This window comes from Lonchura striata, chromosome 5 (assembly GCF_050655825.1).
Source record: "Lonchura striata isolate lonStrDom1 chromosome 5, ASM5065582v1, whole genome shotgun sequence".
Taxonomy (NCBI): Eukaryota; Metazoa; Chordata; class Aves; order Passeriformes; family Estrildidae; genus Lonchura; species Lonchura striata.
In genome coordinates, this window is record NC_140707.1 from 10,057,979 (window position 1) to 10,128,457 (window position 70,479).

Genomic DNA, 70,479 nt, shown 5'->3' on the forward strand with positions numbered 1-70,479 from the left:
TCCCACCCTGAGTTTATGATGTAGGTTAGGCTGAATGGCTGACTTGCAGACAGCTGCAATTAGGTTGAATGAATCCATCAGGGAAGAGAATGTGACATGAACATCAGCATCCACCCGGGCTGTACTGAGAGCCCTGGAATTACCCAGACTTGCATCACGGGGCCCACACTGCTCTTACGTAAGCTCAGGGAGGAGATATTCAGCAAAAAGAACAGATCCACAGGAGAAATTCCCTTGCTTCAGACATGGATGATAGCGTCAGACTCATGAACTACTGCTTGAATTTAGAACTATATTTCCTTTCAGGATTTAGACAATATATTCCAATCTCAAAAACATATTCTCAATCTCATGCCTAGATTATGTAATTAGATTGTATTAACTCCTGGCCTCCATCTTTCCCTTTCTTCATTCCATCTTTTCTTCAGCCCTTTGTTTCTTAATTTCTTTCCCTATGGCTGTTCTCTTTCACTCACTTTTCTGAACATTAACTTTTCTGTTAGAAGGGGGAAAAAAAAACTTTAATAAAACATTTATATGGTATTTATGTATCATGACATTTTCCTTCTGCGTTGATATTTTGTCATTTTCCTTTTCCCCCATTTTGTGTATTCAGACCATAAACTTTTCAAGACAGTCTTTCCATTTGTGCCAGCATTACTATAGTGTGCTGGATAAGTGTTTAGTCCAGTTCTGCTTGTGAGATTACCATGGATTTCTCTGAATTCTGAATCAGACAAGCAGTTGAATACCTGCAGTCCTTGGGCAGCCTACAACCATTACTGATGGATCCAGCCCTTCTTACAACCTTCTTCATTATCCAGAGACTGCAGCTAGAACATAAAGAATCTGTATTTTTATCTTCCACTTGAGTCCCTTCACATGTAACAAATCCACGTGTTGGAATTTTTCTTTGGAATGAGTTTTTTTGGACAATCGTCTGTACTTTCCTTTCCTGACACTGAAAATAATGACTGGAGCTGCACATCCATAAACCCACCCATCTCTACTCAGTCTGGAACTAGAACTTCTTCAGCCACTCAAAATACCCTAGGGATGATTTTTTACACAAACAGAATTGTATTGTATTGGTACAAGCAAGTATCTCTCAACAACAGCCAGTGTTATAAAACTAAGCTTTAAATTCAGACTCAGGAATCCAGATTTCTGGTCAGAAAACAGAAACAGTACCATGTGGCACATCCAAACAAATCAGCAGAGTTTGAATTGAATTCTCCTGGATATTATCGTATCCTGAAAAGTGCAGTGTTCTAAAATGTTAAATGGGTTTTTGTAAAGTCTATCATTAAAGGAAGCATGTTTAGTAATGGTTTTTAATTTTGCCACACGTCCTTAAAAATACTGTTTAAATAATCTGTACTATTAGAAACCCCCATTAAAACATCGCTGTTCTGTAAATTAAGTGAGAATTGCCCTGGTTTTATTTTACATTCTCTAAGTGATGGAAAATAAGAGCTTTAGAATTGTATTCAAATATTCTCAGTAGTATTACCTATCCTTTAGCAGACAGACTTATATGGGTAGAAGTTTATTACTCAGTTATTCTTTCTGGAAGCCTTCTCTCAATGCCTTGTGTTAGCAATAGTTAGCACCATGATGCCTTGGGTCATGCTTCAACTTAAAAAAAAGAAATAGGACTTGCATTTGGTAGCTGTGATGAGTTGGTACAGTTGTAGTTTCTCATAAATCAATCACAGTTACCTGAAATGTAGAAAACTTTAGAATGCTGTTTTTAAAAGTCAAGTCTTTTGTTTTTTATGGCCAGTTTAGAAAATGTATCTCTTCCTGTGATCTAAAAATGGTGACGTAGTGTCAATGAATATAGCAGAGCAAGAAGAAACTGAGTTCATGTTCATTATACAGAAAAATAGTTACCAAGTGCTTTATTTCCTGAATTCTTTAAAATATTGTTACATGAACCTAAAAGATTCATAGTGAATGGTTTAAGAAGAGTTTGTGTAAGACTGAAATGCAGCCATGAGAGAACAGTTTGGCTCCATTCTCTCCACAAGACAAATGTTGTGGATGGTGAGACACCATCATTATTTGTGAGCCAAATTTCACAGCAGCCATATGATCAAGCGAATTCATTTCATCAGAATATGGTATTTCGTATGATACCTGGTGCCCCTCAACTTGTGAGCTTGGCAAGAGAAGAAGCCAAAATTTGCAGTAACCTCTATTTTCTCAAATATTAGAGAAAAACCTTTCTCTCTAGAAGAAATTTAGTCTTGTGTATGTATACATTATATAATGTAAACAACTTTGTGGTTACATTAAGCCCAAAGGTAGAAATTACCCTGGTAGTTACAAGTTAGGTGAAAATAAGAAGACATAAAGGGGGAAACATCATGTAAGTGGTGGATTGTGGGCAGTGGAGGAATCAGTGGCAGGAGCTCAGCCTCTCTGCCAGTCAGTTCCCATTCTGTCTTGTGGGGGCTTTATGGGATGGGGAGAGTTCTGCTTCAAAGAGAAGTGAGTAGGATGTAAAGCTCCCCAACTAAGAGTCTGCATCTTTCATTTTCCCAGCATTCCTAAAATTCTTCTCCCCACCCCCCTCTTCCCCCTGAACCAAATCCCTTCGGCTTTGGTGACTTCAGCCTTCATGGAGTTGTAGCAAATGGAAGTAGAAGGGATCTGGAGAGGTCATTAACCCATCTCCCTGCCCCAAGGCAGGGCTGCAGCCATACTAGACTAATAAGCTTCTTTTCTTTCCTTTTCTTTTTTTTTTTTTATTTTTTAGTCAAAGATCCAAATAAATGAATTGTAAAGATTTTTAGGAAGTTTGGGCCCAGTTGTTAAAACTTCGTGTAACTGTTGACAGAGACACAAGGTTGATTTCAGTGAAATTTCATAAATATTAATCAAATTAAGGACAAACTATCACCTCAGTTTTAATGAGATTCAGTGATTTTGCAACACTAAGTTATGGGGGTTTTTTTGCTAGAGTATTACACTTAAAATAGGTATGAAAATATATAATGATTTTGATACAGAATTACTTGGGGTTTAGATTTGTGCCAATACACGTATATCTGCTTATCACATTGTTGCTAAAAAATTGTTGTATTATTCATTGCTGAATGGATTTTACATAATATGTGTTTTTTGCAGCCCTCTCTAAAACTACCCCTTTGATAAAGTAAGAGATACACTGGCAAAAGCACTTGCTAGTATTTTTGTATAGCAGGACTGATTTTTTAAATTATAAATATTATTTAATAAATAATATTTAAAATAAAATAACCTTAATAAAATTAATTTTAATCAATTACATAAATTGTATTTAATAAACATTAGTTGTTTAATAAATAATAATTTCTAGAACCATTTTAAAATACATAACAAATAATCAATAATATTTATTTAATAAAGAAATCAAATGTAGCAGCCCACTGGAAGTTCCTGGAATAGCCATTATGTGGGGCTTTACATCCCAAAAAACCATCAGTGAGTATTTGGTCCTCTGTGCTGGGGCAGGACCCACTGATTGCTCTGTGTCCCTTCTGAGCTGTCCTTTTACATAATCTCATCTTCCACTTCTGCCTGGGTTTTTTCTCCCCATTGAGAACAAATAAAGTAATTAGAAGTTTCTTCAGGCAGAGGGAGGAGCAGACACAAAGTATGTAATAAGTTTTGTCTAAACTGTTTTCCTTTGCTAATGCATGCCCTAAAGCTGTGTGCTTAGCTGGCTTCAGTGTAATTGTTCCTACCCTGCAAAGCCTTCCTGACTGCCCAAAAAAGCACCACCACTCACACCAAGCCCCTTCCCCAGCTGGGCCCTGCCCCAAAATATCCTGTTTCCAGAGCCAGCTGTTCCTCCAACAGGTGAAAGAAAATTAAGAGTCTGATTCTGAAGATCCCAAGTTTAAACTTTCCTGACAGCCTCTCTATGTGAACAGACTGTGTGATCATGGAATTACACACACTGTACTAATGCAGATACACAATTAACTTTGCACAAAGGAGGTTTGCTCCAGCATTCCCTAGTATTTCACTGATAAACTTTACCTTCTACTGATACATGTCTAAGAAGTTATCCCAAGGAGGGTGATTACAGGATCCTATTCTCACTTGCACCTTTACTTTTGCCACATTATGACCATTTTGCCATAAAATACTGCTGCTCTGCCAGCTTGCTCTTGACTACAGAAAGTTTTGTGCTTCTGGAATATTTTAATGAAAATGTTAAATGATTTAAACTAATTTTCTGTCTAGCACTTCTGCCATGGATGGGTTGGTGGTGTTTTGTGTCCTGTTTGGCACACTCAGTGCATAACAATTGAGTCTTCTCCAGGTGTTTACCTGCTTTTAGGTACAGGGCTGGGGAGAGGGGCAGGAATGGGAAGCAGTGCCAGCAGGGGAAAGGAGGATAGATCCAGAATAGGTGAGAAGAGAAGGAGAACAAACTAGGGGATTGTTAAACATTCTGGAAAAGCAAGTCCTAACTGCCTGAGATTTTGTTTTTGAAATAAAATAAAATCAAGAAAAGTTGATATCTTTTGCTAGGTGTTTTATGTGCCTCAGTTCCCTGCCTCTGAAATGGAGGTCACTTTGCTGCCTTCTCTCACAAGAATATCAGGAAAATAACACAGTTGGTATTTGTGAGCACAAGGGGTCGATGCAAGGAAGGGGAGCCTGGTGCTGAGTTTGAACCTAGGCTTTAGGAACAGGAGCAGGGGCTGGAAACAGAGGCAGGAGAAATGCAGGAATGTCAGGGGCAGGAATGAAGAGCTTGGCTGCAGAAAGCTGAGACTGGGGACTGCAGATAACCAGAGAAGAGACATTTTTGTCATGAAAAGAAGTTGTGGGATGGAAGGCCTGGGCAAGGATTGGGATTGCCAATGTGAGCAAAATCATCCTGATTCCTGCCAGGCTGATGAGAGAAAGAGAACTTGAAAGGGATGGAGGTCAGAGCCTCAGAAATAGCAGAGCAGAAGACATTTTGTGTTTAACTGGGACTTTAAATGTGATTGTTTCTCTGTGGTCAACAAATACTTGTGAAAATGTCGTGCTGGTATTCCAGAAGGATCACAGCCTGTTCATACCATCATTTACTGCCTTAGCTCAAGTGACCACAATGTCCCTATTGGTACCAAAAATAAAGGCCAGTTCCTTAACCTGTAGATGTCTGTACAGTGTCATGCAATGAATTTCCTTTTTGTTCATGGCTTAACATTTAGAATATTTTTAAATTGTGTTAATATACTTGTTGGGATTAATATTTTCAGCCCTGTATAAGGGCACACAGAAAACTTCCCCACACAGAAAATTGCTCCACACAGAAAACTTCTCCACACAGAAAACACAAGGAATTATATGTTGAAATACCTGTGCAGGCTTTGTTCATAAGGAACATGTGTGTGTCCAGTGATTCTGATCTTAATGAGAGGATAATATTCAGCTGTTTTCAAAGGACACTGATCTGGTATTGTTCAAAATAGGTCTGGTCTAAGGATGAATGTGGTATATGCAGTGAAATGTGCTTCCTGGAGAACCAGCAGTTTTTTATAGTGTTTGAAAGCTGGGATTGTAGAGGGATGGATTGTAGAGGAAAGGATTGCAGGAGGAATGGTCTCATAATTAAGACGTGGAAGAATATCACAGAAGGTATGGTGTGTGTCTCAGCCAATACCACTGAACTTATGTGTGGTCATGTTGCTTCAACACAGCATTTTTATTTCAATATTCTTGTGTCTCTTGCTTTCTGAGTGCCTGACTTGGGGATTCTTGAAGAAATACTAAGCACTCGGCTGCAAATGAAGTTAGCATTTGAACACGTGAAATTCTGTAAAATGCTAAACATCCTGGAAAAGCAAGTCCTAACTGCCTGAGATTCTGTTTCTGAAATAGTGAGATACTTTTGCTAGGTGTTTTATTTGCCTCAATTCCCTGTCTCTAGAATGGAGGTAACTTTGCTGCCTTCTCTCACAAGAGTATTAGGAAAATAACACAGTTGGTATTTTTGAAGCATTCAAGTGCTATGTACTGACATGTGCTATTGAAAAGCCATTCTGTCTTCAGAACAAGGTTTGAATAGTGTACAATAAATATGTCAGAAAAGCTCAGAGTAAACAGTGACAAGAAAATAAAATACTGGATAGCCAGTCACTAAAGGAATAGCCAGTCACTAAATGAGCACTGTGCATCCTCTTCCCTGAAGGAGATGGGGAAGGAGAGTATAAGGCCTGTATAATGAAATTCTGTATCATAACAAATACATCTGTAAAAACCTAACTCACTTCCAACATCCAATCTAAGGATCTTGAATTGTTTACTTTTCCTGTCTACTTTTCCTATCTAAATCTTTGCAAATTTGTAAACATTCTTCTGTCTATTTTCTGAAATAGACCGTATTATAGTAGTATATATTCTAAAAGTATGTATTTTTTTATATATACACTATTATATAGTCTAAAAGTATATCTTTATTTATTTACATTTATTTATATTTAAAATACAATAGTATATATTCTAAAAGATATATTTATTCTAAAATATATTTATTTTAGGACAAAAATATCAGCAAATGAACAGCATTAACATAAAAGGCCTTTTTTCTGACCACACTTTTAAGTCCAGGACAGTGTGTAAATCAACAGTATTATAGTAGTATATATTTTTAAAGTATATTTATATATATTTATATATATATATATATTATAGTAGTATATATTCTAAAAGTGTATCTATAAACTTTCTAGAATATATAGTATATATTCTGAGTATATATATATGCATACATATATATGTATAGAAAATATATATAATAGATATAATATTATATATAAACACTATTATAGTAGTATATATTCTGAAAGTGTATATTTATTTATTTACATTTATTTATATTTAAAATATAGTAATATATATTCTAAAATTATATATGTATTTTAGAATAAATGTTAACAAATGAACACAGCATTGATATAAAAGATTTTTTTTTGTTTGTTTTCTGGCCACACTTTGAAGTCCAAGGTGGTGTGGCAGGGTTTGCAGCTGGGCAGGGTTTGTGGCAGGGTTTGTCTGTGGTATTTAGTCAGGGATATTTAGTCCCTGAGTAAGAAGAATTTTCTGGGTCTTGGTTCTGTTTGCTCTTCATCACAGAGATGCCAGCAGGGACTGGGAGAAGGTTGGATTCATTCACTTGTCTCTCCACCTCCCACATCCCCCCGCCCCTAGCAAAGTGCTGTACACTTTTTTAGAAAGAAAATGTGATTGAGAGATCTGCACATGCTCCTCTGTATTTCCCAGCTTCTCCTTCTCTGCTTTTCAGTGCTTTCAGCCCCTCCCACACAAGCCAAGTCTCACCTTGGCTCTTCCCAGCAAACCTTCTGCTCAGCAGCCAGAGGAGAAAGGCTCGTGCCCTGTGTGTGATGCATTGAGGCAGAAATGAGCCACAGTCCACAGCCAGAGCCAGGCTTAACCTGCCTGGGAGTAAGGGGAGAGCTGTGAGTGAAGGATTCTCTGCCACAGCACTGGTTTAATGCAGCTAAAATTCCCAGCTGCAGTTACTGTGTGGTATTTACAGGTGTGTGGGTTGTGCTTCACTGGCAAAATGCTGTCAATAAAGACACACCTTTCTCCTATTCCAACACCGGGCTGTGGCATCTCACCCTGGACACAGGCTTTCCTGCTCCTCATGCATTACTTTATGCATTTCCTTCTCCTGGAGAAAATAACAGCACAGTTCTTCCCCCAGTGCTGCCCACAGCCAGGAGTGGCCAGTGGTGGGAAGCCCCTGGGAGCATCTCTCAAGTTACATCCAGCTGCGCAGTCTCAGAACCAGCAAGGAATTCTGCAGTCAGCTCACTGAAAATTCAAAGATTTCCTGTGCTTTTTAATCAAATCCTTTCGATACAGAAGTTCCAAAAGTATTGAAGAAAAGGAAGCTGTGTTTACAGCTGTGTTGTGTGATAAAAGCAAAAATGCAGCAAAAGCTGAGAATAAGAATAGTCCACAGAGCTTCCTAATTCAGTTTTGCAGGCACTGCTGTTCTCCTGTTCCCTTCAGCAGCATGTGCATTTTAAAGGAACCACCCAGTTTAGCCTTTGCCTACTAAATATTTCAAGAAATATGCTCCATCCATGATACCAGTTTCATAAATTATTGCACTGTGCAGAAGATGCTCAAGTGTCTCATCTGACCAGCTTTCAGTGCCTCACTGGGTCCAAAAGCAAGCCAGTCACTAAGCAAGTAAAGCCTCAGTTTTACATTAATTTTCACCTTATTTTACAAAAGCTAAATGGTAATGCCATGTCTTTTATATATTTCCAGTGTAAAAGACCCTCAGAGGGAGGGTGGAAATATTTTTGTCATGGTTGAAAAATCAGGTTTAATGTGCAAGGACCTTGTGTTTGTGGGCAGCCATGTAACCTCTGTCTCTGTTTCCCATCTGTAAACTGGATTTAATGTTCCTACAGGCCACTGGGTGGGGGGGCAGGCTTTGATTAATATGTGTGATTGCCTTATACAAATGCACTGCTTGGTTTTATTAGCTACTATCAGTAGAATATGAGGGGGAAACATGTAGCAGGATAATGTGCAACCAGGGTTAGCACTCTCCTTTTTGACCATCTCCTTTTTGACTATCTTATAATTTATTTTCAGAGTTGTCACCATGCGTGCATATTTAAAATAAAACTCTACATACACTGTAGTGCTATAGAAATCAAATAATTTGGTGTAGACGTTGACATGCAGATGAAACACTAATTTTTAAAGGGAAAATACACATAGTTATAATTAAATGCCTTGAGCAAATTTGTATTTTATTTAGGAAATTTTCATAAGAAAAAGAATCCATTCCAATTTAGAGAATCCAATATATTGAAAACACAAACCTGATCTTTACAGAAATTGTGGCACACGGTGAAGAAAACTGTAACAAAATGTAAAACGTGCCTTTAATACGTCAAATAAGCATTATTTATATAATTTCTGTTGCATTAAGGTTTTCAAAATATAAGTATTTGGAACATAAGAAGAATATTATGGTAGATAATTCTTTTTCTCTCTAGAAGAGTGTCAGGGAAGTGCTTTATTTGTGTGAGTAAGCCCGGATCAGTCAGGGAAAAGACAGCATTTTGAAATGCACGATGCAAAACGAATTTATCTTTTTTTTTTTCTCTCCATGTGTTTTTTTTTTCTCTCTCTCTCTTTCTCCCCTCTCTCTCCCCTCCTGAAAACCTCCTGCCACAGCGGCTGCATTTGCCTCCAGACTTGTCAGACACAGTGAGCCGCGCGAGCAAACAGGATCTGGCAGGATCCGCCAAACTGCTGAGCTCAGGATGTGGCGCCATGGCCATCGGCAAGAAGCACCTGGACTTCTAGTGATTTCTGCTTAGCAGCTTCACTCACATGCATCTGACACTCTCATTAGGAGTGTTAATGACTTATATAAATATTTTTCTTAATGATTTGACCCAGCAGTCTTTAAAAATACGTGTTGTCATATGATGCCTTCCTTCTTTTTTCTTTTTTTTTTTTTTTTTTTTTTTGTGTGTGTTTGTTCTGGTTTCTTTGTACTAAATTTGGTTTTGTTTGGGTTCTGCTTTTCATTTTGTTGGGTCCTGCCATTGTTCTGCTCCATTGGAAACAGGTAGTATTTTGTTTCTTTACTTAAAATAAAAAAAATTGCAATTACCCTTTCATTTCTATTTTTTTTACATTAAAAATAAAGGGATATTTTTCCCAGAAGAATTTTTATATCGTTATGTATAATATTTTGTATGAATAATGGGTTTATTGAAATAAAGGAATGGAACTAAGCAATTTGTTGTCGTATGTTATTCAAACAGCAAACTACACATTTCATTTCTGTAATTGAAACACCATTCTTAAATATGTAATAATAAATTTATAATATAGAAGATCATTTGGATGGGGGTGTTTAAATCTAAATATATTATACATAATTACTTAGCCTTGTGGCTTACCACATGCATTAAAATGCACTTGAATGGAATTTCCTAACCAGAGAGGAAAGAATTGATTTCCTTATGTAGTTCAAAACAGTAATGCTAAACAATTGAAGTCAGCGCTATGAAATTATGTCAACAGACATAATTCAAGATGGAAATTCAAACCGACAGCTACATTAATGCTGGGAAACCAGAAGAGTGCATTTGAGCTGGGGGAAGGATATCACAGCGAGCTGGTCTAAAGCAGGGCAGAATGCACAAGCAATTCAGGCTTTTGTACCCTCACATACACGATTTGTGAACTCCTAACTGTTCTCTGTGCATCCCTGTGTCTCTCCCATCAAACAAAGGAACAGTGAAGCAAAGCTGACCTGGGAATTAAAGTGGTTTGCATTCTTTCTTCTGAGGCTGACTTCCATTTTGAAAGGTAATATCTTCTTCTCTGCAGAACTTCCAAGCCACCCAGCTGTAAGATTGCATTACAGTTTCAAAATTTAGTCTTTATAATAGTGTATTACATGGCTGGAGTGAAATTGAGTCTTCAAAGAACATGTTAATAGGATGCAATAATGGTAACATATTTTGATGGGTTTGGAACCAAGACTTGGGGAAGTGGTTTGCTTTTTTTTCTTTTTCCTTCTGCAATCCAGGTTCTACTTTATTTTTTTCTTGACAAGTCTGTGTAAAACAAAGACATAGCTTTTAAAGCTGTCTAACTAATATGATGAATGTCAATCACTTAAAAAACTCCACTGTAGCATAAACACATACTGTATACAGCTTTTATTCTGAATTAGAATAATTGAATCAATGACAGTGATTTGCCAGGATGTCAAATCTATCCATCATATCCTGTCACTACCAGTTTATTTTTTGTGATCAAAATCAAAAAGACTACTATTTTGTCATCAGCTATTTCATTAGTAGTAACAATCAGGTTTTCTCTTTTATATTTTTTAGATATGCCTGTTATATTTTTAATTTCTAAAGACACAAATCCTTTTAAAATCTTTTCAAAATAAAGTTTCAGAACTGAACTGTCAGTTTAGTGGAGAAAAAAGACATCTACTTTCCCATGCCAACATATTTAAAATATTATCATTGATGTCTCAAACATTTTTTCTCTTTTTGTATTATGTGTAACACCGAATGGAAGTTCTCATTAGATACATAATTGTGCCTTTTGAAAGTGTGAAATAATTTAAATACTTAGGATAAAGTGATTTTTAACAAAAGTGAAGTTTTACATAGTATGTCTTTTTAATGTAAATAACACAAAACACAGTATTTCTTTGTGGAATATAAAGTCACAAGGCATATAAATTGCTGCCAACATATTTAAGTAGGTCATTGACTTAACATACAGAGGAGAAAATATCATTAAAGTTACAGTGCCATTTCTAGATAAGGTATTACCTGATAATTGTTAGTGTGCACACCACGTGTGCATCTGCCTATATGTGTGCCCTGTGCATCTGTAAAATTTCAGTTTCCAAAGCTTCAGCAGGGTAATATTAAAGCTGACAAACAGTTTGAGTAATAAAAGGAATCCCTTCTAAAAGTCTGCATTAATTTGGTTTTTTTCTGAGTCACTAAATGTGCTCTGTAAAGTAAGTTTTAGGGAATGCAGATGGTACAGTGTTGTTTACCTAAGGCAAAGACATGAGTGTTGGAAGATTTTTAGTTTTATAAAGATAGGGTAATTGAGAGGTGTTTTAAAATATTTTGTTCTATTATTAGTCTCATAGAAGGGTGAGATATAAGAGATGTAATCCAGTTTAATCTCTCTCTTCACAATGTCATTTCTATTATTGTCTTGGTCATAGTCTTCTTAAGTCATGGTCTTCTTAATATACTTCATCTCAGTATTTACATACAGATATACAAAAACATATAAACTTTCAATCAAGTTTTAAAAATCTTTTACAAGTCCATTTTTTGCAACGGAGCAAAATTTCTTCTCTTCCAAAATCTCCCATCAGTTACAACTACATGTGGCAGTGGCTTGGCTACTCCAGCAAGCTGAGAGGTGAGACAGGGTGTGCTGCCTGATAGCAGGGAGAGAGGGTAGGTATGGGGTAGGTGGAGGGCAGATAAAATGTAGATACAGTGTGGATAGAGTGTGGGTACAATACAGATTTCAGTCATTGCAGCAGCAGCAGTTTTGACTTGGGAATCCAGAGAAATATTCTCCTGGTGATTTCCTGTGCCTTTTCCCCATGACCATTCTTTGCCTGTCAAGCTCTTGTTTACAAAACATCCTTTTTCAGTTCTGTCTTCCCTTGACTTGAAGGCAAATATTTAACCAAGGGGAGCAGCTCAGGTAATTGAAGAATGGGCACAGCCTCCTCTGCCAGGCTGTGGCAATGTGCTCCCAGCTCCTTTTGGCATCTCCAGAGGCCCCTTGCTGGCTTGGAGGGAAATCTGTGCCATCCTCACTCCTGCTCAGAGATTGCAGAATGAGGGGGTTTTGTTTATTGTAGGTTTTTAATCAGAACTTCCTACTTTTTAGCAGGCTACAAACTGAAACCACCAAACTCAGCAGGGAAACAATGGATTCATCCCAGAGAAGACGTTCCCAATTCAGCACAAGAACCTGATCTTTACAGAAATTGTGACACACAGTCAAGAAAGCAGTAATGAAATTTAAAACGTTGTGCCTTTAATATGTCAAATAAGAATTCTTTATATAATTCCTGTTGTGCTGAGGTTTTCAAAATATAAGTATTTGGAACATGAGAAGAATATTATCATAGATAAGTCTGTTTCTCTGTTTGTAAAGACATTTCAAAAGCAATTTCCAGGGTGCAGCTGAATTCAATTTTCTGTAACAGTAGCTAGAAGCATCTGGAAATGGGCATTCAGCTACTCCAGATTTGATACCTGTGGTAGTACACAGCTGGTCTAATATTTAAATTTAATATTAAGTAGTGATGCTGCTCCAAACACTGCTTTTGGAAAAGTGCAAAAGCCTAACTCAAAATAATCTTTTGCCAAGCCAGTATTGGAAGGTGAGCTGCTAACCAAGTTTCTCTGAAACCACAAGGTTGTAACATATCCCATTAAAAATGTGGCTTTACTAAAAAAAACTAAACTCAAACACACACTCACATGTACTAAACAAGTATTTCTCCAGGTATTTCATATCTTAGAAATTTAGTTAAAGTGTTCTTCTTCTTGTGCTGGAGAAACATCATAGCTACAGAGCACAACAGAAATAGAAAAGAAGATGCTTTTATGCCTTTAAGAGGTGGTGGAAGCAAGTCCTATCCCCATGCCATCTCTTGGGATTTCTGTTTTCTCTTGTGGGCTACGTCAGTGCAGGGCCTGCCTACATTTCTTTTTCTAATCACACTGAGCACATGATAGTGCTTATTCAATAATAAATGTACTTGTGTAGAAGAAAAGAATGAAAGTGAATCCTCTTCATCTTAGGGAAAAAAGGCATCTCACATGGTGGGGAGAAAAGAAAACAAAAATTCCACCACTCTTTTTTTTTTCAGGTTCTATTTAATATAAGCCAATGTTAGATTGTTTTTCTTTTTCCCAAAAAAAATGAGAAAAAAACCCTGCATTTCAGCACCTGAGTAGATGGAACTTTCAGGACTGTTGTGCATCAAGCATCCCAGAGCAGAGCATCTGCTGAAAACTTGGCTGGTTATTTAAACTCTGAAAGTTATCAGGCACATCGAACTAATTTACAGACCTCCTGTTCATATCAAAACAAAGACACCTTTTATGTTTTTAGCATTTTATTGCATGAGGATTTTCTGGACCTGCAGAACTTAATCTGTCTTCCAGAGAAGTCAGTGATAATTTAGACCAGGAGCAACCTGGTAGGGTAAGGTCCAGAAGATCTTTTACAATTTAGCAGATCTAGAGAATTTTTAACTGTATATTCCTCTATATATTTTTAAAAAGTATTTTAATATCTTCTGGCATTGAAGATAAATGTAAAACCCAAAATATAGCAAGATTTTTTAAAAAAAGAAGCCTCTGTGCTGGCAGAGTTTGAGCCTGAATGTTCATAGCCTCAGAATCTTCTCAGCACTTTGAGTGCCAGAGGTATTCTCTTAAAAGTCTTCAAATGGGTGAATTTTGGTGCACCTTCAGATCCTTCTTTTGAAGTCAGGTTGAAGAAGATGCACTAAAGAAAGCTCTTGCTGGAATTTCATGAGTCTGGACTCAGAGAAGAACAGAAAGGATGAATAGATTGAATTTAGGTATGAAATCAAGCAGTTTTCAATGCCTATATTTTGAGATAGTTTATTTTGTGGAGAAAAAGCTGTAAACCTGTTGAAAATATAATGCTTGAATGAAACTTTTCAGTAGTTCTTAGAATGCATTTATTTAATGCAAAACAAGTCAGAGCTTCTACTCGTAGGCCAGGGCTGTTTGTGCTGGGCATCATTCTTGCATGGCTACAAAACAAATTTGGCTTCCTGACCTGTTTTAAATCAGGACAGGGATTCTTCTAGCAGGGCTTGACACCAGTTCTAGCTCCACTGTCTGCAGCTCGCAGCCACAGCTGGAAACCACAGCTGTAGCACTTCATTCCTGACCAGGGAAGTTTCAGAGCATCCCTTTCCTTCCTGGGCACATTCAACATCTCCGTGGATGCAGCAGGTGAACTTGTCAGACACAGAGGTTCCTCAGCTGTGGAATGAAACTCCTGCCACCAGCATGGCCTTGCACTTGGAAAAGGTGAGCTAATCACAGGAACACAGGATGGGTGAGGCTGGAAGGGGGTACAGGGAGCCAGCAGGTCCAGCCTCCCTGCCCAAGCAGGGCCATCCCAGAGCACTGCATGGGTCTGGAATATCTCAGCAAGGCAGCTCCACAGCCTCCCTGGGCAGCCTGTCCCAGTGCTTATCAGCCATGGAGGAAGGAAGTTCTTCCTCGTGTCCAGCTGGAGTTTCCTGTGCATTTCAATCTCTGCTCGTTGCCTGGTGTGCTATTGCTCAGCACCATGGAAAACTCCTCCTTGTCAAATATTGACAGGATTCCCTCTCAGCCATCTCTTCTGGAGGCTGGACAGGCCCAGCTCCCTCAGTCCATCCTCATAAGAGATGCTCCAGTCCCTTCATCATCTTTGTTGTCCTCCAGGAGCTCCTTGTCTCTCCTGTGCTGGAGAGCCCAGAGCTGGGCACAGCACTGGTAAATAAAACAACTCATCCAAGACAAGGTAGGGAGTGACAGAGAGAGGAAAGCATTTGGAATAATTCTCCAGCATGATGAAATTTCCATTTGTGGTTCTTCCCAGCCTATGTCCAGGATAGTTCAGCAATTTTGGAAAATTACTGGAGTGAGAAGGATTTTGACAGCACGAGGAGGATTTTGGCAGCACACCCGTGGAGACAGTGGAGCAGTAAGTCCATCTGTGTGGGAGATTGTGTGGGATTCTTCCCAGGAGCCAGCTCAAAACCAGGGGGTTCATCCCAAATCACCAAGGCTCATGGCTGAAGGGCTTCAAACATTATTAATTCTCCAACTTCACACAGGCAAATAGAACTTGTCCCAACGAAGCAGAGGGAAAAAGGATGGAAGCACAGGGAGAGTGGATGGAGCCACAGTTACTTCAGGGGAGTTATTTTGCAGTCCTTCACATACCCTAGCCCAAACAGGTGTAAACCATCAGCAGTTCACAGAGATCAATTGAATCATAATTCAGAAAATCATCAGAACCGACAAAAACTTAGTTTAAATAATAATCTAAGGATTTGAATATGTACTTTGCAAAGTAGCAGTGTTGACTTAAATTCGGAGAAATCAAAGTGGACAACACTGCTTCTTAAAAAGCAAAAAAAAAAAAAAAAAATCTAACATTTAAATGGCAGGGTTTTTATTTAATCCAGCCTGACAGGGGCAGTTGTAAAAATAAATAAACCCTTCCCTACACTATTTGAAGCACAAAGCTGCAGAATACAGACTTGAATATGAATACAAGTTGGCCAAGTAAAATCTAAAGGGTAAAACATTAACACTCACAGAGAAATATATATTTTCTTCACTCGTTATACATTAACATATTGTAATGAGATTAACATGTTTGTCATGCAGTTCCATATGAATCAGAGCCCTTCTGTTGCTCTTTAGGTAATTTCTGTGGAATAACTGTTCATAAACTTCTCAAAATCCATGGATGTAGGCCTGACCTGAAGGAGGTTATCTGTGAATCTACAAACTTCTTTGGTGCAGCTGGAAAAGCTTGTATGTCCCAGGAGAGGAAGAGCTGCAGTTTGCAACCCTCACCAATTTTAGCTGCCAGAGAGTACGTGAGGTCTGTCAGGTGCCTGGAGGCAACTGCAACCTCTGCTGGAGGATTCCAGGTGATTTGCAGCTCCTGTCAGACACCTGAAGGTAACAAGGATCCTCCTGGGGCACTCACAAAACCTCTGCTCACCATCTGACCCACCTACAATTCGACCCAGGTGGTGAGGCTCCAGACCTCTACCAGCCCAGCAAAACCAGTATCAGGGTCCTTTGTGGGGGCAAAGCAGCTCCAGCACACAGCCTGACAGCATCAGACACACATTTTCAACATCCTGATCCTCTCACCAGGGGTATAACCAGGATAGACCTGAACTTCTCAGTGTGCTAAAACACAGTCATCAGAGGTCAAAACTTGAAGGAAAGCAGGTTTCCTGGAGACTTCCACCACCTTCCAAAGAAACAGCAGGGGTTCTGGCAGCTGGGGGTTTCATGGAAATCTACAACACATCAGCAGCATGTATTACCAGAGGGATCAAACGGCTTGATTGCTTTGGGGTTTCATTTCTGCAGATCCTAGGAAAGCACCTTCATCTTCCGCGTGATCACTTCTGCAAACTATCTTAGAATAGTGAATTATCTGGGTTAAGATACCCTGTCTGCTTGGGCTCTGGAGTTTTTCTTTCTTCACAGCTAAGAAGAGAATGTTGGGCAAGGAATTATTTTAAGCTATATTCTAAAGCAAGCAGTTGCCAACCTGGCTCCTATCCAAACTGTGCTATCTTTTTACTACTGTGCATCTCGTGCAGGTTCCTCCAGCCCCGGTTTTCTCAAAGAAATCCTGAATGGTAATGTATGTGAGAGACTTCTCTAACACCATTCTCCAGCTCCAAAAGGAGCTACATTCCATGCTTTGTTTTCCACCCAAAGAGGAGGAGCATGGCTCTGCCACTGGGCAGTGCAGGGCTTTAGGGGTTCCTGCACTCTTCAGCCAGAGAAACACTCCCACAGTGCCTTCACTCACTCTGAACAAGACCAAACAGCCACCACAGCCTCCCCTCCCACACCTGTGATTCCAATTCCCTCCCCTGTTTCCAGCTGAGGAGAATATTGTTTGGGGTGTCTGTAAGATGCCAATCACACTCTGATCCGAAGCAGGGCTGCAAAGAAGAGTTATTTCAAAAGGAGATCCTCCACCATTCCCATAGCAGAGAAACCTTATCAGCTGTATGTGGCACAAAGCTCAACTGCTGAAACTGAGGACAAAAGCAAGCAGAAATGAACCGGGGGGAAAAGAATTAAAAGACCCACACATTTTCTGGTTTTGTAGTGCTGTTTTTACCATGGAAAAGTGGAACTAATTTAATCCTTAGCATAACTCTAAACTGCACATATTAATTACCCAGAGAAAGGGAGAAAATATATTTTAGTCAGTAATACCAGAAAAATCAATTAAAAAAAAAAGCCAGACACCTTTGGCCATTGAACATGAGTGAAATGAGACTTCCAAATGGCTGGAAAGCCTGGGGGAGGCAATATGCTATGAGTCCTGGGTCGTTGTTAGGCTGCCTAAAGGAAACCAGCCCATAGGGGCATTTTGCTCGCTTTATAAATAAAAAGCCTATCTAAAAAGAAAAGGGAAACCCCCTTTCAGCACTCCACCCTGAGTAAGAAAGCAGCTCTCCCTGCCTCCTGCGGCAGGGCACATGCTGGCTGGCGCTTACCTTATAAAAGCATTTAAAGGCGGAGTGTGCTCGGTGCGGGGCGGCTCCAACACGTGTGTCACCCATGCGTGCCTGCTTCGCCATCAGCATGTATGGCTCATCATCTGTCTGCTCTGAACAATAACTGTTAGGTTAGCAGCCTTTTCACTTGTAAATGTAAATATTGTATCTAGAACACAATATTTGAAACACAAAATACAGTGTTATTAAGACGGCACTCACACATCAATTCTTGTGTGACTATAATTTGTGAAATGCTTTAGGAGGGGCTTATAAATAAAGTATAAGGTGTTATTATGAAATACATTTTAACCAAATGCACAGAAATGTCTCATTCCTATTGAAATCAATAGCAAAACTCCCACTAATTTCAGTGGTGAAAAGAGGAGACCCTTGGAAATCGCTGCGTTACACCGAGCGAATACATCACAGCAGATTTCAGTCTTCACAAGTAGTACAGCTCTGGAAGAAAAAAGGGGGTGAAGATGGGTATTAGAGGCTGTTTAGAACACGCTGAAGATTTTCGTCCCCCGCTCCTGCTGCTGGATGCGGTGCCTGGCGAGGCAGCCCGTCCCCACGCAGCCACGCTCCATCCCCTGCCCGCTCACAGCGGCGCTCCCGGGCCGCCCCGGGATCCGCCACCGGGGCTGGGACCGAGCCAGTGGGGGCTCCCGGCCCCAGCCCACCCGGGGAGATGCCCCTTGGCTGGGCTGGGGCGCGGCGGGCAGGGCAGGGCTGCCCGTGACCCGCGGAGCCCCCGGCGCGCACGGCGGCGGCGGCGGCGCTCCGGGCACCGGGCAGTGCGGGCACCGGGCACTGCGGGCACCGGGCGCTGCGGGCACCGGGCGCTGCGGGCACCGGGCGCTGCGGGCACCGAGCGCTGCGGGCACCGGGCGCTCCGTGCACCGGGCGCTGCGGGCACCGGGCACTGCGGGCACCGGGCGCTGCGGGCACCGGGCGCTGCGGGCACCGAGTGCTCCGGGCACCGGGCGCTCCGTGCACCGGGCGCTGCGGGCACCGGGCGCTCCGTGCACCGGGCGCTGCGGGCACCGGGCGCTCCGAGCACCGGGCGCTGCGGGCACCGAGCGGTGCGGGCACCGGGCGCTGCGGGCACCGAGCGCTGCGGGCACCGGGCGCTCCGGGCACCGGGCGCTGCGGGCACCGGGCACTGCGGGCACCGGGCGCTGCGGGCACCGAGCGCTCCGGGCACCGGGCACTCCGGGCACCGGGTGCTCCGGGCACCGGGCGCTGCGGGCACCGGGCGCTGCGGGCACCGAGCGGTGCGGGCACCGGGCGCTGCGGGCACCGAGCGGTGCGGGCACCGGGCGCTGCGGGCACCGAGCGGTGCGGGCACCGGGCGCTGCGGGCACCGGGCACTCCGGGCACCGGGCGCTCCGGGCACCGGGCGCTGCAGGCACCGAGCGCTCCGGGCACCGGGCGCTCTGGGCACCGGGCAGTGCGGGCACCGGGAAGTGCGGGCACCGGGCGCTCCGGGCACCGAGCGCTCCGTGCACCGGGCGCTGCGGGCACCGGGCGCTGCGGGCACCGGGCGCTCCGAGCACCGGGCACTCCGGGCACCGGGTGCTCCGGGCACCGGGTGCTCCGGGCACCGGGCGCTGCGGGCACCGAGCGGTGCGGGCACCGGGCGCTGCGGGCACCGAGCGGTGCGGGCACCGGGCGCTGCGGGCACCGAGCGCTGCGGGCACCGGGCGCTCCGGGCACCGGGCGCTGCGGGCACCGGGCACTGCGGGCACCGGGCGCTGCGGGCACCGAGCGCTCCGGGCACCGGGCACTCCGGGCACCGGGTGCTCCGGGCACCGGGCGCTGCGGGCACCGGGCGCTGCGGGCACCGAGCGGTGCGGGCACCGGGCGCTGCGGGCACCGGGCGCTCCGGGCACCGGGCGCTGCAGGCACCGAGCGCTCCGGGCACCGGGCGCTCTGGGCACCGGGCAGTGCGGGCACCGGGAAGTGCGGGCACCGGGCGCTCCGGGCACCGAGCGCTCCGTGCACCGGGCGCTGCGGGCACCGGGCGCTGCGGGCACCGGGCGCTGCGGACACCGAGTGCTCCAGGCACCGGGCGCTGCGGGCACCGAGTGCTCCAGGCACCGGGCGCTGCTCCCGGTGCGCGGCCAGCCGGGGGCCGCTCCCCGGGCACAGGGCACGGTAAGGAGCCAGCGAGCCAGACATGCCTCCTCTCCGCCAGGGCCAGCCGGCCTGTCACTGAAATGATCTCAAGGTCCATCGGCGCACACGCGGCTCCGTCGCACGGCCGCGGGGCCGCAGCCTGCCAGCGAAAGGCTTCGGAAGGGCCGGCGGCTGCACCGTGGAGGCCACCGGCGGCTGGAGCACGGGCGGCGGAGCTGCGAGGCCGGGGAAAGCCGGGAAGGGCAGGGAAGAGCTATGGGGAGCTGCCTCTGGCACCTGCAGAAACAGCAACCAGCGCGCCGAAGTTGTCGGGGAGGAAGGGATGGGAAGCTGTTTTCCGTTCCTGGTTGAGAAGAAGTTGGCATTTCCATAACAAACTGCATTAGTAGGTATAAACACGACAATTAGCTGTAGAAGTGCTGGGTTTGTACGTGTAATTAATTGTTCCCGGTACCAAGTTAGCTGTGTGAGGAGGGACCTGCCTGTTGTGGTGTTTAATGCAATATATGCAGGTCTGATAAAAATATATACTAAAAAAGCTTAAAACTGACGTTTCTTTGACATTTGTGAATGGATGGCTTCCAGGCAATTAAAACTTAAAACATACTTAAAACTGACCAGTATCAAACTAATTTTTGCTTGCTTTAAGCTCATTTTAATAACTATCATCTCATGCTTTGAGCGAAGCTGCTCTTTTCCCCTAAAGCATTCGGATTTTACATGCATTTAATCTCATCTGCAGCATTGCAACCACCTCAGCAGCACAGCCCTGCTACCCCAAATCTCCAGTGAAGTGCTATCCGCGGTGACAAATATGCCAAAAGGAAACCATAACCAGCCTAGATGGTATCTCTGCTTTACAAAGGCTGCTTGTGATGCCTGTGCTTTGACTCAAAACTCCCCGCACGTTGGCTTTTTAATCATGAGATCCCTTTTTCAGCACAGCATCGAGAGTAACAACTGCAGCACAATGAGCCAGCTTCATAGATATGGGAATGTTTAGATTTCCCTGCCACTGACTAAAGGCCTTTAGCTTTCACTAGCCAGTCCCAGCTCGCATTGTTGTTGCCTGTTGATTTGTCTTCTCTCATTATTCCTTGACATGCAGCTCTCCACCCACGCCCACACTAACAACCCTCACACAAAGCGCATTGAGGTATTAACCAGGTTACAAGTTCAATGGAAAATTACACTAAGATTGTGCTGTGTGGCAATATAAAGGGATGGCATTCACTCTCCCAAAGAGCCTGTTAAAAACACAGCTGGGTTGTTTTTTTCCCCTTTTAAGCATCCTAACAAAAACCATTTTTAGAAGTGGGGGGTGTATATCTGGGTGTACGTGTGTCCATACGTCCTTTAGGTACAATGGGGACAGACAGACACAGGCCTGGCACGGTGCAAATCCCCTCTGGAAATTCTGCTGGATTCTGGAGTTCGTTTAGAGTATCTCCAGAAATGCCAGCTAGATAAACAATCTCCTCCTGCTCTCTGTTAGATACGTGAACCTGTCTTCTTTGTTAGCCCAAATTACAGGCTGGTGGAAGGGCTGAAAGTCTGTAAAAGTGCTCCTTAAGGACCCCCTCCTCACTGAAAACTGAAAATGAAATCAAAATTAAACTTAATGTTATCTTATTTTTGTCAGCCCAAATTACAGGCTGGTGGAAGGGCTGAAAGTCTATCAAAGTGCTCCTTAAAAACCCCTCCATAATGAAAACTGAAAATAAAAATAAAACTTAATGAGGTTAACCTAGCACAGTAACAAAATTTGCAACACCACACTATAAGGTTAAAAAGAAAATAGTATAATAAAGGAAATACAAAGGCTTTGGCATGGTTTTTACAATCAACAATGGTTAATCTTGATATGTAGTTGTGAACAACTTCAAAACACTTAAGTTTAAAACTCTTGCAAGCACTTTTAATTGATTAGGAATGAATTCTAGATGCACAAAGATGATTGGACTGTGAACAGTAGTACAACTACATCTAAGAACAATTAACTCTTGCCGACCAAAAAAGAAACGTATGATGCATGAAAATGTGTATAAAACATCTATAGAATATTCTTGTCAAATATAAATGAAATTAACTTTATTATAGAAATCATTCTGGGAGATTTCTAGGGAAGACAAATACTTACATTTCGACATAAAACAAATCGGATTATATCGAAGACACAATCTACCTTTTATCTATCAAACTCTTTTCTTCATCGAAGCTCTCTCTTAACCCCTGTTTGCACATAGCTTCAGCCGTTAACAACCTTTGGAAATACCAACAGATATTTTTCTTACATAAATCTAGTGCGTATTGTTCCAGGTTTAATTATATGCAATGGAATGATACAAACTTGGAACATCAATCCATAATCTATGAACAGATTGGTAGAAGTATTCGATATATCTTGATAAAACTCTTAAATTCGTGGCAAAGCTTGTTGATCATGGCTTCTTTTTTTTTTTTTCCTTTTCTTTTTTTTTTTAAACAACTTCATGACCAACACAGATCAAACATCCATCCAGTCTACATTGTTCTTTTTTTTTTTTTCATTATAACATACAAATGCCCATTTACAAATAATACACCAAAATGAATAAAAGTTTGGATACCAAAATGAAGATTTGTTCCAACTGATATAATGCCTTCAGTGTACAAAGGTCCATGTGAAAGTCTTTTCCATGTGTTACAGCATAGGGCACAGTTGCAGTACAGAAGTACTCTGAGAGCCATTCTTCCTTTATAAAATACTGCTGAACATCCAACTGTTGTCCATATAGTCATTTACGGAATTAACACATGTTTTACTGTAATCTTGGCCAGTATTGAGACATATCAGGTTCACTGCCAGGAACTTGAACGGGGACTGACACTCCAGGGGAAATGAGACCTGAAAATTGAGAGGGGAAAATGGATATTTTAGTTTTTTCTATACATAGCACAATTTTTGCTTTACAGTTTCACAGATTTGAGCTTGTACTCCAGTAAACATCAAATCTCACCGTCTACCAGCCTGTGGAAGCAGGGGTTGGGGACGTATATATTTTAAAAATTATGCGCATCTCACTGATTGCTGTTATAAATAAACTTTCATGCTTTGAGATAAATGCCAGAGTCTGGGCTCATTTGTATCAGTTGAGAATTCAGTCCAAAATACACTGAACAGTTCTATTCTTCTGAAAAGTGCCTGGATTGCTCCTGTTTCTGCTGACACTTGCCCTTTTTTGCCCTGATTTGCCTTTTTTATGCACGGGCTAATATTTCTACAGGTTCCCTGCCTCTTTGATAACTTCAAACCTTTGGCAATAAATAACATCTGACACAGACACAGTAAAAATGTGCCCAGTACTGCAAAGAGTTTCACATACACTTAACCTCAGCACTGTGGATATCTCTGCTGAAATTTAATGCTGAAATAAATGCTGATTTAGAATTTAATTGTACAGGGAAGATTTTGGGGGATGGGGGGCTCACTAAAAGAGCTTGCCTCTGTCCTGCTACTTCCACACCACCTCTGTTAATCAGCTTTCTTTCCGTCTAGTTGTCCAAGAAGCAGCTTAAAAATCAGAATTTTTTTGCTCTAGTTTGCAAGGTTATACATTTTCATCTTCTGCCTGGTATGGCAGCAACTAATCCCAACAGAGAGCCCTCCCCCAGTGATGAGGAGAGACTTGTCACAGGGAATACAAGTGAAAAGCCTGATGGCTGGAGCAGGGAAGGCAGGCTGGCAGGAAGACTGGGGGAGCAGGGGGTCACTCACCTGTGGAAGTGGTGCCAGAGGTGCCCATGGGCTGGCTGTTCATGTGTGTCTGCATGTGAGGAGGGGTGTATGTATCATAGCTCCGTCCATTCACCGATGGACTGGTGGGCAGCATGCAAGAGTAGGAGGAGGTCTGGCTGGGTACCGGGGGCTGTGGGGGCAAAGCACAAAGTGGTAAGTGGCCCTGCAGGTAAAGACAGCATCACACTCTTGGGCACGGATGTGCCAGCCCTCAGACAGCAAAAAATGAGCTTCAAGTTTCAAATTCAGGCACCCCAGTGTAAAGACTTGTTTAGGAGCCCAATCAAGCAGGCCCTTCATGGAGGCTTTTGAGCTAAAAAGCAACGTGGACGGTGACTGGCGCTTTTTCAGTGCTTGGTGAGCAGATCCCTACATCCAGATGCTGATGGAGGTGTTACGTCCCTAAGCCTGAGCACTGCCCTTGTTTATACCCATGTAAAATAAAGATGTCTCCTACCATTTGCAGCCAGAGACAGGGCCAGCATCTTACCTCGCACTTAGTGCTGTAACTACAATGTAATTAACATTTTAGTTGTAGTTGTAACTACGATGTAACCAATATTTTAGAGGCTGATCCTGTGTCTGCCAGCATGGGGCACATACACACAGACCAGGGTTGGAGGGACCAAGGCTTTGAAGGGGAATCCCCAAACTCCATCACACACACGTGTCTTGATCCCCATCAGAGCCGCAGCCACCCCAAACCTGTGCTAGCAACATCCCAGAGCAGACATCTCCATTTACCTCAACTGCAACCCCTAAAAACCCAATTTGCCAGGGGGAACAGCAGCTGGGGGCAGGGGCTGGGGGATGGCACAGTGCCAGAGAGGGACCAAGCAGGGGCTCCTCCTGCTGCAGGCTGCTGGGTGAGTGGGGACCAGCACAGCCTTTGCCCGCAGAGGCAGCGAGGGAGCAGGAAGCAGGATGAGTAATTCCCAGCCTGCACGCACGAGACCCGACACGTCTGCACACAGTTCCTGTCTGCACATCCCTGCCACACGCCTTCTCCAGCAGCACTGACAGCCCAGCTTGCTCTGGGAGAGCACCCAACGCTCCGTGCACCCGCACAGAGATGCCAGTGGCTCCCCCTCTGAGCCCACTTGCCTGCCTTGCCACGGTGACCACGTAGGCAGCATTTTCCAGCGAGGCTGTGCCCCTGCCCAGGTGCCCAGTGGTGAATCAGGGGCCTCCTGCTTTCCCAAGGGTCCCCTCCTGTATCAGCCTTTTGATCTTTTGTCATCTGCTCCCAGCCCGCTGCCGGGGACGGCGCCGCCGGCCTCCAACGTCACGAAGCAGCGACCCAGCCAACACCGTTCCTTTCCACAGACTTGCAAGACTCTAACTTTATTTGGTTAATTTTGGTTCAGCAATTAGTAACATCGTAATTGCCGCAGTGAAGGAGTCAGGCTCTCTAATCTGCTCGCCTGTCTCTAGCAGTGGTCAATGCTGTGTGCCTCAGACAAAGCTGTAAAACTCCCGTAATTGGCCAGCACCTTCCTAGGCCAGCCCCACCATTAAAAAAGGAGGAATTTTGCATCTGAAAGGTCTATAGAAACAGACCCCAAAGGAATAGATTTCTTCCTAACCCAGCTGGTGATCAGCTAATGCTTTCAGGCATGAGGATTGACAGCTCTTGCAATTCTGGCTTAGCTGGCATAACCACTGATGCTAATCACATCCTTCCCTCTCTCAGGTGTTCCTAATGTGCCGCTGCCACGTTACCTACATCCAGAAGGTCGGATCCCTCCAGCAGCTTATTCAGGCAGCAATTTCCACAATATGGCATCAGCAAGTTCCAGAGGTTAACCACTTTTGCTTTTTTTTTTTCCAAACAGCATTTTTTTATCCCAGATTTGTTGCCTTGCAAATCTGAGGACTTTTCCCTTTAAAAACTGAGAAAAGTGCTTGTTGAGCACCGCATCTTCAGTGCCCTTTCCCTTCTGATTCTCCCAAACAGGGCATCTTTAATGCCAAGGAAGCCCTTGGGTGCTGCTTTCCCTGCAGCACACTTTGGGTCTGCAATCCTTCATCGTTCAGAGGAGCGGTCCCCACCCACACTCCCACACAGCCCAGGGGCTACCAAGTCCCCAGGGAATGTCGTGCCCCGGCGTGGCACTGGACTTACTTGCATAGGCAGGTTGTTGGCCATGGTGAAGCTGGGCATGGGCGGCAGCGCGCTGTACGTGTTCGTGAGCGCCGTGTCCGTCCTGCCCAACATGGAACCTGATGTGAAAGAGGAAACTATAATAGAATAGACAGATAGACGAACACATTAGTTTAACCACAATTACAACTGGCAGCACAGCCTCAGAGTCTCATTTGGCCCGGAGGATGGATGGACGTGAGCGAGTTGGTGGCATTACCGGGGGTGGTTGGTTGTGGGATCGGCTGGTAAACGCTTGTGCTGAAACTACTACTGATGGGAATGTGGCTGGGAGTGTTGCTGGCTTGTCTTCGCTGGTTCCTCAGCTTCTCTTCCCTTCTCCATTTGGCCCTTCTGTTGGAAAACCACACCTGAAAATACAGAATTTGAGAGAGGTGAGTGACCTGACAAGGACTAGAGGCATGGGGCCTCCCCCACGTAGCTCAAGAGCAAAGCAGTGGGTGAAAGCAAAGCCAGCTGCTGCTATTTTCCTGAAAGAGGGACATGGGCAAATACCTGATCATAAATATGGGTTGCACCATGCTTTGAGAAGCCAGGAGTAACAAAATCAGAGTAGTAATAGTAAAAATAATAATAGCTATAATTGCAGAGCAAATCAGTACCTGTATCCTTGCTTCAGGCAGGTCTATTTTAGCAGCTAGTCTCTCTCTTGCAAACACATCAGGATAGTGGGTCCTCTCAAATTCTGCAGAAGGAAATATTTTTGCATTAGCTGCAGAGCTGATGTGGCTGACTGTGAAACCACAGCTGCTCCTGTGCTGCCTGTGCTCTAAATGCTCCTAAGAAGCATCACTGTAAGGGCAAAGCTGAGCTTTCTGCCTGTGTGTTAGCAAGGAGGACGCCTTGCCTGCTGGGGAGCACTGCCACAGGGATGGGCAGGCTTGGGCGCAATGCTGCATCCCTCAAGAAGCAGTGAGGGCTTCTGCCTCCACTGAGGGGGTCCCCAAGGCAGCTCTGACCCTGTCACCACAAAGCAAAATGGCACGTCGCTAAATAACAGCGCAAAAGGAGGGCAAAGCTCCGCGGCGGGTCAGAGGCGAGGTGCGCCCAGGCTGGCCAGGGAAAAGGGCAGCTGCTCCCAGCCCCGGGCACTGGGGATGGGGAGTGAGCATGGGGGTAGGCATGGAGGACTCTGCCAGCCCCCTGCCTGCCCTCGCCTCCCCAGCAATGCAGCACAATGGATGGGAGGAGAGTTATCTCCCCAAGAGAAGCCTGGGGTGCAGCATGGGTGTCACCTGTGCCCTGAACACTTCGCCTTTGGAAACAGTTTTAACAGCTTTTCAGGGCACACCAATGAATATTTGTAGCTTTGTGAATAAAAGAGCACAGAGAGAGCCACAGAGTTTAAATATATACATATATATAAGGCACAGGAATGCCGTGCTTACATTCAGCTGGTAATGTAGTCGGGGCACATTTTGTTTTCTCTCCTGCTTCAGCCGTAGGAAAATGTCACTCACCTTTCTCAAGGGCTTCGATTTGCTCTTGGGTAAAGGATGTCCTATTTCTCTGCAGCTTCCTTTTCAGCTGGAGCCTCATTTGGGCCTCGTCCGAGTCCTCTCCATTAGAGCTGATGGAGTTAGTGTTTTCCCCTCCTCCCTCCTGTTGCGGACAGCCATCTGTGGAGCCGAGAGAGTCAGAAAGTGAAATGCAGGTACCCTTGTTTGAAGATCCCTATCAGAGAAATAATGCAACTGGAAACGAGCTCAGCCATGTTTGCTGACACCCTCCCTTAAAAATGTCTCGGGTATCAAAGCAGCACGGCGCTAATGGCACAGGTAACACGGAAACATTTCAGTTTCCAGCCTTACGTAAACATCGGAGATGAGGAATTATGATCACCTGGTCTTAATTTCATTTTGTTTTCCCTCTGGAATAAAACCTGCATAAAAATACTTTCCCCTGAAAGTGATTCTTTCCATGAATCCCTGCTGGAGTGCCATGGCAGTCTCCTCCGTCTGCTGCATTTATTTACCTATTGCTATATTTAAAATAGTGATGTTCAGTATTTCAGATTATCTATAATCAGTAATTCCTATCTAATCAATTAGATGTTGATAGGTTTGCAGAAAATGCTATTAAGAAACCAAACCAAGCTTGTAATCTTTTTTAAAAAATATTTATCCAGTTTTTATTTGAATTCTGCACAGTCAATTTCATTTTAAAGGTTGTGAATTTAGAAGTGCCTGCATTGTTCTGCAGTTTTATTCAACTATTGTATGAGTGTGCATTGCCTTGACACCTATTACTGAGCACAGCTGTAATTATATCATCACCAAGAACAGGCTATAATTGCTGAAAATGGAATTTTATATTTAGATAAAAGGACTGTCCATTCTTTGTAATGTGTTGCACCAGAGAAAAGTAAGATTTCTTTTAAAATTTTAACATGTAATTTTAAAAGAAATAGTAGCGAGTTCACTAACTAGCTAAATACGCTGTTCTGCAGCTGAGCGTTTGGCATATCATTTAAGTGGTACATTTTTAATTAGGGCATTTCCACCACTTTTAATGTAATTTCTGTCATTAAACAGGGAAAGTTTCATTGTGCTCGGCGCCCGGGCGGAGGCGGCAGCGGCCCGGGGCCGGCTGCTCTTGGGGGGCTCCGCGGGCACCCCCGGCCGCCGGGGCCGGAGGGACGGAGGCTGCCGGCGAGGCAGAGAAGTCGTTGTCCTAAATGAGCTCTCCCTCTCCCTTTCAAAGCATATTTTTCGAAGCGTTTTGATGTCGCATAAAGAGGGAGCCGGGGTGAGGGACGCATGGGCTACTTATGCTAATTCCCTTGAAAAGTTACGCCAAAAATAAATAGCGACACTCCCGCGACATCCTTTAAATATTGTGGGAAATCAACTTTAAAGTAATATCATTTATAATCGGCGAACAATGGCCCCGGTCTTCAAAGCTCGGGGGGAATTGTGACAGGATCTGGTGGGACCCTTTCAACCACTTTGAAATGTTTTAAAACCCGAACTTTCTCCTCCATTTAAACACAGGGATTCAGCGGCCGTGGTCACCATATGGGCGGCCGCAGCCCCATTGAGGCGGCCGGCGGCGGGTGAATAGCGGGGGGGCGGGGGGAGCCGCCTTTCAGGGCACACAAAGCCCCGGGCCCGGGACGGCCGCCGCGGCGGGGCAGCGCCCTGCCAAGCGCGGGTGGCAGCGCCGGGGGCCGCGCCCGCCCGCGGAGGGGCCGCGCTCACCTCCGCCACCGCCCTCATCCATCACTGTCCGCTCGGGCCGCGCCCGCAGCGCCCGGGGGGCGCCCGGGGGATGGCCGCGGCCCCCGCGGCCCGGAGCGCTCCGCAGAGCGCCCCGAACCTGCCGGGGAGCGGAGCGAGCCCACCGGGCCGCTCCCGAACCGGGCGCCCCCGCTCCCGAGTTTTCAGGCAGTACTTCTTTGCCACCCCGTCTCGGTGAGCTCCACGTCTCCCCAAAATCTTTCAGCTAACTTAAAGTTTCACCTAAACTCGCTTATGGTCATTTCCAACCCTATCCCGGACAATTAAGATATCTTCTTTTTAGGCACACACCCCCTTTTTTTTTTTTTTTTCCCTTTGGGTTTTGGTTGTTTGGTTTTTTTTTAAAGCCCCTAAAAGAAGCGATCTCAATAGGACTGTTCCACCTTCCAGACCTAATCCGTAAGAAAGCAAGTGAATGTCCGTCCCTATTATCCTATAGCCAGACCATCTGACGCTGGGTATAGGATTTGTTTCCTGGAAGAAAAAAAAAAAAGAAAAAAAAAAGACGCTGGGAAATAAAATCATTCCTTAGTTTCTTAGTGTCTTAATCAGTGAGGCGGAAAACAAGCAAAAAAAGATAGCAAACCAATTGCAGCACCTCTCAGCTATAGAGCCGGGATCAAAACATTGTAGCATCTGTTGAAAGAGAAAGTGTCTAAATCCTATAGAAGGCTTTAGTCTTATAAGAGAGGGAGGGGAGAAAAAAAGATAAGAAACAGTGTCTCGGTGATCCCTAAAACCACTAAATCACTAGAGAATTTCTCCCGGATAGAGATGTCTCTTTTTGTTCTGTCAGCCCTCATGTATCCATTATTTTATTCACTGCTGCATGGCGTTTATCAGATTGAGACCATATTTGTACCCCTCTGAGACCTAACCTCGCCTTATGCTTTTTGAGTAATGGACTCTTAAAATCCAGTAACATACCCCTGCAAGGGAAAAACATTAGAGGGAGCATGAATATTCCAGAGGAAATCCATTTTATTAATTTTAATTTTGCCATGCGGATGTTTTAAGTGCCTGCCTGCCTCCCCCTCGCCTCTGCTGCCCACGCACACCCGCGGCCCGAGCCAGCCCTGCCCGCTCCGCACCGCTTCGTTTCGGGATTTCGGACGGGGCTCCCGAGGCCCTCCGGCCGCTGCGCCGGGCCCCCGTTCCCCTGCGGGAACTGCGCTCGTCCCCGCGCCACGGGAAGGGGTCACCGCTGCCCCCAAAGAGCCGCCGGCCCCCGGCCCCGCCTCGGGCGCGGGCGGCTCCGCCGGGCCCAGGTGTGCCCGCACCGCACCCGCGCAAGGGCTGGGCCTCCGAGCACCGCCCTGCGGCAGGGAGCCCGAAACTTCCCCATGCAACCCCTTTCCTAAAACAAACAAATACATCAAAACCCCAAAAGCGCTGCCGGGCGGAGGGTGCGCTGCCCCGCGCAGCAGCGCTCCGCGCCTCGCCTCTCGGGGCGGGCAGCGAGCGAAGGCGCCGGGGCCGCCCGGAGAGCCCGGCCGGGCCGGGGCGCGCAGGTAAGGGCCAGGCGAGGGCGGCTGGCGGCAGGAGCCGCCCCGGCTCCTGGGGTGGACATCGGGCAAAACAAAACGCCAAAGGAAAACCCCGCAACCGGACAACAAAAAAAACACCCAAGTGGGGGTGGGGGGAAGCGAGGGCTCCGCTCTATCTTTCTAGTGTCCTTCGTAGACTGTTTTCTTCTCTTAAAACTGACATGTCTAATTGGCAAGCGGTGCCATATCGTGTCCAGAGGTCTCCTGTGGAACATTTCTACAGCTGTCTCCTTCAACTAGACGCTTATTCATGTCGCCTTAATGAGAAACAAAACGATCTCTAATGAGCAATTACATAGCGACAGAATTGTTCCCATAACAAATTCTTGCGTGTGACAGAAACATCCTTTGTACCAGATATTCCGCACACTGTTACCGATTTTTTTTTCCTTGCGGGGTGAAAACAAAAAGCAGGTTGTTGCATATAGACACCTCTTCTAAAGGAATGACCAGAGCCAGGGAGAGCCGAGCCTGAACAGAGCCCGCATTCAAAAAGAAGCCATTAACCATCTTAAGTATGTAACGTAACATCCCATTATCCTTCATATTATCCCCTTGTCATTCCTACAACAAATACCTATTAATCTTCAGGATAAACAGTTTCCTATATTTACAAAGTTGTTTCGGGTCCATTGAGGAGGAATTATAATCAGCCCTACGGAGATAGTTACCGATCGCCCCGGCTTTGGGGAGAGACCCCGGCGCGGGAAGGCGGCCCGGGCAGGGAGCGGGAGCCCTAATTACCGGGCGATGGGCGAGGCTCAGGCTCAGCCCCGGATCCCGTCCGGCCGCCAGCACCGCGGCTCGGCGGACGCGGCTTTGGCAGGGGACGCTGCTGGGCTCCCGTGCCCACCGCCGGGCCGGGGCAGGGCGCTCGCACCGTGCCGCCGGCCCCGCACCCACCTGCCCGCAGCCGCCCAGGGAGGCGGCGGACGAACGCCCGCCACCCTCCGCCCGGGGAAGGGGCAAGGTGGACCCGCGTCGGGGCTACCTCCGCCGGACGAGGCCGAACCGAGCCGATCCGGTCCGCCCCGGGCTGGGGAGCGGCGACCGCGCTGTCCCTTACCTTGTGTGGGCTGCCCGGGTACCGAAGTGCCGGGATACCAGCCGGGTCGGGTGCCCCAGGTCCCCGTCTGCCCGTTCAGCATCCTTAGCTTGTCGTACATCCCGTCGGCACCCATCTGTTGCTTTTCGCTAGCCAGGTTGCGTAGGACTCTGTTTATCGACGACACCTGGAAGGCAAAGGACAGGAAAGGCAATGGTAGTGCGGTAGCGCGCTCCCCGCCAGGCACCCGCGCAACCCCCGCGTCCCCCTGCGCAGCGGGCGGCTCGACCTGGGCGCGAGTCAAGGCTTCCCCGAGCGCCGGCTGCGCGCTGCGGCCGCCCCGCACCGCCAGCCGCCCCGGCTCGCTCACTGCTGCTGGTGGTGGTGCAAACAAACAAACAAACAAACCACGGGGGAGGGAAAAAAAAAAAAAAAAAAAAAAAGCAAAGGGGAAAAAAAAAGCCCCAAACCCAACCCTGCAAAACCAGAGTGATGGCTCCGACTGATGCTTGCAGTCCTGAGGCGCCAGGCGCAGGGGTGACCCGCATATTGGTTTTTATTTTTTTTTTTTCCCCCTCCTTAAAGGCATTTGTCAGATTCTGTATGAAAAAATGCGTCTGACCCTGCCACATGCAAATGATGTGAACCTGCTATCCTCTCTTCTGATACCAAAACAAAGGAAGCAGAGGCTCGCTACGGCTACCCAGCATTGTACACGGCACACAGGAAGGTTTTTTCCATGAACTTACACTGGGTATATTATCGTTGGTACAGACCCCCTCTGATAGTAATCTGTCTCGAATCTCCCACGCAAAGATGGAGGGGCACTCTCGTTTATACTGCGCTATTTTGCTTACAACTTCTGGAGTCGCTACTCTCGGTTTACTACCTCCGATTGCCCTGGGTCTGATGGAGCCAGTTTCGTAATACCTGCCCAAAATTTTACTCACACATCCATTCGACACCTGGATAGGGAAGCGGACAGAAAATCACATTATTAATAATTTCAAGACAAAAATAAAATTGTTTAAGTATGCATTAAACAATGACAAGCTTACGTTTTGATTGTCCAGCACTTGGACTTTTGCATCTGCATGGGTCTATAACACAAAAATATACCTTAAATGGTATGAGAACTTACTTAGAGAGTCTTTTTTTTTTTTTTTTAAATTACATTCGTGGCCCTACCCTCTACAAAAGTGATACTTTAAAAACATTTGGAAGAAAAAAAAAATCATCTGGTCAAAACGTAATTCTCTTAGTATCAAGGTTAAAATGCACCTTAAATGCGAACAATAGGTAAACCGGACTAGTCTCCATCCTTCTCACTGCTCTTAGCCAAAGGACTTGAGGGGGAAGGGGTGAGTGAAGGGTTTTCACGACCTACATTAACAAAATACCCTGAACTGCGCCAGATTGCGTGAATGTCCGTAAGGACAGATTCCGATATAAAACAGCGTGGCTTTGAGGGGGGTTCTTTTTTCTCTCTCTCACTTTTTTTTTCTTTTCTTTTTTTTTTTTTTTTAGGTACTGTTTTGTTTTATTTGTAAGAAAAAAAAGTAAAAATTAAAAAAAAAATAAACAGTAAGCCACGCCAAATGCATACAGATATCACAAAATCATAAGTAAATACGGGGGGTAGGGAGGGAAGGAGAGGAAACTGAAATTATGCCGAGCCGTATAATTCAGTTTATTACAGCAAACTAACTGTAACGACAGCGCGGGTTATCACCGGATGGAAATAAGGGAGAACGAAAAGTAGAAATTTAAATATTTGCAAAGGCATATATATGTATATATACGCATCGAAAGGTCTATTTGCAGCAACAATCGAGCAGATGGATCGTTTTATTAGGCTGGAAGGCGGGTGGTGGTGGTGGGTGGGTGTGGGGGGGTCGCATTAGCGCCCGGGCGCCCGGCGGTGACACAGCGGCGCTGGAGCGGAGCGGACGGAGCGGTGGGAGGACGGGGGGCGCCGCCGCCTTCACCTGCAGGATCCGGGAGATGTCGCAGGGCCGGGCGCCGCTGTGAGCGAGTTCCACGATCTTCTGCCGCGTGGAGTCGGGCAGCGGCCTCCCGTTGACGAACACCCCGCCGAGCTGGTTCACGCCGCTGTGACCTGCGGGAAGCACAGCGCCCACCATAGCACCCTCCGCTCCCGCCCGAGCCGCGCAAACCCCGCCGAGCGCCCCAGCGCCCCGCTCCCCTCCGCCCCGCTCCGCCCGGCCAGGCCGACCGCTCCGGCCGGGAACGGCCCCGGCCGCGCCGCCATCCTCGCCCTCTGCTCCCCGGGAGCCATCGCCGCTCCCAAAACGCGTCCACGGCGCACTCCCCGTCTGAGAAACCCGCGGCAGCCACAAACCCCGAAACCCAACCCCAAAGCCCAGAATACTCCTGGCTGGTTCGCCTTGGGTTGCTCCTTTGCGTCGCCTTTTTTCTTTCTTTTTTTTTTTTTTTTTTTTCTCCTCCCCGCCGAAAAAAAATTAAAGCCCAAAGCCCAAGCCCAAGCGAGCCTGCCTGCATCCGCCCAGCCGCAGCTCGCTTCGCCAAAAGCAAAGCGAGAGGCTGCCTCGCCAGTGCCCAACCTGAAGCTCCAGGCTTTGAAGGTCTCCCTGGAGAAGCTCTGCTCTACGCGCTCTCCGCTCTCCTCTCTTTGGAGCCTCCTGATAAATTGACTCCAAGAGCCCAGGCTTCTTAGCAATAAATAAGCTCCAAATATAGAAGAGGGGGAAAATATGATGAGCCTCTCTGACATTTGTCTTTAAAATAAAACTAGCTGCACGTCAAGTTTGAGCTTAATTTCTGGAAATAGGCGGAAGTCGCCCCGGATCATGCATGGAAGGCTAATTGAAAAGATCAGTTGGAGCACTTGTGGCAGGCGTGTCACTTTATGACAGTACTCTGCTTTTGAAAATTGCATCGTCACGACAAATAGTAGCATGATAAAACGACCCTTTCTGTCCGCATTTGGATATCACTCAGACTAGATTGAACTCTACTCGCTCTCCCTCCGAGGGAGGCTGCGGTTTGCGGTAGCCGGGGGCTCTGCGCGGACACACCGAGGGGGCGCGCTCCCCGCGCAATGGATTCGAAGTGACATCGGGGCTGGGGAATTTGCCGCCCCGGCCCAGCAGCGCGGCCGGAGCTGCGACCTGCGCTCCCCACGGCGGGGAGGGAGAGGAGCCCCGCGTCCCTCCCCGCCTGTGCCCCGGGGAGCGGCGGGCTGCGCCCCGGCGGGCGGGCGGCCCGGGGCGGCGGTGCGGGCCCGGGGGCGCAGTCCCGCGGCTGCTTCTTTCCCTCCCCCCCGCTCCTCTGCCCCTCGTCCCCGTGAATGCGTGCGGGGAGACCCTCGCCGACATAAAAAAAATGGCAGTGGGGAAAGCAAAATCAAAGTTTCACTTAAAAGGTTAAGCCTTAATCATTATATAATTTCCCTGGAGAGCGGTGTAGATCTCGCCCAGTGGCAATGATTATGCGCCTTGTATTCTATTGCTAGTCATCTAATAGGAAAACATATGGTGTCAATTTGGATGCTCTGCACCATATACACCCAGGAGTTATTAACACAAAGCCTGAAGAGCCCGCCGCGACCTTTAAACAAAATAAAGGCTTCACCCGAATGATATCTTTTCTGCGTTTTGCAGTGGCGATCCCAAACGGCCGAGTGAAGGCATCCCCCATTACCATAAGCCCTCGGCACGCCACGGCCAAGGGCAGCCGCCGCCGTCCTTGCGAGGCGCAGGTAAAACCCTCCCCCGGCTGCCGAAGCTCAGTTTTGCTCGGGATAAATGAAAAAACATCGCACGCACACGCACGCAGCGGCCCCGGAAGATAAAAGGAGGACAAAACCCCCACAAAGTAACACCAAAACAAACCAAATTTAAAAAATAAAAAAAAAAGAAGAAAAAAAGAAGAAAAAAGCGCTTCACGAAAGGGATAGCTAAGAAATCCCTAAACCCTCCGCTTTTCCGGCTGCTCCTCACACGGGGGGGGACAACTTATGAATGGGTTTAAGGGTGGGATGATAAAGGGGTCCCGAAGCCGCGCGTCCCCTGTCAGGTTCCAGCGGAGCGCTGGGGTGGGGGCCGGCCGTTCCGCGCAAGGGCCGCGCAGCTCGACCTGCGCTCCTCGCCGCCGCTACGCGCGCAGAATGAGCGGGCCCGAGGCGTGTGAGGCTCACCCCGCGGAGGATCCGCGTCCCGAGGGGGAGAAGGCCTCCTCCAGACCGGCTGGGCCCTCACGGCCAGTCCCTCCGAGCTCCGTGCAGCCCCTTTCTCCGGGGCGCAAGGAGAGGCCAGCACACCCGATTCGGTCCCCGTGCTCTCCCGCCCTGTGCCAGCGCTGTCCCCTCTGAGAAGGGCACAGGCCTATCCACGAGGTCTTAAACAACACCAGCAACCCCAACAACAACACAAAAAGCCTCCCCCTCCCCCGAAAAATTAATAATCCACAGAGGCATCAGAATCGGGAAGCAAATAAACCCAAAAGGCGGCGAGGAACTGCGCCTAACGCGGAGCGGCTTTTTCCTGCCCAGCTCCCACGGCAGAGAAGGTAGGGACCCAGCCAGGTCCTGGCCACGCAGCGGGCCTGGCCCAGCGGCCCGAGAGCCGTGACAGCGCTGCCGGGCCCGTCCCCGCCGCCCTCGGAGGTACCCGCGCCCCGACGGGGCGGGCGGGCGCCGGCGGCCGCGCAGGGCCCCGCTCCCGGCGGAGCCGCCTCCCTCCCCGGCCCGGCCTGAGCCCTCCGCCCCGCTCCGCCGCCCGCTCCTGCGCGCCCGCGGCCGCGAAGGGGCGCGGAGTCACTTACTGTTCTGCATGTTGGGCTGATAGAGCAGTATCCCACGGGGGTCGCCTATAGCAGTCTATCAGTGACAAAATAGGCGTTAATCAGGGGAGGCAATGCACACGGTTAAGCTGCAGAGAGGCTAGTATCTCACCGGCTAACTTTGTTCTCCTTAGGCATCTTCCCCCGATTCGTTTAAGGATTTGGGGGCTTTAATACCTCAAGGCAAAAAAAATGTTCATATGTATCCCTAACTCGCAGGGGAAAAAAATTAAGAAAAGCAGCCCGCCAAGTGGTTTCTCGTTTTAATTGCATGCAGGTGGCGTATTGCCTCGTCGTTAGTGCTCTTCGCTGAGGTGGTGTATTAAGTGGAGCGACAACAATCACAAAGAGAGTCCGAAGTCATGTTTTTAAACTTGCCTGAAAGCGGGGTGGACTGTCCTCTCATACAATTTAGGGACTCGCACATCTGCGTGTCACTAGTTAAAGTCTTCCCTCTAGGACAAAGCAGAAGAAGTACATTAAAAGGTGTGCAGCGACGCCGGGAAGGTGTGCGGGGCGGCGGGACGCGGCCCGGGGGTGCGGAGCGGAGCGGGCGGCGCTGCGCGGGGGCTGCGCGGACACCGGCGGCGGGGGGGCACGGCGGGGGGAACCTTCCGCCGGCTGCCCTGCGTGCTGGGAGCGGGGCTCCATTTTTACCTCCGGGTATTTCCTCGAGGTTTGGGGTTGGGGTTTTTGTGGTTTTTTTTTTTGTTTTGTTTTTTTTTTTTTTTTTTTTTTTGTGAGTGTGTGTGCATGGTTTTATTTCCCTCTCCCCTTTTCCGCGCGGCTCTAGCAACTTTTTCTCCCCCAAACTCCCCGTCTTGTGATTAACTTCTTTTTTGGTCTTTAGATCTTCCCCTTTTTCACTGTACTGTGACACACGCTGTCTACCTCGCCTCACTGCTTTAAAAAGTAAGAACAGGAGGGGGTGAGAACTGTTAAACAAAGCCTACAGAAAGCGAACAATGGCCTCCATTCTGCTCCTCTACCCAAACCCCGAGTGCAGAAACGCAGGCTCCTTAACCGGCCGCGCAGCTTCCCAACTCAACGGACCAACAACCCTCCAACTTACAAAGAGCAGAGAAACAAGCCCCTTCTCCCTTCATTAGTGCCTGCCTTGACCCAGCGCCTGGACAGTCCCCAGCGCCTTCCCCCCCACCCCCCCGCTCGCTGGCTCGCTCCCTCCCTCCCTCCTTCCTTCCACTACTCCCTCTCTCCTCCTCTCGCCACCTTCCTTCCCTCCCTCCTTTCCTCTCTCCCCCCCCCCCCCCCCGCCCCCGCCAACCCCCGGCCCACTTATTTATTTATTTATGCGTCCCCATGTATTTATTTGAAATCGTCGCGGGTGAAAATGGAAAAGTAATTTCTCGTTATAAATATCTGGCGGTAATTGTGTTACTGGTGCGAGTTGTTAGGGGTTGTAAAAAGATACAACAGCTCAGTGGGGTGCTCAATTGGGGAGGGACAATTACAATAAAGAGCCCATTCAAGGGGGTTGCTAAAAAAAAAGGAGGTAAAATAATGAAATAGTCGCAGCCTTCATTTTCTCTCCCTTTTTTTTCGCCTAAAAATACTCATTCTCTTTCTTTTGCGCCTGTAATGAATATTAATTTTACTCTTCCTGCATATGATGGAGAAATCAAAGAGGCACGTTTCCCCATTCAGGACTAGCCATGGTATAATTTATTAAGTAGCTTTTAGTAATCTTAAATCCATAAAAATAAACATCAAACAAGTACTTTCTCGCAGCGTGAAGACTTTAACTGGTAAATATTTACTGCTCTTTGGAGAGCTACCTGATTAGCAGCAGAGCAAGCTACACTGTACTTCAATGGAGACGTGGTGATATCTCCTTCAGCTGAACTGAACGTGAAGTCATCCCTTTAATACACCGAACACGTCTGCATAGACACACACCGAACGGGAAACCCACCGCTCCAGACACAATTTCCTCCCATATTTCATGCACAAATCATAAACGCGGGGCCTACGAGGCGAAAGAAGCCATCCGAAAAGGCACCAGCAAACTTCCAACCCTCAGCTCTGCCCGCACGGACCTCAGAAATGACACCGAGTGGGTTTAAAAGAAAAGAAGCGGGGTGAGGAGGGGGGAGGGGGAGAAAGGGGGGGAAAAAAAAATAAAAAGCCGCGAAACAAAACAAACCCAAACACAGCCGAAAGCGGTTTACAATAGAGGGCGAGGGTAACCAAGGTCTTCAGCAAGGTAAGAGGAGGCGTGGGGCAAGGAGCTGCGTGTCTGCCCAGCAGCTCGCCGCCGCCTCCGGCCCGGCAGCCCCGGCCGGGCCCGCACCGCGAGCGGGAATTCGCCTCCTCCTGCCGTGCCCCGCGGGACCCCCGCACCCCCGGGCCATCCCGCGGGACCGGCCGCCTCCCTCCGAGAGCTGGGATGCAATTTGCCGTGTCCTAATAGGCCAGGCCTAATCCTCAACTCGGGTTTTAATCTCGAAATCGTCATATAATCTCAAGGCAGAGAGTATTTTCCCCCCTCTCCCGGTGAAACCGTATCTAGGCGTTAAGGGCAAAGTTTCGCCTTCCCGGGGCAAACGCGAAAAAGATAAAAACTAATCGGTTTGCGATGAGTTGCTGGTGAAGGTCCGCAGCTATAAACATGTATTGTCAAGGGCCACTTTTATTATTTTATGCCCTTAAAATGGAGAAGATGCACTCACTTTTCTTCTCTAGTAGGTTGTTGTCGTTTTCCAAAACAACCTCTACCAGGTACATTAAATCATTCGAGAAAGTTTGTTTTTAAACTTTCCAGAAATTATTCTTTGCTCCGCATGCCCATGAAACCCCTTCGTGCAAAGCATTACAAGGTTAAATTCAAACCCAGATTTTTTTTTTTCTTTGCAAATGCACTTGCGAGTAAAATGGAACCAAGTTTATTGTTGTGCTTTTCTGGTGGAATTCTTTTCTTTTTTTTCCTTGCTTGGCGAAGAGTTTATAACTTCTTAAATATTTAAAATTTTTAAAAAAGCTTTGCTGTAGTGAGGGATTGCAGAGGCGGATCAAAGGGGCTCTTGTAGAAATAAGAGATGCTAAGGGTTTTTTAATTAAAAAAAAAAAAAAATAGCAGCATATCGATTTAAAAAGGGAGCAAAAAAAAATTCTCCAAAGCGGGAGAACGACGAGCCCCGGTGCCGAGCAGGGACGGGGCTCCCGGTGGGGCCGTGCTCGGTGCGGGCCGCTCCGCGCCCCCGGCGCTTCTCCCGCGCCGGAGCTGGGAAAGTTGCCGGCACTAGGGACAAGTTGGGAAGATCCCCGGGTGGCTGATTAAAGCTGACAGCCCTTCAGCTCCGCTCAGCTCCCCGCCTGTACCGCGCCTGGGAGCTGACTTGGCCTAGGATATGGGTTCATTTTTTAATTTTTTTTTTTCCCCCTCCCCACGCAACTCTCCCGGCCGCTCTCCCTCTGTTTTTCTCTACCATCAGGAGTGAGCCTTCCCTAACCCAGACCGCAGAACACAAAGCAGAAGTCGGGGACGGGGCCGCCCCGGGGGCAGCGAGGCGCCGCTTCCCTCCCTCTCTCCTTCCCTCCCTCCCTCCCTCCCACGCGGCGTGGCGTGGGGCCGGAGCCCGGCGTGGGGCCGGAGCCCGGCCCGGCTCCCGCCACCCCTACGAGCCGGGCACCGGCAGCACCGGCACCGCAGCCACCGGCGCTTGTGGTTTCCCCGGCCAGCAAACGCTGCGTGGGAATTACTGCTGCTGGTGTTGGCATTGGTTTCCGAGTCAGATGCTTTAGCTTTTCCAGAGGACACGGGCTTATGTGAAAGGCAGAAAGTTTGTGAGCTCCTGGGCTGGAAAGTTCCCTGGGAAGCTCTCCGGAATGCAAATGGCAATATGAGAGAGAGAGAGAGGGAGAGGGAGAGAGGAGGGGTGAGAGAGAGAGCCCTGCCTAAATATTAAAATGCGAGGAGGGAGAAGTTGGGAGAATAAATGAACAGACTCACCTTTATGAGGCATCCTGTCTTGTTGTCAAAGCTCCTGTCAATAGTTTAAGAGCGCACTGATTTGAAATGATGGCGCTTTAAAAAGAGTTGCCAGCAAAATAGTTTTTCTCCACTGAAGCTGCTGGTTGTGTGATCTTGAATTCCTGGGAAGGAGACAGAGATTGACAATAAAATGGGCTGTCAGTGACTGGAGAGCGAGAGATAAAAGAGTGTGTGAGTGAAGTGGGGAGAGAGAGGCAGAGCACACCTATGCTGATTGGTGATGGTTCAAGTGTATTAATGTGTGTGTGCCTTGGTCTCTGCCTCGCCTCCACTGCTCTTCACTGGCCCATTAGTGAAGCCTGACCTCTGTCATCATCTTCCAGCAAAACACTTCCTCCCTGCGCCCGGACCCGAGCGGGAAATGCGGCGGAGCCGGGGCCGGCCGTTCAAACCCACTAATCACTCCGCACCGTGCAAACGCCGCCCGCTCCCACCCGAATATCGCCGTATGCAAAGCGCCGCCAGCGCCTCCCCGCCGCCCATTGGCCGCCGCCGCCCGCCCCGGCCCAATTGGCCCAGGCGTTTGAATATGAATGCGCAGGGCCCGGCGCCGCCGCCCGAGCCCGCGCCGGCCCCGCCGCGCTCCGCTCCGCTCCGCTCCGCTCCGCTCCGCTCCGCTCCGCCGGGCCCGCCGCGCTCCGCTCCGCTCCCAGCCGCGTCCTCAGGTCGGGCTGGCTGGGGGAGGGGGCCGCGGCGGTGATGGCGGAGGAGGAGGAGGAGGAGGGAGGGGGGAGATCAATTTGCATTTAAACAGTTCGCTCCAGTCCGACAATGGGAGATAAGGGGGAAATAACATTCAAATGGTAAAGGCATAAATATCTGGGAGACAGGCGCTTCGGCAGCGGGGCTCCCCGAGGCCGCAGCGCTCCTTCCCTGCTCCCGGCGCTGGGAGAGGGAGGCTCTGCCCGGCCGGGAAAGAGCAGAGCAAATACACCATTTACTTTGTGTATTGAGGGCTCTTGTGAAAGGCCCTGAAGAGTCCTTTACCAAACACTCACCAACTTCTCCCACGTGCCATTTGTTGACTAAGGGCTGACGGGCTGATTTTTTTTTTCTTTTCTTTTTTTTTTTTTTTCATTTTTTTTTTTTTTTTTTCTTAAAGACCCCACGGAGGAGTTGGAGAAGGGCAGAGCCGGGCGCTGGGCAGTGCTGCCGCTTTATGCCCGTCCGAAGAGGCTCCCCCCTCCTTCCCTCTCTTTTTGCAAGGAACCCCCTTCACTGGCTGCCAGAAAATCAAGGGGGAAAGTAAGTAAATGACTTTGCTGCTCTGACCACACACCACAAGTACATTTGTTGAATGCCGGACTATTAAGACACACCTCAGTAAACTCTAAAGCAACCCCTCAGCGCATGCATTTAAGGTTACACTGGGAGCACCAGTCCGAGCTCAGGGTGTCCCAATCGGTTATGGCGAGTGGTCCGGGGGGAGGGGAAAGGGGGGTCTGCATCGGGAAAAAACAATTTAAAAAAAAAAAAAAAAAAAAAAAAAGCTTGAGGAAAAGAAAGGGAAGAAGGAGAAGAGACAGGAAAAAGAAATTCCAAGAGCCACCGCGGAAAGTGGAGAGTATGAACGCGCAAAGCATAAAATGAAGTCGTAGCCGCATACACTTGACTTCTCTTGACATGTGAAAAGTGCTAAAAGTCAAAGCTCATCAATAAAGTATCTTGAAATTGAATAAGAGCCCTGACAACCATTGCATTCTTAAATAAAGTACAATGAGGAGACAAACGACTCTGCCAAGGAGTTTGCATGTGAGTGAAAGGGCGCCTCAATGGGAGCGGGATAATGGGCTGCTCGGCCGTCATGCACTGTCATCCCCTGTCCCGCCGAGAAGCTGCCACCGCTCCCTAATAGCACAAAATGGGCTCTTAAGAGACTGCTGCCTGTCCCTCCGCCGCTCCCTTCCCCCGAGCCGGGGTGCCGCGGTGAGCACCCCGCTCCGCGCCCGCTGGGGAGGCCCGGCCTGAGGCGGGCACCGTCCCCCGGCCCTTCCTCCAGCCCGGGAGCGGCCCGAGGAAAGCCTCTCCTCGGAGGATGCGGGGAAGGGAAGCGGCCGCGCTCCTGGCCCGGGATCCAGCCGGCCCCACCTGCAGCAGCGAGGGGCTCTGCCGCCCTGGCCAGGCCTAGGTCAGCCTGCGGGGCTTGTTTCCTTTCGAGTTTTGCCCCGAGCCACGCGTTTTTCTAGACACGGAGCCGAATATCGCGATGGACGCACGGCAGCGTTTGGGTGTGACGGGATCCCCCCTGAAGGTAAGGGCAGCCCGGCCGTGGGGCTCGGGGCACCCCAAGGGGGGCTCTGCCAACACCAGGGGCTCGGGCAGGCACCTCCCTCACCCGGCAACCCCCAACTCCTCTCCTCTTCTCCAAAACTTTCCAAAGCATCATCCGCCACCAAGTTAACCTGCCCCTGGCCAGACATCCTTCCAGAAGCGCCGAGGAGAATTTCCAGAGCGGCAAAAGAGAAGAGAAACAAAGTCCAAAATGAAGTACGAACCTGTGTCCCGTGTGCCCGCCCGCCAGGCAGGGTGGGTGAGTCCCGGCGAGCCGTCCCGCGGAGCAGCCGGTCCCCTCCTAGTTGCCGCTGGCCGAGGCCGAGCGTCCCGCCGCACGCATCCTGCGGGCGAGAGAAAGAGGCTGCGATTTGTAAACTCGCACCAATCGCGGAGGATCCGAAGGGATGTTAAAAGCTGGGATCTAGTCCTTTTTCTGGAGTGAAGTCAGTCGTGTCCGTGGCTTTTGATTTTTTTTTTATACTCCTCTGTCTGTTGTTGTTGTTGTTGTAGGGTTTTATTTTTCCCTGTTGCACTCCCCCTCTAGCAAATAAGAGATGGTTTTATACTCTTGTCCACAGGGCGTTAAAGGGGGAAAAGAGAAAAACCACTTTGTCCGAAATTGCAGGCAAATATCATTTTTACAAGCTCTCAATTAGCCATCCCTTGGATTAGCACCTTCTTACGCCTCCTCGCCAGAATAAAGCAGCCGTAATCTTGTTGCTATTTCCCCCTCGGGCGCCGCGGGCTTTGTGTTCCCTCCCCCCAAAAAAACTTTTAACGCCCCCACCCATCCGAAAAAAAAAAAATAAAAGAAAAAAAAAAAAAAAGAAAAGAAAAAATCCCTCCCTGTGCGGAGGGGAGGGCAGGGGTGAGGCGGTGACGTCAGGCGGGTGCGGGGGGGCGCCGCTGGCGCGGGAGCCCCGAGCCAAAGTTGGGAGGAAGAAAGAGCAGCGGGCCGGGCCGGGCCGGGCCGGGCCGGCAGCGGGGCCGCCCCGTCGCGTCCCGCGGGGCCGGGGCTGTCCCGGCGCCGAGCCCCGCGGCTCCGCGCCGCCATTTTACCTCCGCCCGCAGCGGAGGGGCCGTGCGGGACCGGGGCCGTGCGGGACCGGGGCCGGGCGGGACCGGGGCCGTGCGGGACCGGGGCCGTGCGGGACCGGGGCCGGGCGGGACCGGGGCCGGGCGGGACCGGGGCCGCGCGGGACCGGGGCCGCGCGGGACCGGGGCCGCGCGGGACCGGGGCCGGGCGGGACCGGGGCCGTGCGGGACCGGGGCCGGGCGGGACCGGGGCCGGGCGGGACCGGGACCGTGCGGGACCGGCCCCGCCGCGCCCGCGGGAGCGCCCGGCCCGGCCCCGGCGGGGGCAGCGGGACCCGCCGGGACTGCCGTGCCTGGATACCTCCCAAGGAAACGCTGTGCTCTTGCTTTTTCCATCTAGCAGATTGCCACTCACTGCTCTCCCTCCCTGCCCGGCCGGCCTGGTTTTCCTTTTCCTTTTTTTTTTTTTTCCCCCTTTTCCTTTCTTGTCTTCCTTTTCTTTATGTTTTTCCTTCTTCTTCTTTTTTTTTTTTTTTTTTTTTGAAAGTGAATTTTCCACTTTTAAAATGACTCCGCTCGCCTTTGTAATTGGGGGAGAGAGGGGCAGAAGTGCTGTGAGGTTCTCGGCGTTCCCCTCGCCCCCAAAGCCCTGCCCTCCTGCAGGCTCAGACCGCCCCCCCTTTTCCCCTTTCCCTTTTCCGAGGAGAGGGTTGCGCCGTGGGACCCTGCGGCCGTGGGACCCCGCGGCCCCGGCCCTGGCTCTCGGCATGGATTTAGGCACTCTTTGAAGATTTCTACTTTAAAATCCACACGGGATTAATATGAGTAGCATTTTTCTGCATCTGTTTTTGGGGTTTTTTTTCCTCCCTCCACTTTTTTTTTTTTTCCTTAACTATTCCAAACAAAAAGAAAAAAAATGGGCGTAATATAAAAATGGTTTAAAAACCAAAGGTAAGTAACTATTATACGTGGCAAGACGCGCCTTTTTTTTTTTTTCCTAATTAAAATAATTTTCACTTTTAAAATATGATCTCGTGCCTTGGTATTGATTTGTATCAAAGAGCAGCGTTTGCTTCCCTTTCGTATTTTGTTAGGTGTTGAAAGCAGAAAGTGCTGAGTTAGAAACTCCAGGATCGTCTCCTTGTATTAATATCTGGTCTGCAAACTACCTTTTTTAATACCCAGAAAAATGCTTAAAGTCCTCTTGTCCAGTTCGGTCTAAAACTGAAGAGATACACAAATCCTGACGTCTTAGACTACAATGCTTTTGCCTCCAGGACACTTAATGCCTATTTGTATATGTAGAGACAGTGTTTGAAACCTATAATGCGCAGGACACTGAGTTAAGTGGAGCTTTTCTAGTTTATAAACAATCCGCAAAAAGTTTGGAATCGATTTAACCTCTTTTATGTTGGCCTTTTGCACGAGGCACAGCTCCGCATGGCAAGCTAAAAAAAAGGCTTTCTGGACCTTGCCGAAGTCGTTCTGAAACTGGAAGACGCACACAAATCTTTCCGTACGAGAAAGCCTTTGATTATAAATATGGGAAAAGTGTCATGCAACCAGACCCGCTCGAAAAGCCTTCAGAAAAGAACGGGGGGGGTGAAAGCTTAGCGCATCCTGACGGGCTTTTTAAATGCTATTGATTGGGACAAGCTGTTCAAAACCCCAGTAACAGTTAATCTGCCTGTTAATCAAGCCACTAAGGAGCTCAATGCGAGTTTTATTAGCAACTGGAGAACACAGGCGGCAGAAAGGATCAAAAGCCTACACCCTTGATATTTGTAAAACCAGCCTTTCCCAAAAATATATTTTCAATTACACAGTAATTCGGAGCTTATCAGGGCTCGCTCGCAGCCCCACGCAGATGGTTCCGCAGGCGCTGCCAAAGCCACGAAAGCAAAGGAAGCAGAGTCGCGCTGGCCCCGCCGAGGTGCGGGGTTAAAAATAACGCGTTAAGGAGGTGTCCCCTTCTCGCCTCTCTCCCATCCCGGACCCTCCCGGCCTCCCGAAACAGCAGCAAAACCTCCACTTGGCAAACCACGAGGAAGGGATAGGGAAACTCCTCGTATTCACGTCAATTGCGTTATTAGGCTGAGGGGTCGAGGGCTCTTTTTTCTTTTAGCTGGCGTATTTGATTTATTGCGGCAAGTTTGCAAGGCATATTTCCCTCTGCCCGTCCTTTTGGTAGAACCTATCATTTAACTGCTAAAAAAAAAAAAAAAAAAAAAAAAGCTTAAATAGCGAGATTCGTAATTTGGAGAGCCTAAAAGTTGGATTTAAATTAATGACCAGAAGTATTATTATATCGGCTAAAATCAACATTTGATCTTGTCATTTTTTCAATGCAATCCGATTCCTTTATATGTCAGCGAGATATGCATATAAAAGACTATCTGGTCAGAGGTAATTATGTCACAGCTTTTTCTCGGCATGACAGCTGGATAAACACCATCTCCAATAAACATCTCTAATTAGGGAGGAGGATCTGAGATAGATGGTGTTTGATTTATTACTGAAGGAGAATGTCCATTTACCGGTATATTATAGTGAAGCATCACAGGGAGCGTTCCCGCTAACGCACCATAAGGAGAATTTGGAGACGCTCGAAGACAGGTAAGCGGTGTTTTAGGATTTACGCTGTTATTTTGTTTAGCGTTATTTCGGAGGAAGAACGGCCTTTCTAGGATACCTCTCTTTCCCACCGACGCCCTGATTTAGCAGAGGCACCAGGGTTGGGAAGGAAACCCTGAGTTTGGGCACCGAGAGGTGGTCGCCTCTTGGCGACCGGACCTTTCCAACCCGAGCGGGACAACCGAGAGTCCTCGGCGAGCGGCGAGCCGCCGGCGTTTCGCGGCGCAGAGCGGCCGGGACGCGGCCCCCGACGGCAGCTCGGAGGGTCAGGGACCCAGCCGGGGCTCGCCTCCCGCAGCCCCGCCGCCGGCCCTCCTCCGCGGGGCCGTGCGGGCCGGAGCCCGAGCCGGGCGCCGTGCGGGGTCCTCCGAGGGGCGCGGTAACCCGCGGCTGCCCCCGCCACCCGAGACGGGTCACGGCGAGGGAGCGGGGCCCGGGTCACGGGGCGGGGGGAAGGGGAGGGGGCCGCGCCGCCCGCGCGGGGGAAGTTTGGGAAAGGGCTCCACCGCCGGCCGGCCCCTCCGCCCCGGGGCGCCCCCTCCGACGGGCGGGCAGCGGCCGGAGCCGCTCCCCCCCACCCCCACCTGTTGTGCGGGGCTCCGGAGCGCTCCCGTCGCCTTCCCCCCGCGGCGTGGGGGTGCCGGGGTCGGGGTGCCCGGCCCCTCCCGTCGGGAGCGGCCCGCGGCCGGGGCGAGCGGAGTCGTTACCTGTCAGCCGGAGCGGAGGGTCCGGGCGCGGCGGCCCCGCGGCCGGGAGGAGGTACCTGGCGGCTCCGGTGGCCAATTTCCACGCGAGAACCTGCCACACAGTTTAAATGTCAATGACAGCAAAAGAGGGGTGCTGCCTTTGCACTAACTTTCCCTTAATACCCACGGCAGCGCCTCCCCCATTGGCTGGGCCGCCCCGGTGACGTCACGGCGGACAGTAGTTAGCTAATGAGACATTTCGGGCGACACGAGCGCGGACGGCGCGCCCCGACACCGCCCGCCCCGTCGGCGGGCACGGCCCGGCCCGGCCCGGCCCCGCCCCGCCCGGGGCTCGGCCGCGGGACGGCATCCCGTGCACCGGGGCACCCTCGGGTCGCTGCCTCCTCCCGCTGCTCCCGGCAAACGCGGCGGCTGCGGCCCGACGGCTCGCCCCAGCCCAGCCCTGCCGGCAGCCGGGCCTATCCCCGCCTCTCTGAAAGCTCAGTTTTCGGCTGAGATTTGCCTTCTTCGCTTCTTTAACGCGCTCCGCATGAGGGACACTCTTGCACGGGGAAAAGGAGCCCCCAAAAGCTGACGCAGCCCCGTGGCTCCTCGGGAACGCTGTGGTCCCCAAGCCCTCGGCTCTCCTGCGGGAGCGGGGCGCTGCCAGAGGGAAGCGCCGCGGCAGCTCCGCGGGCGGTGCGGGCCCGGCCGGGCTCCCCGAGCGCGCCCTCTCCCATTAGAGCGGGAGGGAGAGGCCGTTATTTGCACACACTTGTCAGGGTAAATAATTCATCGGCCAAGAGGCCTCCCCCCGCCGCCGATAGTTTTATTGAACTGCACTTAAATGTTTCATGAACCTGCCGCCCGACTGGGGTGGGGCGGGGGCTGCGGGCTCCATTAGGAGGAGGCTGTGCCGGGGGGTGCGGGGAGAGCGGGGTGCGGGGCGCTGCCCCGGCCCCTGCTCCGCTCCTGCCCGGGGCAGGGATCCCGCTCGGGTGCGGGGTGACCCTGTCCCTTAGGCGGGCCGGCCGCGCAAGTCCCGCACGTTGGCAGGTAGCGACGGCCCCGGGGGCGCTGCCAGGAAAAGGTTTCGCGGCTCGTTTGGAGCCGCTGCCATTAAGGGGCTTGCGGCTCCCTGCAACCCGGCAGGGTCCTCCAGGGAAGCGTTGGAAACACCACGGCTCCCGCCTGCTTATCTGGCTGTCAATAAAAGGAGATGGCTCCTAAAGCAGGGCCAGGTGCTGCCTCCCCTGCTCTCCAGCGCGCCGCTCTCCAGAAACTGCTCAGGCGTGAAGCCAAGTCTGCTTGGCCAGGCCTCGGCGGAGGCAGGCAAACAGCCCCTCGCCAGCGCCAGAGCGCTCTGTTTGCCTTTTTATCTCCTAAAAAAAAAAAAAAAAAAATAGAGACAGAAAGAGGGAAGGGAGGCAGGAAGGTGGGGGAGCGTGGGGAGCAGAGTCCGTATTTGGCCGAGAGGTCGCCTGAAAAGAAAAAGAAATTAAAATGACAATAATAAAGGATAGGGGGGAAAAAACCCTGCAAAAGCTGCGCTGGGAGGCAGGCGGGACCCCGGGGGCGGCCTCGGGACGCTCCGCGGCAGGGGGGCCCGGACAGGCCCGGGGTCAGCCCGGAGCGGGCGGGGTGTCCGGGGCAGCGGCCGCCCCCGCCCCGCCGCGCAGCCGTGCGGAGCCCCCGCGCCCCGCCGCGCCGGGGAGGCTCGGGCAGGGAGCGGAGGAACGGGGTGACACAGTGTCTCCCCCCACGCCTGTGTGTGTCCCCGCTGGTTTTTGCTCCTGTCGCGCTCGGGTCCGCGACCTCTGCTGAGCCGCGGAGGAGGGACGCGGCTCCGCGCTGCAGCGCGGAGCGGAGCCCCGCGGGCGCGGAGGGCAGCGGGGTCGGTGCGGGCGTCGCCGCGCCGGGCAGGGGATAGAAGCAGGGGCACGGCAAAGTGTTACAAATTTATAAGCATTATACATATTTGATTTACACTACGTTCCGAAGTTGTGGGCTTTTTCTATTTTTTTTTCCTTTTTCTTTTTTTTTTTTTTTTTCCCGAGGATGCCCCAAACCCCGGTGTTCACATAGATTGAGCAATTCTCAACACACACTGTAATAATGAGCTTTAATTCTCTATCCAAGCAGAACTTGAGCAATAATAATAAGCACATCAGAACAATTTGTTTACTGTGGCATTGCACAGGCTGCAGGGTCCAAGACTAGCTACAATAAACGGTAAAAACCAAAGGAAAAGCCCTAGAACAGGGAAAATATTGCGATAGAAACGTGGCTTTGGCTTTCAAGGAAAGAGATACTTGACTAGCATTGTAGCTCGGATATTTTGCCCTTGTCCAAGGTATGTGTTTTTAAATACTTTCTTTTTATTTCCCTCACACGTTTCTTTGCTTGTCTAACATTTCTCTTTTGCCCCTAGGATTGCGTTTAAACCTTGGTGCAGAAATGTAATTTTGCTCTTGTTTTGTATTGTTGGTTGGTTGTTTTTTTTTTTTTTTAATTTTTTATTTTATTTTATTCTCTCGTCCTGTCGGCTCAGCCCTCTCGCAGTTTGATAGAAACTGAATAGCTCCATCTCTTCGAATAAAAAATACCTGAGTTATTATTGAAATGGCTTTTTGTGGGCTGCCTCGTAAAGTTGGGAGAGCTTTCCGGCTGTTGTGCGGCTGGCAGCCTGCGAGGCTCTCCTGCGACCTGGTAAACGATTGCACCTACCCTTCTGGGGAGCACTCGCCCAGAGCGGGCTGAGCCGGCTGACACGGGCACCCCGGTCTGTGAACCCTGGCGAGCTGGAAACTTGTTGTAACAAGCGGGATTAGTGTGCGGGAGTGTGTGTTTGGGGGCTCTCATTTAAGATGCTGCAAGAAACTTCTGTGAACTGAAGCGTCCTAAAGACAGAATTTTACCAGAAAGATAACATTTCCCCTTGTGAAGAATCCCCCTGTAGCCCACTGTATAATAAGACGATTATTTTCAATGCCGTAACCTTGTTTCTCATCCGAAAAACAAAACAACAACAAAAACATCAAGGTTAAAAAATACTTCTTGCTTTAAAAAAAAAAAAGAAAAAAAGAAAGAAACGTATGGCTATAAATCATTTCTTTATACCTTAACTTTGTAGCTGGGTTTTCTCCCTTCTCTCCCTCTTTTTTTTTCTTTTTCCCCGAAGACTCCTAATGCTATTAATTTGTCGAAAAGTTTATTCTGGGCTGTCTCGAATTATTTCCCTTCTCTATCCTTTAAAACATTTTCATAATAAGCGTGACTCCGGACAATGTTTGATTTGTTTTTCTCCCCTCATCCCGGTTTAGACTGAGACATTAGCTGAATTCCCTGAGGGTGATTGGATGCAATTCGCTGAAAGTCGACAGGCACGTCCTGGATGTTAGAAATTCACTTTTCCTCAACGTGACAAGGCTGAGTTCGATCTACAATTGTATTTGAAAGGGCAATGAGCGGAAAGATCTCCCATCATTAAAACCTCCCTCTTCTTTAGCAAAATAACAAGATACTTCATTTGCACACAAACACTCAGGGAAAAAAAAAAGAATCCCCAAACCCCAACCGACCCGCGATAACTCTTTGATAAAACGCTATCTCTGCATAATTTGGGAGGGGGGGGGACCACATATCAAAAGGTATCGGAGGACCCCCAAAGCGCCCATGTGATCAAGTTGACTTTTTACTTTAAATCTTGAATAAGATGTGAGTTGTAACAAGGGGATTTGCACTTACTCCATGACCCTTGTAATTGGATTAAATATGGACTGAGACGTACAAAAACATACCAAGATTGACACCTGCCAACTGGACTTCCTTATGATTGATTGTGATGCTTCGTGCTGGCAACAATAATGAAATAAATTGTATGGATAAAACAGCACATTTGTCATTTCCGTGCCATAAGAGAGGAAGGCAGCGTGTTAGGCAAGCTGTTATCTGACAGGCACGAACAGCAGACACAACTAAAGAGCTAAACAAGGATTCCAGACATTGACAAGACAAATTATAACTTGTCACAACCTTTTTAAATTCAGAAGTTTTCAATTAACATATATATTGCTGTTACATATAAGATCGGGTGGACTTAAAACACAAACAGGCAGGGACGGAGGGCGGCGGAGGCTGCGGAGCCGGCGCTGCCCCGGCGCTGAGCGGAGCCGCGGCCCCGGGAGCCGCCCCGCCGCCCCTGCCCGCGGGCACGGCTCTGCCGGGGCGGCGGGGCCGAGCCCGCGGGGGTTCCCAGCGCGGAGGGGCCGCGGAGGGCCCCAGCGCAGGCAGCGCATCCCCCGAGGCGCCCCGGGCTCCCGGGGAAGGAGCGCCGTCCATCGGGCCGGGCTGCGGCGCGGCGGCGGCGTGTCCTCTAGGGACGCGGCGGGGATTTACGGCTCCCGGCGGCGATCCGCGGCGGGGGATGGATGCGGAGCAGGCTGCCGCTGCCGCGCCCCTCCGCGCCCGGCCGCACCCGCGCAGCGCCGCGCTCCCGGCTGCGGGCCGGGCCGGGCAGCGCTCCCGCCCCGCCGCCCGTCGGGTCTGCGGGGATCCCCCGCGAACGGGGAGCAGGCGGCCCCCGCCGCACCCCCGAGCGACAGGGGCCGGGACACACACCCGGCAGCAGCCCCGCTGCCCCGAGGGCCGCCCCGGCCCTCGGCTCCGGCGGCCGCAGCAGGGACGCGCGTCCCAGCGGGAGCAGAGCCGAGCTCCTGCCCAGGTGCGAAAGGCTCCCTGCGGGGTGACGGTGGGTGGAGAGGCACGACACACGGGACACATGGTGGCACGACGACTTGAGTCTGGGCTGGCTTTTCCAGTGTGCCCAAAGAGGCGGCGAGACCCGCTGGGGCTGCAGGGCAGTGCTCGGCTTTGGGCCGTCTGGTCCCCGCCAGGTCATTACTGGGTAAAAATACAGGGAGGAGGGAGAGGGTTCACCCGAGCACGGACCCCGCTCCTGTCGTCACCCCCCAAAATGCAAACGAAGCTGCGGAGCATTTTCCCCCGTGTCGTGGTGCGCTCTGTCCGAGGAGATGCTGACCTGGCCCGGCCCAGCGAGCATCCCCCGGGAGCAGAACGAAATGCGGCTTTCGCTGAAAACCGTCGGGTCCCGCTCCAGGGGCGACTCCAACCCTTAGACAAATATTTTCCAATCCCGTTTCTTTAGTCTGAGTGGGGTTATGCTGGGTTTGAGGTGACCGACAGTAGAAGTGCAGGGGATGAAGCACCGCGACTTTTCCCGGCCGTCCCCGGAGACGGAGAAAAAGGACTTTCCCCCCAAAACCCCGAGTTGCAACTTGGAAAAAAAGAACTAATATTCCAAGGCGACCTTTCCATTTGCTGTAATTACTGCCAAACTCATTCCTCTAAATTAAATGCTGCCAGTGATTTGAATCCTTGTAACGCAAAACCCAAGTTCCATCGAATTAGTTGTAGCTTGCCTGCTTTCCCCAGTGACTGCATCTATTAACATTATAATCTCGAACACCATTTTTTATGTAACACTATTGTTAGTAAATCAACTCCTCAGGTCCACAGAGACGCTGACCTCTGTCAATTCAGTGAAAGTGTAATTATCTCCCCGAATCTTGGACAGATTTAAGAGATTACATTTCAACTAAATCTATATCAATGCTAATTTTTTTCCAGACTCCAGGTGCTAGGCACTCCGAAATGGTGTTTCTGCCCAGCAGAATGGGTTACAAAGAGGAGAGGGCTTGCTGTGTAGAGGGCCAAAAGAAATGAAGCCCCACATAAAATTACACCTTTTTTTTTTGCTACAAAACCTGGTTCTTGTATGGCAAAGTCAAACAAAGCAGCTATGCTAAATTAGCGTTAAATAAAGGCTAGTTTAATGCTCGGTTACAGTCAACTGGTGTATATTTGATGGCTAATTGTCTATCAAAATTAAAGAGAAAAGAACAAATGATTCCTTATAAGAAGGTGTTAAAAGCTTCGACAAAAGGACATTTCACAAATATAATATCTGTGGATGGCGAATTGTCCTTTTGAAGCTTTTTTTTTTTCATGTACTGATGGCCTGGGACTCCCTAGATATGAATAATGGGGAGAAACGCGCCCTTTTATTCCGAAAGAGCCTCTTTTAAACCAGTCGCTCTAATAAACCGGCAAGGACAATATTCCGGGAGGAACGGGAACCGCGTTGCTGTGATTTCCGACGGCCACTTAAATAAATAATGCCCCGGCAGTAAAAAGGCATTTAAATATTATTTGGCTTGCGCTTAAAGAGACCTAAGCGCCTTCCCGGCGGAGAGCAGCTCTCCCTTGCAGATCGAGTCCCATCAGCAGGCAGAAAACGGGATATGTAGGGCGGTGGGGATGCGGCTGGGGATGGGGACAGATCCTGCCTCGGCTGCCCCGCGGCCAGGCGGGGTGCGGGGCCGCCCGCCCCGCATTTATTGCTTTATTGGGACTAATGGCTCAGGAAATATTCCACGGGGCGGAGAGCGAGACGGGCAGAGAGCCGCGAAAATGAGAGGGGAGAAGTGGCGAAGCCACCCAGCCTCCCGCGTGAAGTTAATCCGAGGGGATGGCGGCGAAGCGGCGCTGGGGCCGGGCGAGCCCCGGCGGCTCCGCGGGCGCGCAGCCGCTCCGCGCCCCCGCGGAGGCCGTGCGGGACAGCCGCGCTATGCAAAAGAGCCCCGGCTCAATCGTGCAGCAAGAACGACAAACCGTCTGGAAAATGGACCCACGGAGCAGCAAGAATGTACTTTTTTCATCTCTGACAACTTGTGTCCTAAAGAAAGTATCTTGAAGATAATTGAAATGATTACAATTCATTGCTGCCTTACTTTGAGTAGGAGCGGTCAAATAATGAAATCTTAGTAATACAGCAAAAATTTAATTTCCATTGCACCGCTGCTCGAGGTTTTCCTTTTTCTTTCTCTCTCCACCCCTTTTTTTATGCCCGGCTTCCCCTAGAAATTTTGTGCTCGCGCACAATTCTACACTTTGTTGCATTAGTCATATTTTTGGGGTTATTTCCCATCTCCTCGTGCCCTTTCTCCTATAGTAATGGTCTCTGGAACTTCCAGATGTGGGCGAGGGGAATCTTCTGGAAGGAAACACCCCAAGAGGCTGGGGAGGAATCCTCAAAGTCCAGGCAGGCCGGGGTGGGTGCTGCAGCCTGAGAGCAGATTTTGGCTAGCTACCCCGTCGTACATCCACCTCTGGCGATGAAGAGCAGGGGCTGGGCAGGCACCATGGTCTGTCTCACCCGGGGCAGCAGTGATAATTCATTTTTTGAAACTGTTCTGGGACTCAGCCCCTGTGGGTTTAAAAATGTTATTATTATTATTATTATTATTATTATTATTATTATTATTGCATTTTGGCATCACTATTATTATTGTTATTGTGTTTTCTTGCTATTTTCATCAGAAAAAGTATTTCCCAGAAGCTGCAGGGTGTCCCTAGTGATGCTGGGGGTTTGACTGAGGTGTTTTTTGCCAGATGGGCTGGAGGAGGCCACCAGGGCTCACCCACGCAGGGAAATGTGATGGGGCCAGGGAGACCCTCTGCCCCACGATCCCCCAGTGTCCTCCCCCGCTGTCCCCAGCCTCTGTGGCAGTTGCTGGCTGTGCTGCTGCCCAGGATGCCTGAGCCCCTCTGCAGCCTCTCACCTCGCAGATTGTGCAGGAGGCAGCCTGCCTTTTAATCCAAGTCAGCGATGGACCAGGGTACATCCTCAATGCAACTAACTGTTTCTAAAAAAAAGACCATCTGGTAATTGTCTTCCTTTAGATCTTCCCTTAATTATGCTTTTAATTAAAGATGGTTCAAGGCATTGGACCACATGAAGGGCAGTAATTACAAATTACATTACAAACCCAACAGATGTAGCTCTATCTGCTGGGAAAAAGGTACCGGAATAAAATTTGACTAAACTTTAGGATAAATTAATCCGCTGCCTTGAGAACAGAAGCACATTTTTTATTATGCAGACTCTAGCCAGGATTTAAGTTCTCTGTCATGATTGTTTTCATATTTCTTTGACATCTATTGATTTGGAGGCAGCTGCAAGGCTTTGTCACAAGAGAGAAGAGCAGTCACAATATATTAGCTTGATGGCATAACTCGAATATGAGTAGGAAGGATAGAAACATGACAGGGAGCCACGTGACTGAGTGATGGGTCTCCAACAAAATAAAGAAATTAATTTTTAATAAAAAGCTTTAAAAATACCACAGCTAGTGCAACAGCAAGGGGAACATCAGAATTTGCTAATTATCGAGTGTTAGAGCCTCTGAAATTTAGCCTTGAAGACTAAGAGGCTTTTAATTCCCGGTCAGGACTGGTGAAGTCACAAGGAGCACAGCCCCCGTGCTCCGGGCTGGAGCCCACCCTGCCCTGGCAGCCAGGCCTGGCTGGGGAGCTCGGGGCACGGGGGCAGGGCTCCCCTTCCCCGCCAGGCACTGGGAATGAGCATCCTGCTCTGCCCAGGATGGCTCAGGGGCAAAGCTCCCAGACCCCAAGTGGGATTTATGCAAAGCAATGCAGACCCGATAGCCTCTGTAATGAGGGAAGGCAGTGCAGGCTCAAAGATTTCCAGGGGGAACATCGCCCTGCTAATCTGTGGTCACTGATGGCTCTGGATATGCTACTTGAAATGCCTCTTCTGGGGCTGCAGGGATACAGGCACAGGAACCCTTAGAACGACCTGGCTGGCATATTGGGAGGAGATCAAGAGACTGTGGGTGTAAGGCTTTACAAAACCCAGTTCTGGTTCAGTGGATAAAGACATCACTGATGATCAAGAGGCTGTTTTTACGTCTACATCCAGTTCAAAGGATGCGCCTCTCTTGCGTTTTGCCAAAATCCTGTGCTAAATGTATAACTGGGAGCTCAAACTATTTGAGCAGGTTTGGGCAAGGCAACAGAATTTCCCTGTCTGGAGGAGGCTGTTTGTTGAAAGCAGTCATTGAAGTCAAGCTGGGGAGCAGGGACAGTGAGGATTCACATGTCAGACGCTCCATCAGACCATTAAAAAGAAATTAATTTGGGACGTTTCGCCTTCCCCTCTCCCAGCTCCACCTCTGTGGAAAAAGCACCACAAAAAATCCAGACAGCTCCTGAACTTGGGAGGTGTCTCCCCTTCCAGTGAGACACCTCCAGTGTCTCTTGAAGGTGAGACTGGACATGGGAGACTTTGGGGGTGCGGCTGCTCGGGGCTCACCCTGCACTGCACCCCGAAACCCCAGTGACAGCGGGAGCAGCGGCTGGGCCACCCCAAAGGTCAGACTGAGCACGTGAGGGGTTGGAGCACATCTCTGCCTCCCCCCTCCCACAGACACAAGCAGGGATGCTCTTCCTTGCTTTCCAGCGTGCCTCTGCTCAGCTGGGCATGGCAGGGCCCGGCCCCGTGCTGGCAGCACACCCCAAGGACAGGCAGGGCACCCCATCCCAGCTGTGCGTTCACTTTCTCACACCCTCTGTTCATAGTGCCACATTTCTTTCCTTCTGAGGCGTGCCAGCCCCATGGATGTCTAACCTACTTCCTTACACATTGCTGGATTTCCTTCTGTGTGGGCTGGAGGAAAGGGAGCAGGTTCTTGTGGCCTCTTGTGGCCCTGGTGTCAGGAAGGGACTTTTTTGGCCAGACCTCTCTGAACCTCTCTGAGCCAGCTGACTCAAGGCTCCTGGGAACGCTGCTGTGATTTAGGATTGTCCAGTGTCACTAGGTATGGCCACACCATGAGCCCGTGGGCAGCACATCACAGCTCCTACACTCTCATTTCATTTCAAAATGAGCAAACGTAATGCTCCTCTATTTGTAATTTTAGCCCCGTGTTTTCCTATCACCTCCCACTTCCTAATGACAAAATCCCATTATCCAAAAGGAGAATCATTTCAGGTTTAAAAATTCCATATGTTACCCAGGAAAACCTCTGTATATAAGGTAATTGGTGAATGCAAGATTACAGATACTCCTGAAAAGCTCTTACTGCTTATTTATATAAAACTTTTTGAAGGTATTTGTGTATCAGCAAGAAAACCCTTCTGTCCCAAATTGCAATAGTGCTTTTAGACCAGAGGGGATATAGATTTACTTAAATATATTAATATATTAATATCACATATTTATATCTATATTTACATAATACATATATAAAACATATATTTAAATGAACCCAAACCCAGAATATATTTATATGCTATACAGACAGTGCAAAAATAGAATCTAGATTTTTTAATAATAATTTCTGTGTGATTTAATTGCTCTGCCCGTGGCCCCATGTGTCTCCATTCAGAAAGGATGCAACATGTTACCAAACAAATGTTTCTTTGTGAAATATGTGAAAGACTACAGATGTTTCCCTGATCTGCTGGGTAAATCTCAGAGCCCTTTTGGTGACGTGGTCTGCACTTGTTTACACAGCAAGTAAGCAAGTGAGGCGTGCTTTACTCTGAGCTGCAAGGCTTGCCAGATATAAAGCTAAAGCCATACATACAGCCCTGGCTTTCCCAGGTCTGATCCAAGGCTCACTGATGGGATGGACAAATTCCCAGGTCCATGTGATGTGGTCACTGGGCTGAAGCCACAGCTCATACAGTGCATGATGGTGTTTGTGTCAATAACTGAATACCACAGGTTTTCTCTCTGTTCATCTTTTGCCATCTATACTAAGCACATTTTTCTCCCTGTTATGGCCTAAAATATTTCTTGAAAACTGAGAGTCCTTACAGCCATTTAGTGCAGAGAATGTACAGTTTTCTGAATTAATTTTGTGTTTCTGGGTTTCTGTCTGGTGCATTGGGTAGGGGCTGGAAGCAGAGAGCAGCTGAAGTGTGTGAGGATTCTGTGTCTTTAACAGCGCCTCCCGCAGCGTGGTCACTATCCACGTGAGAATCCTGGCTCATGCAGCAGTGATGGGGCATAAACTCACAGTTCCAGAGGTGTGGAGTAGATGCAATAATGTTTTTGGAGCTTATTCCTCGGAATTTCTCTGAGCTGATGTTGTCTGTGGAGGGTCATGAGCTGGGAATGTCTGTGTTATTCTCAGCAGCCAAGCCCAGCCCTGCAGGTCAGTCTAAGGGACCAGAAAATCCTCCTGTAAGGCTGACACATGAAGCCATGTTTTTAAAATGTGTCTAGATGGAATATTGTGGTTTTTCTCCAGTTTTAGAGGCAGCTTGTCTCGATTTTATATTGTCCTAGCAAACAAAGGGTGAAAAAATACTCACTCCAAGCAGAACAGAAGCAAATGTAACACTTCCAAAAAGCACTGGACAATTACTTTCCTGGGCATGGCGGTGCCACATTTTTAAGGTGTATATTTTGTAGTATAGTCCCTGTTAGATGTTTATGCGAGTCGCATTGTGTTCAGGGCACAACTTGCTCAGTGGTAGCAAATTTATCTGTGGTGGGTCAGATTCCACAGGCTTTACTTGGAGGCCAGAAAACTGCCCACTCTGCACCTCTAACAACAGGTTATTTCCAGCTGGGTTTGGGAAGAGATGAAAATTTGGGCAAAAGAAGAATATATACTGATACATTATTCTTACAATAAGTGGGGCAAGCTTGAAGCTGCTGTGTCATTTGGGATGACAGAAATAGCCCATGATGACAATATTCAGGGTTTTTCTGGGAATTCCCAATAATTCTAGGTCATATCTATTACATGGTTTTCCTTGTAATACCCAAATACTTCCCTGGTCTGTGTGTGTGCATTAAATCTTATAGAACAGCTGAAATATGACCATTTCTTCATACTCCTATTTTTTGTTCCCTGATCAGCTAAGCACTGAAAAGTTGGAGTTATTATTAGGAATTTCTAGCTATTTTCTTCAGCAAATAACCCAGTTGTTCTTATCCAGTGAGTTGCAAACCTTTGCTGGTAAATATTTGCAGTGCATTGAGGTGGAGTTACATAAAACACTGTGTGGGTGTGTACATTTGAAGGACCCTGTGTCCATTCACACACCTACAGACATCAGATTTCTGTCTCTCTCAGAAATAGAATCTCTTTTTGTTACAAGGGCAAATTTATCTGTTTAGAACCTGCTTTGGGGCAAGCATGTCAAAGGGATGAGGCACACATGCAAATTCCAGATAAAGATCCATCAGGACAGGAATTTTTCTGGATGTCCATTCTTACAAACAAGATTTAGTGATTGGCACTGAGAGCCAAATGCTTCCTTCACATCCCCAGGTCACCAAACCCCACCAGGAGCGGCAGCTAAGCTTGTACAATACAAGTGGATTCCAAAACAAAGAAAATTTGGAGCAATGCATGAAAGCTGGCAAATATTGAAACTGTTTGCCTTTTCTTGTCTTAGGAAAGAAAAAAAAGAAAATGTTGGTGTGTCTGCAATTGTCTGGCTGCTAATTAGTGGTGTGCACCACATTGGGTTTGGAAGGACCCACACATGGACCCGAGCCTGCCCAGCTGGGCAGCAGCAAAGCTCTCTCTGCTTGCATTGACTCCTACACAGTTTCCCCAATAAAATCACAAATCCAAAAGCAATCCCTGTCACTCAGGGATGATGTATAGATTTGTCACAGTCCTTGGAGGACTGGCAATCCTAGAATCAATGACTGGATTATGCTGATCTTTATCTTTAGATGTCTCATCTGCAATAGATAAAGTATTGATAGGTTGCTTCATTTACTGAAGCATTTTGGATCTCCATGTGGGAAGGCACAGTGGAGCAGTAATTGCATTTTCTGGTGTGAGAAATGCTACTTAAGGAAGCTGAAGCCAAGGCATTTGATGGGCTGTGAATTGCTGCTGCCTTCTGGCACATGTCTGAGCATACATTTGATTAGGATATTGCTGCGCTACACATTTTTGCAACAGCCACAATACATTGCTGATTCAAGCACTGGCCTGCAGAGACGTGTACATATATGTGAGACTCTGTGTGTGTGGAGACAGGGAGATGGTCTTCCCTGCAGATGTGCATTTCAAGTATTTGGTGCTGCTTTTTCACCACCCACATCCCCAGGTACGTCCCCAGCTAATAGTAAACAGTGTGATGTGAAAAATCCCCCGAATAGTCAGATTAGTGGGACTATTGGGACATGAAAAAATCAGAACTCTAATAGTTTATGTTACATTTTATGAGCTGTAGGACTTTACCAGTAACAGTGGGAGGTCAGGAGTAAAGAGGTTGTGGCCTGGGTTTAAATTTCTTGTACCTCAGATCTTGTTAATTACAGAGTTAGAGGATGCAGAGCAGCAGGCAAGTGCTACACACATCAAACACAGACCTATTGATTTATGTGATTAATTGATTTATTAATATGAGATTAATACTGACCATGATGGCAGAAGTGTGCCAAAGCCAGATTTACACCTAGATGTGAAAATTAGAGACTAAAGATGTGCAGGAGAAAGCTCAGTGTCCCCGAGGCCGATGGACGTTTACCCACTACCCTTTCCTTTCCTGTCTGCTGCTTTTCTGCAGATGTCACTTATTTTACCCACAGTCTGCAGGTAACAGGGAAGAGGTACAACTCAGATACTGCAGATTCTGCACTTGCACGTCCAGGTCTTGCAGACAATAGGGTGTTTTTCTAAGGGTTTTTTTCATGAAGTCCCTGTATCCCACGTGATTTGTCTATGAGTCACATTCTGAATCCCCCTATTCAAACAAAAATCTCCCTTTTACTGTCTGATTTTGACTAACAGCCATAACATCCTCAGCTGGTTGTTTCAGAATCTGCTGCACTGTTTGTGCACACACACAGAGCTTGCATCCATAAATAAGTGTGTTAAATTCATGAGGGTGCAAAGGAAGACCAGATGTATCAGTAGGTGTTGAAATTCTTAGATAATAAAGGAATTTTCAGCAGCTTTATTGATTCTTTTTCCTGGTCTTCAGCTGTGCTCTTAGTGATGTTTATTGCACATAGCCATGTTCTTTGCATATCTGGAGGAGTAAATTAAGCATCTGTGTTGCATGCACATCTCTTGGAGCCTATGCCTGAAGCGAGATAAGAAAAGGAGCTAAAGTTAAGGGAATATGGCATTCTCCTTAAAAATACCCAAAGAATGAAGCTGATACAAACAATGTGCTTCATAGTAAATAGACAGAGCTGAATGCAGTACTTTTAAATGCCACTCTGGGCGTTTCATTTTGAGTCTAAGCAAAGCAGTGGAAAAAGCCATGGTAAAGGGAGGAACCATCAGCGAGGAAGAATAGACGTTAAAGGAGAGTAAAGTGTAATGAGAAGAAACCCAATATTGACAGATCATGTAGAGCAGAAGGAGATGGGGTAGAAAAACGCAGTCAAACACAGACAGAAATATGCTGTTTAGCAGGAGGGAGCAGCCACAGAAGCCAGCTCCAGTTTGTGTCATTTGCCCTTCCCTACACGGCAAGGAAAACTCCCTGAAACGTAGGAAACTTTCCAGAGCCCCAAATCCTCCAGGAGGAAAGACACAAAGGGAACAAAAGCAGAGCCACCTGTGGGCTCTAAGGCACGTTCAGCCCTCCAGCCTGGCACTTCCTCAGGGGTCCCACAAATCCAGCTTGGCTCATTCTGGGCTTGAGGTTGTGGCACAAACCTGCACCAAATCTCCAATTTTCAAGGATGGCCCAGCCAGACTTTTAGGCTATTTCTTTTGTAATTTGTCCCTGGTGCTGACAATGTTTGCTGGAGTGTGGCCATGGTCCTTGAGGGAGCCTTCTACAAACCCCTCTCCTAGAAATATTCCTCATCTGCTTCTGCAAGGGATTTCCTGGGGTTCTGCATTACCCTGCTAAGGGTCCCCCTGAATCTTTGCAGGCTCAGGGGTCTGGGCTTACTTTTAAAGCAGCATCCAGGAGTAGAACGGATTTTTGGTTAAGGAAAAAACTAATGAATACACAGTTATGGTAACAACAGAGCAGCACACCCTTGCATTAGAGAGCTCAGAAATAAATTGGACATGCTTAAGCTTGATGTGCTGTTTTGCAAATGGCTTTGGTCTTGTGTTGCGCAAAATAATTTTATTCTGCAGATATGAGATACTCCAAAGTAATAAAGATTTACTGAGTATCCGGCACTTGCTTAATACTAGTGATTTGTGTTGATTGTGTGCACACAAAATAGTATTTTACTACTATTCAGCCACCTATAAATCAATCATCTGAGGAAATTCATTGAAAAAACTGCAGAAGTGCATTTCTGAGCACAAATCTCTCACATAGTAGAACGCTGAAGTTTAACTAAATGGATTTTATCTCCAGGAATAAAACACTGCACACACTCATTTTGCACATTTTTAATTCTATTTTATTGCCCAGCAAAGCATATCCACAGATATCCTCAGGTATATTGAGAGCTGGTGTCGTGGCAGAGCACCTGTGTCTGGGGGGTCACTGGAAACTGGAGATGCAAGCAGAAGCTGGGAGATAACAGCAGTTTATTTAGGCTGCTTCAGTACTGCTCAGACAGAGCAAAAAACCTCTTCCAGCTTGTGCATAAATGCTAAAACCAGAAAAATATTACTGTGGCAGCAGCTGCTTCCCAGCCATTAACACCACGGCCACAGTCACCCTGAAAGGATCTTCGGTGGTGAGTTCAAAATATGGATTTAAAGCTAGAGAAATGCAGTGTTAAATGGCAGAGCTGTACTCTCCCGAGCACAAACCAAGGCATCAAACACAGGAAAACACAACATTACACTCCAAGTATTTTTTTTCAATCAAGGCGAGGTGTTTGTAAATATTCAGTGTCCAGGACCTGCTTGAAATTCTTGAGCCCAGTTTTCAGAGATTTTGTGCCCTGGCATTGGAAGAGGCTCTGGATCAGGGTCTGTTTGCCCTTGCAAGCTGCTAAGCACTGGCAATTTATATATAAAAATAAATACCAAATATTACATAAAAGTGTTATGGAGAAAAAGAAAACCCCAGATGCTATCACAAAAAAATGGTTTCCTATTTTCACTTGTATCTGCAGAATATTATCAAAATATGCACTGCACAGTGCAATAGGAGAGGGAATCAGTCCTTGAGGTCTTAGATTCATGAATGATTTCCTCTGACAAGAAAATCTACCCGCACCTCCAACTTTAGGAAGAGTCAACGTAAGCACAGAAATCCCCACCAGCCTCTGCCCTGAAACCAAGTTCCTAACTTTAGGATCACTTTTATTTGAGTTTCTTACACTTCAGCAAAATGCAGAGAGCTTGACAAATTCATTTTGCAAGAGAAGGTCTGCTACAACTTGTTTGCTTTCTGGCTTTGAAATGGAGATGCAGCAAAGCATTAGTAAAAAAAAGGACATTTTTTTTTCACTGCAATTAAATAAATTTTACAGGGACTGGCACACCATGGTTCACACTGGTGGATATTAGTGTTGGTTAATAAGCAGTGCTGTTAAAAATCCTTGTGCACATTTCAGGTGCAGTTGAGTTATTTGAGCTCACAGATTTCACCTTCTCAGGCAAGGAAAATGATTTTATTTTGCAGATAAGGTTTTTTTAACGCAGACTTACAACTAGTGTTTGAACAACAAGAAATTATTATTAGAAATTAATGTATTCTGGCAGGACCCTGAAATTATAAGTATGCATTGAAGTGGATTGTTCAGCTTAATCTCCAGGATCTTTGACTTCACTAAGTAGGTCAGACCAGCAGTGAATGCAGATGCCATAAGACATGGTTAAAAATCTGAGCAAAAATACAGGAAATGAGCTATCCCCAAACTCAGCAACTCAAAGAGTATCAAAAAACCCTCAAGAGAAATGATATTTGCATTAGGTCTATGTACAATTTTCTTTTAAAAAAAACACCTATTCAGAGGCAGCTGCTGGCGGCAGAGGCTGTCTAAGGAGCAATGAGATTATCCATGAGTTCAGTAGGATTCTGTCCTTGCTTTGCACAGGGGCTGTCTGCAGACAGTGGGACAGCTCGGACAGGACAGCCTCGTGTCCTTGGCATGCCAGCCCGAGCTGCAGATCTGCTCTTGAACAGCAGGAGCCACCCCAGGCATCCCGGGAAAAGGAGCCTGGGGCCCGGCTCTGGTTCAGGTTGCCAAATGTTATGAGGAGCTTCACAGAAAATGGTTTTCTGTGTCAGTGCTGCACAAAAATATCCCGAAAAATACCCTGTGACTTCTGCCAGGGCTTTGGGTTGTGGTAAGCAAGGTGGAGTCCGGGGTGCAAGGCAGCTCTGGGGATGTGCCCAGCCTGGGAGGGGGCAGAAGTCACAAGCCAGCCTCGGGGACAGGGTGTGACCAGGGCTGGCAGGTGCCAGGATGTGACCAGGGCTGGCATGTGCCATGACGTGGCTGAGAGCAGCAGCTGCCCAGGGGCAGGGCTGGGGCTGGGAGGGGGAATGAGCTCTACCAGAGTCACAGAGGTGTCCCCAGGTCACCTGCCAGCCCCCAGGGGCAGAGTGGCACAGTTTGGGCACTGCCCTTTCCCTCCTGTGCTGCGGGGCACCTCTGCAAGGTGACATCTGAGCAGGTGGCACCAGCCTTAGCTGGTTGGAGGTGTCACCAGATGGGGAACAAGAGGGTGGTGCCAGGAATTGATATGCACAAATAATCTGTAAAGAGACTTAGGCCATGGGGCTGCTGGTTCAAACTTGCAGAGGGTTTGGGCAGGGAGAAAGGGACACTGGCCTGGGGACATGACACTGTCACAACTGGCTGTGGTGGCTGCTGTGAAAGTGCCTCTCATAAAATTGTGGAAAGACCATAAAAATAGCACATTTAGGGGTTCCCTGTCTCCACTTTTGGGAATTTCCTTTCCAGTCAGATAGACTGGAAATGCATATCTGAAGAGCCTGTCCCTGGGAGGCAGACCCCAAACCACAGCAAGCATCACCTGCCTCTTGCAACCTGTGTGAGCCAGAGGCGCTGGCAGCTTGGAACCACCTGGCCCCAGGAGCATCCCTCTGCTTCACACGGGGTGTCCTCAGACTTTGAGGAGGAGGAGGAGTGGGAATTGCCTACCTGGGATGCTGGTGTGGGATGCTGATGTGTGCTGAGGGAGCTGGGATGCGTCCTGCTCACCTGGTGCCACAAACCCAGGCTGCCCATTGCTCCCTGAGGCTGGGGGAGACCTTTGGGCAGGATGCCCCAAACCGGGACTGAGCCTGCAGTGGGTGCCACGGGCTGGGTGCTGGCAGCAGCGAGTCCTGGCTGCTCCTGGTGCTCTGGCCCGAGCCCGGGATGGTGTCACTGCGGCGGGAGCCCGGAATGTCACCTGGCCCGGGATGGAGCCCGGGATGGAGCCCGGGATGGAGCCTGGGATGGAGCCTGGGATGGAGCCCGGAATGTCACCCTGACCTGGGATGGAGCCCGGGCTGTCACCCTGGCTCGGGATGGAGCCCGGGCTGTCACCCTGGCCCGGGATGGAGCCCGGGATGGAGCCTGGGATGGAACCCGGGATGGAGCCCGGAATGTCACCCTGACCTGGGATGGAGCCCGGAATGTCACCCTGGCTCGGGATGGAGCCCGGGCTGTCACCCTGACCCGGGATGGAGCCCGGGCTGTCACCCTGGCCCGGGATGGAGCCCGGGCTGTCACCCTGGCCCGGGATGGAGCCCGGGCTGTCACCCTGGCTCGGGATGGAGCCCGGGCTGTCACCCTGGCCCGGGATGGAGCCCGGGCTGTCACCCTGGCTCGCTCCCGCTGCCGCCTGCCAAGCGAGCGGCGCAGGGGAGCCAGGGGATAATGCACCGCATTGTGCTCTCGCAGCACCTTTTCCCCTTCCACAATCTCACCATTGTGCGCCTTTTATCGCTGTTAAACTCCAGATGAACATCAAAGGGGGAGAAGTTCATCAAAACAGGGGCGAAACAAAAGGCTTTGGAAGCGCGGGGAGGGCGCAGCGAGCAAGGCGGAGGCGGAAAGGTTCGCGTTGGGTACAGAGAGCCCCGCTGGGGCTGCTCGGAGCCCGCACTTGTTGCGGAGCTCTGGAGCGCATCCCGGCCCCGCTCCCGGCTCATCCCGGCGGTGCCGCGGCCGGGCCGGCCGGAGCGGCGAGCCTGGCAGAGCACATCCTTTATTCATGCTCAAAATATAAATACTGAATGCCGCTCGCTAATGAAGGGCTCTCCAGTGACAGCTGGGAGGCTTTGGTTTTCCCCAGGAATAAACGCTGGGAACTCAAATAACCGGGAATAGTTTTACAACTCACAATCGTGTTAATAAGCTATAAACCGTGCAAAATGTACCGGCCGCTGGAGAATTGCGAATTCCGGTTGCAGCTCATGCACAAGCTCTATTTTTTTTTTTTTTTTCCTGACCAAAAAGCATCAAAAGACCTAGTGGGAGATGGGGCGAAGGAAGGGCTAGTTATGAGACTAGCACTTTTTGCCAGGGGAAGGCAGAATTGGTCCCCTTAGGAAGACATTCATTAGCTAAGGTCCCATTCCAAGAATGAGCCCGAGCTCTGCTCCAAAGTGTTGGACATCTGGAACAAAAACCAATCGCATTTTGATCTCATAAATAAATATTTATTATTTACTAGATTACTTTTCCCCTTAAATATTTTTTTCATTAAGGCAAGCTTACATCTTCCCATTTCCCATTTAGTAGCTGCTTCAGTCCAGTGACAGAAAACACAAAAACGGGGAGCAGAAACTGAACAATGTCTCAGCCCACAGGGAAGGGAGTGAAAAAATCTCACAGTCTTGGAGGAAAAAAAAAGGATGACTTTTTTTTTCAAATATCTATGGAGAAATACACTGATTATGGATTTGAAGAACTAGATCACAGAAAAGAAAGAGAATGTCTCCTTGCAATCACAGAGCATACCAAATTGCAGTTGAGGTGATGCTCATTTTGTGCCAGAGAGACAGCATATGGCACAAAGCAATTTCCATTCCCAGCTCTAGATAAAAAGTTTGTTACCACAGGCTTACATGGGGATTGATTTATTCAACCCAAAAGTGGAGGCCTGAGGATGATGGGCTGTAAGGTCTGTTTTGGTGGGTACTGGCTTCTATATTAAAATAAAGTGAAAGGTTTTGTAGGCAGAATTATACCTTTATCCTAAAAAAACCAGCCCTGCTATTAGTAGGCAGGAAAATGGAAAACAGCAAATATAAATTAATATCAGAGAAGGGGAAAAAAAGTCCTCTTAAAGTCTTGTAAGATCAAGGCTAGCCATGCCCTCTTGACTACCTTATTTTTAGAAGTGACCCATGCAGGGAATATACGTGCCAAAGAAATCCATGGGCTGAGGTATTAGGTGGTGTGAACCAGACAAAGGACATTTTTTAAAGTCCACATAATGCTGAACACAAAGATAATATACAGCTACAGCTAGGCCTGCAGGTTGCTACAAAACCCCCAAGAAAGCCTCAGCAAGAAGGGGTAAACAATTAACACGAATTTTAAATCAATGCGCTGTCACCTTAATAGCCAGCGAAGTCAGCTAAGACGGGTGTAATATGATGAGACAGTTTAATTCTTGTTATGACATTAGCTGCAGACTTTTACAACAGCTGAAAATGCTGGAGTGAGAAGAGTTTCCAATTATCACTGAGCTCCAATACACAACTCTGGATTAGACTGAGGCATGAACAAGGGCTCCTCAACCTGGAAAACAACACGGAGCAGAGGCTGCAGAAGTTTCTGAAATCCTGTGAGGATATTTTCTCTTCAACCTTCTTGCTCGTGATACCTTTTCACCTCCTGAAAAGGTTTAATTCAGATAAAATAAGCCCATTTTAAAGAGCCTTGCTGTGAAACCAGCTCCTAAGCTGTGTGTGCTGCAGTATTATACACCATAAATCCCCACATCCAAGGAGGTGAACCGAACCAATCTGAAACGATTCTGTTTTCCTAGCATTAAGCTTCAAAAAAAATTAAAAGTCACCCAGGCTTGAAGGCAGATAGACAGGTAATAAGCCATGACAGCACTTCACGGGAATCCACAGGAATAGGCAAGCAGGTCTGGGTGTCAGCCATATAAAAAATATGATCATCAGAGCCAGAGCTCCGAATAATGCCGCCAAGTGTGAGCATGTCCAGGGTAAAGGCAAGCGGGCTGTGAACAGGAGCCCCAGGCAGTGGCGAGTTTAGCTGAGGGCCTGTCGGCTGGGGAGGCTGCACCCTTTCCCCTGAGAAGGGCTAAGAGCCTGGAAATGCAAATCCCTGAGCCGGGAATTCCAGGCTGCAATTCCCACACCAGCAAGGAGGCTCTCCTTCGGGGTAACGCAGCTGTGCTCACTGGCAGGGGATTCGGTTTTCATGGTTTGGGATGGTTCTGCCCCAGTTTTATTTCATACCTTGTTTTTGAACTGGTTTTGTATGGGTTTTTTTTCTGTTTTGTTTTGTTTGTTTTTTTTTTTTTTTTTTTTTTCCGTGAATCTCACAAGAGCAACACTCCTCCTGGACCTTACTTACAGAGGAAAGTTTGTCATAACAAACCATCCACCTCTTCCACAGCTTTTATCCAACTCATGTTTTCCACTGCAAACATGGGAAGTAGCTGGGTGGTTTGAAACAGTGACTCTTTAATCCAAAGGTGTCCCATTTTGCATTGCTCGTGTCACATTGCTCTGCCTTTTTTAATATTGCTTTTGGGAAAAATTGGGTCACTGTTTCCTGCTCAGATCATAATGAGAGAAATCATTTTGTCAGGCTTCTCCTTGTACAATCCTTCTGGGTTTCCTCCATGTTATTTCCCATAGCTGGGAATATAGGCTTTGGAAAGGAGAAAAGTAGACTGGTAAGAGGATAACTGGGAAAAGCCTTACCCTGAGCTGGGAAAGGTCTTTGCTGAAAAATAATTCACTAAAAGGCCTTCTCCACTCTCATGGAAGCCCCATGAGTGTTCCACATGGACTGATAACATCCCAGAAGTCCCCACCGCTTCCAGGTTGGGTAAGGCCTTTGCTTAAAAATAAGTAATCTCTCTCGAAAATGCTTTTCCCCATTCTTTTAAAAGCCCCATGAGTGTTTGCAGGAGTCACCTTGGGTAGCCTGGACTTCAGGGGTCAGCAAGAGTCCCACAGCCTGGGGGTCTGTCTGTCAGCAGGTGGGTAAAGAGAGGAGGCCACAGAGGGAGAAAAGCTGACACTCCACTCAAAGCCCCAAAATCCTGGCAGGAGAGACAAGCCTGAAGTCAGTCCTTGTTTTTTCCCCTGTTCAACACTCTTTATTTGGCCACTTATTTTTAAAAAGCTTGACCTGAAAAGTTGCTGCATCATGCAGTACCTTATTCTGCATGGTAAGGTAAGATAATTCCTCATTAAAATGGTTGGCTTCCAACCTCCTCCCCTCCCTGGTGAATGAATGAATAAATAAATACACTTAAATGTGTCCTGGATATGCTTTCTCTGCTATTTCCAAAGCAGAGAGGGAAGCTCTGGGTCTGGCATGCATCGTCCTCTCCCAGCTACTCCAGGGGCTAAAGGGCAGCTGAGGGGTGGCTGTGGGGTGGCACTGAGGGACATCCTGGAGACACCTGTACCCTTGCAGGTGATCTGTGTCCTCCAAAACACTCCTGACCTGCTTGGATCTGTGCTCAGCCCCTTGAGGTGCCGTTCCCCTCCCCTGGTGCCACCTGCCAAGCTCCTCGTTCAGGATGTCACTGGCTGTCTGCTCCTCTCCCAGAAATTTACCTCCAGCTTTTTTATTTCACAGTGCCAAATCCCCGGAGTGAAAAGGGGATTTCATGCCTTTATATGGAATTGCAAACCTGTATTGAGCCTCCAAAGATGTTTTTATCAAAAAATCTCGATGGCTGCCAACTTCCTTAAATCCCAAACTATCATTACACATTTGGTCTTAGACAGGGGATTTTTCTGGATCTTCCCTCCTGACCCAGTGATAAAGCCAAGTTGGTTTGAGATTGAAGATTCATTTATCTCTCCTTGGCAATTATCTCTATTACTGCCCACAATCCTTCCCAATCTTTTTAAACAACATCCTGCTATTAAAGCCACTTGGCAAGCATTTAAAGCCCTGGGATAAGTTAACCATGCACAAAATATCCCACTTGGGGAAGGAGCCAGCTATAAAAATAAATGGTTTACGTTCTGAAGGCCACAGTTCAGGATGGGCATTCTTCATTTGTGAAGGGAGGTCATCATTGCTGACAATAAAATTATGTAGGACCTGATCCTCCCCCACTGAGCTCAATAGCAAAATCCCTCCTGATTTCAATGGTGTTTTCCGGGGTCAGTCGCCGGGAAAGCCAACATTCCACAAAGTTGCTGAAAATCTATAATTGGATATATTAAGAGAGCTTTCAAAGAGATGTCAGATTTGGAGGCTTAGTGTAAACTGTGCTGCAGAGGGGAT

At 48.4% G+C, this 70,479-nt stretch overlaps 2 protein-coding genes and 1 long non-coding RNA gene across 37 annotated transcripts in view; 2 read left to right on the forward strand and 1 right to left on the reverse strand.

Moving 5' to 3' along the window:
- Nucleotides 1–9,795, forward strand: part of ELP4 (elongator acetyltransferase complex subunit 4) — a 140,139-nt gene extending 130,344 nt beyond the window's left edge. Inside the window, exon 10 of one of the 2 annotated variants that reach the window (XM_021536708.4) lies at nt 9,223–9,795. In XM_021536708.4, the coding sequence (XP_021392383.2) occupies nt 9,223–9,354 (132 nt within the window). In that variant the 3' untranslated portion in view covers nt 9,355–9,795. Of the gene's footprint in view, nt 2,845–9,222 lie in introns of those variants that run through there. The other variant, XM_085579586.1, reaches the window with a different exon arrangement.
- Nucleotides 9,796–21,804: 12,009 nt separating this feature from the next.
- PAX6 (paired box 6) lies at nt 21,805–47,442 on the reverse strand. 34 transcript variants are annotated; one of them, XM_085579598.1, is made up of 15 exons: nt 47,283–47,442; nt 43,128–43,247; nt 40,591–40,733; nt 36,999–37,075; nt 36,603–36,657; nt 33,785–33,915; nt 32,855–32,896; nt 32,546–32,761; nt 31,818–31,983; nt 27,426–27,584; nt 26,568–26,650; nt 26,165–26,315; nt 25,927–26,042; nt 23,781–23,931; nt 21,805–22,910 (listed from the first exon to the last, which is right to left on the reverse strand). In XM_085579598.1, exons 5-15 carry the CDS (start codon nt 36,610–36,612, stop codon nt 22,825–22,827), a joined length of 1,311 nt encoding a protein of 436 aa, XP_085435724.1. In that variant the 5' UTR covers nt 36,613–36,657; nt 36,999–37,075; nt 40,591–40,733; nt 43,128–43,247; nt 47,283–47,442; the 3' UTR covers nt 21,805–22,824. The 34 variants fall into 34 exon arrangements, with proteins under 34 accessions (XP_085435724.1, XP_085435728.1, XP_085435745.1 ...); XM_085579602.1 differs by having other exon boundaries at nt 25,927–26,024; nt 47,283–47,417; XM_085579619.1 differs by lacking the exon at nt 32,855–32,896 and having other exon boundaries at nt 25,927–26,024; nt 32,747–32,761; nt 47,283–47,417.
- LOC146767230 (uncharacterized) lies at nt 41,205–41,907 on the forward strand. Its single transcript, XR_014955280.1, has 2 exons — nt 41,205–41,297; nt 41,735–41,907. It is a non-coding gene; the product is annotated as an uncharacterized LOC146767230 (long non-coding RNA).
- Nucleotides 47,443–70,479: the final 23,037 nt, after the last annotated feature.

What these genes read in the sequence shown, in the direction of transcription:
- PAX6 (XM_085579594.1), bottom strand. An exon ending in ACATCTCCCGGATCCTGCAG is followed by an intron (nt 32,897 to 33,784) that starts GTGAAGGCGGCG and finishes TTTGTGTTATAG; the next exon opens with ACCCATGCAGATGCAAAAGT. An exon ending in AAGTGCTGGACAATCAAAAC is followed by an intron (nt 32,762 to 32,854) that starts GTAAGCTTGTCA and finishes TTCCCTATCCAG; the next exon opens with GTGTCGAATGGATGTGTGAG.